The 65,822-nt window shown below is 38.8% G+C and overlaps 2 protein-coding genes and 1 pseudogene across 4 annotated transcripts in view; 2 read left to right on the top strand and 1 right to left on the bottom strand.

Annotated features, from left to right (window-relative positions):
* Window positions 1–3,677, bottom strand: part of LOC109061008 — a 23,773-nt pseudogene extending 20,096 nt beyond the window's left edge.
* A 1,912-nt stretch (window positions 3,678–5,589) lies between these two features.
* Window positions 5,590–29,634, top strand: LOC122135583 (GTPase IMAP family member 8-like; the record flags this gene model as incomplete). Its single annotated transcript, XM_042715374.1, has 5 exons — window positions 5,590–5,628; window positions 5,745–6,449; window positions 7,229–7,258; window positions 7,351–8,037; window positions 28,253–29,634. Coding segments are annotated over exons 1-5 (2,805 nt in total), but the record flags the coding sequence as incomplete, so codon positions are not given.
* Window positions 29,635–55,680: 26,046 nt separating this feature from the next.
* LOC109084559 overlaps window positions 55,681–65,822 on the top strand; it is a 28,202-nt gene continuing 18,060 nt past the window's right edge. Inside the window, exons 1-11 of one of the 3 annotated variants that reach the window (XM_042715968.1) lie at window positions 55,681–56,138; window positions 56,264–56,312; window positions 56,894–56,942; window positions 57,152–57,293; window positions 57,403–57,470; window positions 57,738–57,870; window positions 60,140–60,309; window positions 62,178–62,294; window positions 62,751–62,877; window positions 65,091–65,169; window positions 65,298–65,371. In XM_042715968.1, the coding sequence (XP_042571902.1) occupies window positions 56,934–56,942; window positions 57,152–57,293; window positions 57,403–57,470; window positions 57,738–57,870; window positions 60,140–60,309; window positions 62,178–62,294; window positions 62,751–62,877; window positions 65,091–65,169; window positions 65,298–65,371 (919 nt within the window). In that variant the 5' untranslated portion in view covers window positions 55,681–56,138; window positions 56,264–56,312; window positions 56,894–56,933. Of the gene's footprint in view, window positions 56,313–56,893; window positions 56,943–57,151; window positions 57,294–57,402; window positions 57,471–57,737; window positions 57,871–60,139; window positions 60,310–62,177; window positions 62,295–62,750; window positions 62,878–65,090; window positions 65,170–65,297; window positions 65,372–65,822 lie in introns of all 3 variants that reach the window. The other 2 variants (XM_042715972.1, XM_042715965.1) reach the window with 2 other exon arrangements.

Below are 65,822 nucleotides of genomic sequence, written 5' to 3'. Positions count from 1 at the left end.
TCGGTTCTCCCACAACCGCCGTTCCCCACAGGGCAAGCCCCTACCCGAGAGCAGAGTCAGCACAAACGCCACCTTGGACCCTCGGTCTCAAAGGTGCGAGGCCTGCAGGGAGAAATGCATGGAACACTTGGTTATGAATGTTCTGCAGTAATTAGGCTCACCAGAGTAGTTTCTCGGGAACTGGTAGGCGTGGTTCGGGTCGATAGCTGGGTTCGGTGCTAGCCCGGGGAACCGACGGTGCGGGTGGCGCAGCGGGAATGGTCAGCTGTTGGATCTGCTGGGTGAGCTCGGACAACCTGTGTCACCAGCGCTTGGACAGCGCGTCCGGTGTTGACGATGCTCTCTGCTGCTGATCCATGCGGTTGACACTGTGGTGGATGAATTCGGAGAGTGAAGTGGAACTTGCTGCTTCCATAGTGGATCAGAGCGTTCTGTAACGGGTAACAAATGGGTGAGGAAGCAAATGCAAGAGTTAAATGTAAAGTTTATTGAGAACAGGAATGTATAACTGAGTCCAAGGGAAACAACAGGTGGGGTAACAGCGATGGAAGACGATGATCCAGGAAGTGGCGATGAGTAGATGCAGCAGGAGAGCGTGACACAGGCCTGAGATGAGCAGTCCGTGGTGGTAGTAGGTGCATCCGGTGGTGAAGAGTGGACGGGGTTCCGGGGAAGACAACAGCGAAACAAACAGCACAGAGAAAACAAGGACGAGAACCAGGCAACCAGACGGGAAACTGCATAAAACGCTCTGACAAACACAAGACGAAAGACAGGGCAATAAATAGGGATCAGGTGATGAGTAACAGCTGGTGCAAATGAACAATCAACGGCGACGCCCACATGAAACAATCAGTGCAGACGAGCGACACACAAAACTCCACCCACATAGTGAAAACCTGAGACCACGGTTTACCAACCGTGACAACCTATACACAACTAACCTACTGACAGATTTTGACTTTAAATACTATATATAAATGTCTACCTATAAATAAACTAAAAAAAAAAAAAATACAAACTATACAAGTGCTACACATAAACACTATACCTATACACAACTATCCTACTAACAGATTTTCGAATATGAATATACTATATATAAATGTTTACCTATACATAGACTAAAACGTAAAAAAAAAATAAAAAAAAAAAAATAATATATATATATATATATATATATATATATATATGTACTATACAAATGCTTCACATAATACTGTACATGTGCAAAGAGAAACATTGTAAGTCAAGCAGTTGGCTGGGGAACAGTGCAAGATGATTTGTAGTGCACGAGCATGTAAACATATTTGAGTCTTTGTGTGATTATGTACTGTACACACAGCAGTGTGTGTGAAAAGTGTCTAGTGCGTATAGAGGAGATTTTCACAAAAAAAATATGTTTCAGACAGTTTTTCTGTGATGTGGTATGGTTGGGGGGTGTTTGGGGGGATGGAGGAGGTGAGATAGTCCATGTTTCAGGAGGTAGGGGGGTTTGTGTGGGGTTTCAGAGGAGGGTGGGGTGATTTGAGTTGAGGGCTCTCACAGCCTGGGGGAAAAAGCTGTTGAGTAGTCTGGCGGAGCGGGCTCTGATGCTCCGGTACCGTCTTCCTGATGGTAGGAGCTGGAAGTGACTGTGGGAGGGATGGTTGGGGTCCTTCACGATACTGTTGGCTTTGCTGGTGCATCGTGTAAGGAAAATGTCCAGTCTGCTGCACTACAGTTCCCGTACCAGACAGTGATGCAGCTGGTCAGCACGCTCTCAATGGTTCCCCTGTAGAATGTGGTGAGGATGGGTGGAGGGAGACTTGCTCTTTTCAGCCGGCGGAGAAAGTGTAGGCTCTGATGTGCCTTCTTGGAGAGTGACATGGTGTTGGTGGTCCAGGTGAGATCCTATCTGATGTGCACCCCCAGGAATTTAGTGCTGCTGACTCTCTCCACAGTCGAGCTGTCGATGGTCAGCGGGGGGTGATCAACGGAGTTTCTTCTGAAGTCCATCACAACCTCCTTTGATTTACTCACGTTGCGGGACAGGTTGTTAGTGCCACACCATTCCACCAGCTGTGCCACTTCTTCTCTGTAGTGCGTTTTATCGTTGTTGCTGATGAGACCTACCACAGATGTGTCATCCGCAAACTTGATGATGTGGTTGGAGCTGAACTTGGCAGTGCAGTCATGGGTTAGCAGCGTGAAGAGCAGCGGGCTGAGCACACAGCCTTGTGGTGCATCTGTACTCAGTGTGGTGGTGCTCGAGGTGCTGTTGCCAACATGGACTGAATGAAGTCTTCCAGTTAGAAAGTCCAGGACCCAATTACAGAGGGAATTGTTAAGGCCTAGCAGGTTTAGTTTGTTTATGAACTGTCGTGGTATTATGGTGTTGAATGCTGAGCTGAAGTCGATGAACAGCATTCTGACATAGGAGTCTTTATATTCTAGGTGGGTAAGAGCCAGGTGGAGGGTGGAGGAGATTGCATCATCTGTACAGCGGTTTGGACAGTATGCAAACTGGAGCGGATCAAGTGTGTTAGGGAGGCTGGTTTTGATGTTTTGCATGACTAACCTCTCAAAGCACTTCATCATGATTGGAGTCAGTGCTATGGGACGGTAGTCATTTAGACAGGACACAGGTGATTTTTTTGGTACCGGTATGATGGTTGTGGATTTGAGACATGTTGGGACGACTGCCTGGCTCAGCGAGGTGTTGAAGATATCTGTTAGGACATCTGTCAGCTGTGCAGCACAGTCTTTCAGTACACGACCGGTATGTCGTCAGGTCCCGCAGCCCTTCACATGTTGGTAGAACTTTGGCAAAACTGTCTTTAAGTTTGAGTGGCTGAAGTCACCGGCTATTATGAAAAAGCCGTCAGGGTTATCTGTTTGTTGTTCTCTGATGGCGCTGTACAGATTGCGAAGCGCGTACTTCGTGTTAGCACACCGGGGGATGTAAACTGTGACAATAACAATAGCCGTGAACACCCGCGGCAGATAGAACCGTCGACACTTCACAAACATAAACTCCACCAGCGATGAACAGTGTTTTGTCACTACCACAGCATTATTACACCACTCTTTCTTGACGTACACACATTAACCTCCCCCGTGAGCTTTACCAGACAGTTCTTTGTCTCTGTCCGCTCGATAGCAGGCAAGTCCATGTAGCTGAATAACGGAGTCTGAGAAGTTGTTGTTTAGCCATGTTTCGGTGAAAACTAACACACAACAATCCCTTGTCTCCGGACTGAGTTGAATTAAGTCAAGTTTATTTTCCAGAGAGCGAACGTTTGAGAGCATGAGTGATGGAATCGCTGGTCTAGTGGGGTTAGCCCTTAGCCTAGCTCATGTGCCTCCATGCTTACTGTGCTTCTGTCCCCTCTCACACCACCGGCGTCGCCGTTTTGTGCAGGTAGCGTCAGTAGGCGGGGCCACGGTCTCTGGGTTCAGCTTCAGCAGCAGACAGAGGCCTCTTAGCTTTTCAGTAGTCTCTGGCGAAAGCTGTTGTTTGTACACACTGCCAATTTCCAAAAGGCTCTGTCGATCTTAGATGTGTTTTCAAATGTGTTTATCTGCTGGTTTTGCGATAAGGTGAGACTGTTTGAAGACGAGGAAACGAGACTAACAGACATAAAAACACAGTTTTTGGGACCCGGAGTAGCCGCTGCGTCACGCTGCGCCGCCATCTTGGATGTGATGGAGGCACTGCCTGCTCTCATGTGACTTTCCCCCATTCATTCTCAATTAGTCCCCACCACACACATTAGGTCTGTTCAAACTTTGTGGGCTCAAGAGAAACGTGGCCAATACAAAATGCAATTTTTATGATCTCTCTTATTTTCTTTTTAAATTAACATTTTACAGATTCTGCAACGTGTATGTATACTTGTGATCTCAGTTGTACATATAACATATTTAATGATCTTTTTCAAATTACTTTTGGTGCAATAAACAATCTTAAGTAGTTTGTCTTTATCTTGAAATGATTGTAACACTTAATTCACTGACAGTGGTGTTGAGCTGCTTTGTTGAAATAAAAATACTGATTACTAAAACTGCTTTTTGTGACGCTCACAGTTATTGTAACTGAAGCAGTTTGTATTTGTATTAAGTTAGCCTATATATATATACATAAAATTGACTTGACTTAAATTCTGAATCTCCTTGATCTCTGAGATTAAGCGACAATGAGACATTTTTATTTTTTTTTAAACACGGGGAGGGCAGAGATCAGCAATGATTCTGACCACAGGAATTTTCATTGTTTAGACATTAAAAAAACACTTAACTGTTTCTGTTTATAGTCAGACTTGATCTACCAGTGTCTCAGTTACAGTCTAGAAATACAGAGGGAATCTGATCTTCATTAAAATTTTGATACAAAGGTCTTAAAATATTACATCTTAAATAATTCACAAAAGCCAAAATCTGTAATATTTGCATTTCTGTCTTAAAACCATTCATTTATTTAATATTGCACCTTTATTTGAGTTTAAGTAGATTGAAAATTTAACATTGAATTACAGATAAAAATGGCTTTGTAATGTGCGCATTGTCCTTTGGCTTATTAATGTGTTCTAGTCAGTAAGGATAATAATGCAGATATTAATAACTGTTGATTGATTGATTGATTGATTGATTTATTTATTTATAGAAAGCAAGAGAGACCAAATTCTATCTTGTAATCGTCCCAACAGTAAGTAAAACAAAACAAATTATGATTGACAAAAACAGTATTAATATTATTTAATAACTTGCATTTTGTGTGAAACAGGGTTAATGTTGTAAACCATAAATAATTAAACCAAACCTAATGTTTGCATGTAAATTAAAAAATATTTACTCAAAAACTGTTGTTTGTTTATAACTAGACATCCCCACCATTGTTTTAAACTTCTTTAATCGTTTTTCACTTTAGTAACTGAGGGCTTCACATGGGTTTTTAATGTATTTTAGGCCTAAAACATACAGTACAACCATTGCTGTGAGGTAGACTGAACTGTAATATTTTAATGCAATGTTTGATTTGGGGAATGTGTTTTTGTGCTTAAAGCACACAGTACATATGCTGTCTAACTTCATCAAGGATGCAAGGGAATATCACTGTAAAAATAAAAATAAGCAATAAGTATTTGGTTGTTATGGTATTAAACATACATTTGAGGCTTCTCTAAAGATGCATTTGTTTATAGTAAAACAGACAATTGCTCATGTTTCAGACACATTCATTTTGTGATTAGTAATTAATTAGTAATTATTTATAACTGGTCATAGTTCTTAATATATATAATCTCATTCAGTAATAATGAACTATCACAATTCTAAATTCACTATTAATTACTGATAGGTTAATTTTGTATCCATATTAGTGAAGTGTTATTCATTTGTCCTGCATTGTTCCCTACATAGTTACCTAATATGACAGACCATTATTCTAAAGTGTAACCCAATATTCTGTCTTTCATGTTTATCATCGCATAAAACCTCCATATGCTTCTTACACATTCACTAAATCCAGTCAGTCATGATCATTGTGACGCTTCAATCATGTCATATTTATCACATCTGATATCATATGGGTGATGTTGTTTTCAGAGAGCCAAAAGCGACAAAGTCAAAGTGGGAAACGCCCTGACAGTAAGTTAATTAAATTATAGCTATATTATAACCACAGACTTTTATTTATTTATTTTCAAAATATTTTGAAATTTTCTTTCTGGTGAAAGAATATATGAATGTGTTTTGTGTTTCAGTGTGTGATCTAAGGATTGTTCTTTTGGGGAAGAATGTATCAGAAAACAGCAGAGTCAGAAACTCGATCCTGGGAGTAGATGTGCATGAGAGCGATGCACCTATAAAGCAGCACAATGTGCTGAAAATCAGTGGAATGGTGAAGGACAGACACGTCACAGTCATTAACACTCTTCATCTGCTGAATCCTGACCTCTCAGATCATCAGATCACACAGACAGTGAGAGAGTGTGTGAATCAATCTGATCCAGGACCTCATGTGTTCATAATCATACTGCAGTATAATGACTTCACCGAGGAGGACCTGAGAAGAGTGAAACATGTGCTCAACAAATTCAGTGGAGAAGCGATGAAACATTCCATCGTTCTCACCACTGATGAAGAGAGAGATTACTCATACATGAGTCCTGTAATAAAGCAGACAGCTATTCAGCAGTTAATAAAGGAATGTGGAGAAAGGCATTTGGAGTCTGAAAAAGAAAACCCAGAATGGCAATCTGACATATTCAAGAGGATTGATAAGATACTTCAGGAAAACCAGGAAGAATATCTCACATGTGAAATATTTGGTGATGCTGAAGGAACATCAGTGGATGAAGAGCAAAGATCTCATGGTTCAGTCAGATCAGAGGGAAAAAACAAAAAGCGTACTTATTACAAAGATGATGGAAAACCAAAACAGAGCAAGAGAAGTGAAGAAATTCTAAGTATGTTTTCAGAATTTCTCTTCTTATTATTGTAACATAAATTTTGAAGTTCGTGTTAAGGCTGTAGGGTTGCGTTTGTGTGTGTATGGCTTGTCTGTCCCTTGGGGCTTGCCGTAGGCAAGGTTTGGGCATGCACATGTTATCGAGAGAACCAAGTTGTGCCATGTGAGTTGCTTTAGGAGTTAAGAAGAATTAAAAGTGCATTGTTCATATAATACCTGTGTTTCGCTTTCTTTATTTTATTATTTGAAAAGTGTTTAGGCGAATCCAATGCGTAAGCTCGGTCACATTATGTTAATGAAATAGAATAACCATACAAAACTATATTTAAATAATAATAATAAAAAAAAAGCTTCCAAACAAAACATGGCAAGAGCTTTCATATCAGTTTGACTATCAGCAGCACTTATTTTGTTACTGTTGTTAAACTTGAGCCCTGTGACCTGTGTCCTGGAAAGTTCCCAGCAGACAGTGTTTCACAAAACCTGTATTGTGAATCATTCTCATTGAATAAAGTGTACATGTGTATAATGTAAAATGAAAAATTCATAGAAAGTTAATTGGAACAAGAACACAAGAATAAATTGAGGCACAGAGAACAGCTTTAATGCTTTGGACCAAATAACAAAATAAAAAAATGATTACCAAATAAAAGCAACAATAACAAAAATAGTTTATATGAAAGATGACTGCAGATTTAGAATTTGGAATGAAAGAATACAGCATGACTTTTTTGTACATTGTCAGACATTCATAGTTTTTTTTTTTTTTTTTAACAGTTGATATAAGAGAGTGGATTCGTTCCAACTGTAAGTTGATGAAACTATTGGAAGCTAAGATTTTCATATTCTAAAATGTGGTTGTTGTTTAAGGAAGTCTAATGTTTTTAATATGTTTTCAGTGCCAGCAAATTTCTCTGGAAAACAGAAGCTGAACCTGGTTCTGTGTGGAAGTGATCCAACATTTAAAGTCTCTGTGTCCAAACTTTTACGAGGAAAAACTATAAAATCTTCACATCAGAGAGAGGGCAGTGAAGAGTGTGTGAAGAAAGAGGAGAGGATTCATGGTCATCAGATCAGTCTGGTGGAGCTTCCAGCTCTCAGTCAGCTCTCAGAGGAGGAAGTGATGCGTCAGACTCTTCACTGTGTGTCTCTCTGTCATCCTGGAGTTCATGTTTTTCTCCTCATTGTTCCTGTTGGTCCGCTTACTGATGAAGTTAAAGCGGAAATGGAGGAGATCCAGAAGAACTTTTATTCCAGAGAGCATTTCATAGTAATGTTTATCAGTGAAGGCACTGTTAAAAGACCAGAGACAGAGTTTATAAAATCCAGCTCAGAATCTCAGAGCTTAATCAGTCGTTGTGGAGGTCGGTACTGTGTGATGGGTTTAAAAGACCATGAAAACTCAAGACAGATCCCAGAACTACTGGATTATATTGAGAACATGAAGACTAAACCATATTCACTTCAGATGTACATGAAAGCTCAGGAGAACAGAGTCAGATGTGAAACAGAGGAGAAATATGAAGAGAAACTACAGAGAATGGAAGATGAAATCAAAGACTTAAAGCAGAAGATTCAGTCAGAAGGTGAGTGTTTTTTAAGCTAATTCATCTTCATCAGAATCACAATCTTGCAGCAATCATGATGTGTGTCCTCTAAGTCTGTTGTTAATATAGAACAAGATTTAACTGATCATAATCGATTCAATCTTTTGAGTCAGCTCTTTTCCATTAATTTGTCAAATGGGTTAGCAAAACAGCAACAGGATTCTTTAACTCTTTTGAACTCTTTTTTCTTCAGTAGTATAGTAATGAAGGTTTTTAGGTAAAGCCTTTGTTCTTGGTGATTCAGACACTGTATGTCTGTGGCTGCTTGTCTTTGAGCATCAAAAAAAAAAAAAAAACATGTAGACAAGACCAAATCAATACCCATGGCTCCTGACGATACATTGAAGTGAAACGATTGGTCTGTTCATGAACTTTCTGTCACGTAATGACGTATGCACAGAGTTGGGTAGTAAATGATTACATGTAATCTGAATTGCGTTATCAAATTCCAAAAGTCAAGTACTTGTATTTAGAGTATATTAAATTTTATAATGTTCATGATGAGATTACAGTTACTTTTTTATGGATTAAATGATTACATATTATTCACACAATAGCATTAAGGCAAGGCAAGGCAAGGCAAGTTTATTTATATAGCACATTTCATACACAATGGTAATTTAAAGTGCTTTACATTCAAGGAATTAAAATAATAATAATAATAATAATAATAATAAAAACCTTTAAAATAAACTAAAATTGATTTAAAATGAATTTAAACAGTTAAGAATAGAAAAAGAAATACATAATACAGTGCAATCAGTTCGGACATTAAATGTCTGATATATGGACAATAAATGCACAGCTAACAGATGAGTTTCAAGTCTGCATTTAAATGTGACTAATGTTTTAGCACATCTGATCTCTTCTGGAAGCTGATACCAACTCGTGGGCAGCATAATAACTAAAAGCGGACTCCCCTTTTTTTGTGTGAACCCTTGGTATTTCTAACTGACTCGATCCTAATGATCTGAGTGCTCTGTTAGGTTTATATTCAGTGAGCATTTCTGCAATGTATTTAGGAGTGATTTATAAATGAGTAAAAGTACTTTAAAATCAATCCTAAATATATCTGGAAGCCAGTGTAAGGACCTAAGGGTTCTCATTTATTAAATGTTGCATATAAACTGCCCTAAAATTGTTCTCATAGATCATTTCTCAAAAGTGCATAAGTGCGATTCAGAGAAAATGAACATGCGTACATCTGTCAGATCTCCGCCTTGTAAACACCCCCTAATTAATGTCATTACCATATAAAAGAGCACACGCCAATATCCAAATGTCTATGCTTGAGAAAGAAAACCACAAAAAAAAAAAAAAAAAAAAAAAAAAACCTTTACTGAGTCTGAAATTGAGGTCCTGCTGACAGAGGTAGAGGTTCGTGCGGGGATGCTTTTTATTTAATAATGTGTAATTATTCTGTGGACAAGCAATGTGTGTGTGGTTATATGTTTTCTATTGACTATATTCAAAATTACTACTTCTAGAAACAACAGAAATAATAATAATAATAGCAGTAGTAGACTCATTATAAAACAATTAGGTTCCCGAAAGTAAGAATAAACTACAAATTCAAGTAAAATTTTCAGTCATCTTATAAAAAGTGATCCATCCTACTTTTAAAATCACTTGCTATGACAACTAATGAAAAGTTTAGTATTACAAAATTCTTGCATTATTGAAAGAAAAATGGATGTTTCATATCATAATAAAATTAATTATTACATGATTATGGTCTCCGGTCTGAAAAAAACTGCATGTGATTTGGCATTTCTTTATATTTACACAGTTTACTAATGCTGCTCAAATGTGCCATTAATGTACTGACACAAAAATATATAGTGTATTTTATACAAATATAACTGATGTAAATTGTCAGGATCATGGACCTGTTTTGTCGTGTCATACCCCCGTTTCTGTTCTTGTTTTCCTTTTTTTGGTCACGTTCCTGTCCTCGTTTAGTTTAATTAATCATTCAGTGCACCTGTGTTTGTAAATTATCCCTTGCATTTAAGTTCGAGTCTGTGCTGTCTGTCTTTGTCCGAGATTGTACGTCAACCCTTGTGCTACCTGTGTTCCTGTCTGCAACAACGCCCGTCACAAGCGAGAAGGCCATGGAGGATGTGAGCGCAGAGAGGAGCTCCGCCCCCTGCATCGCGGCTGAGGGTGAGTTGAGTATGGCATGGCGTATGTGCCACACTGAAGAGGAATGGGCTCCTGTTCCAGAATCCAGTCCAAAGTGCCCTCCAGTGCCTGCTCCTAGAAAGCGCCCTCCAGTGCCCGCTTCTAGAATGCGCCCTCAAGTGTCCTATCCTCCAGAGCGCAATCCTGTTCCCGTGTTCAGCCTGGAGGGGGCTCTTGATACAGAGTTTAGCCCCGAATGCCCGAAGGCTCACAAATGCCCGCCTCCCACCCACTCCTGCCTCCTCATCCGCTGTCGTCTGGCAGCCTCTCTGCTCACCATCAGCCCAGTATCTATGTGGTGTGAGCTCCGTGGGACTGCCATCCTCCAGCGTCGCCGTGTCTGGAGTTTCCCTTGAGTCTGTCTCCAACCTCTAAGCCCTGGACTCTGCCTCGGCCCGTTGACCCGTCGGCTCCACCATGGCTCCTAGCTCCCTCCGTGGCCCGGCAGTCCACTAGCTCCACCGGGCTCACTCGTCCCTACCGGGACCACATGGTCTGGTGTCAACCATCCTGCACCTTGGGACTCCACTCCTCTGGCTTCGCCTTGTCCCTCCGGGTCCGTCAGGCTCCTTTATCCCCTCAGCTCTTCCTCAGTCCTCAGTTGCTCCGGCTCCACCGCGGCCTCCCTGATTCACACCTTTGCGTCGGTCACCCGCGCCATCTGCTCTGCTTAGGACCTCTGGATCCTCCCCATCGCCCAGGCTCATCGGTTCACTGTTTCCACCACAGGCTGAACTCCTCATGCTCCAAGTCTCTCCTGTTCCCTCCCTGGCTTCTCCCTCCATCGTCACCACCCTGTACTCTGTCTGCCGGCCCCCTCCCAGGTGTCCGTCCTCATCCCGAGCCTCCTCCCAAGTTCCCACCCATGTCTTCCCTCTGTTGTTCTACTGTGCGAGGACGCACATTCTGGGAGGGGGGTGATATGTCAGGATCATGGACCTGTTTTGTCGTGTCTTTGTATAAAAAATATCTGACTGGAACTGTTTCCTATGTTGTTGTGATTTGATCTGAACGGAAACAGTATATCGGTGTGACGCAGCTGAGATATTCTCCAAAATGGCACCAGGCTGATGCAGAGGAGACAAATTGTAGAATAAAGTTTTCTTTGTTTTTTTTTTTTTTTTTTTTATGCGCACAAAAAGTATTCTCATAGCTTCATATAATTGCGAATGAACCACCGATGTCACATGGATTAATTCACAGATCTCCTAGCTACAATTCTGAACTTGGGAACATTTCAGTTGCATTGCTGTCCATGCAGGGTCAGACAGCTCCAGATTCCATCAAAAAAAAAATCTTAATTTGTGTTCTGAAAATGAACGAAGGTCTTAGGGGTTTGAAACGACACAAGGGTGATTAATTAATGACAGAATTTTCATATTTTGGTGAACTAACCCTTTAATAAAAAATCTGAGTACGCTGCACAATTAATCTCTTACACTGCATCTTTGTTGTTTATAATGAATTCGGTGCTTGCATGTACTCCGCTTTTATTATTATTGCAGCTTAGATGTTCAAATAGCTGCAGTATTCCAACTTTGCCCCACGGAAAACGCCTGCTCAGACCCTGAGGTGGCGGTAAGTACTTTTCCACGTCAAGACTGTTTTTATTCATAAGAAAGTTGCCGTGGATATTAGCGTACGCACAATCTAAGATCAAATCTGTGCATACGCACATTTTATAAATGAGGTCCAAGGACTGGTGTGATATGCATAGATTTTCTGGTTCTAGTCAGAATCCTGGCAGCAGCGTTCTGGATGAGCTGCAGCTGTCTAGTGGTCTTCTTGGGAAGGCCGGTGAGGAGACAATTATAATAGTCCACCCTGCTGGTGATAAAGGCATGAACAAGTTTCTCCAAGTCTTGACTGAAAACAAAACATCTAATTCTTGGAATGTTTTTCAGATGATAGTATGCTGATTTAGTTAGTGCTTTGACATGACTACTGAAACTATGGTCTGTCTCCAGAATCACACCAAGATTCTTGACTTGATTTTTAGTTGTTTGACCCCTAGAGTCAAGTAATGCATTCACCTTGGAGAACTTCATCTTTGTTTCTAAATGCAATGACTTCAATTTTCTCCTTGTTTAACTGAAGAAAGTTCTGGCACATCCAACTGTTAATTTCATCAATGCATTGGCAAAGGGAGTCAATGGGGCTGTAGTCCTTTGTAGATGAGGCTAGGTAAATCTGGGTGTCATTTGCATAGCTGTGATAAGCAATTTGGTTCTTTCTCATTATTTGACTTAGGGGGAGCATATACAGGCCAAACAAGAGCAGTGCAAGAATTGATCCTTGTGGGACTCCGCATGTCATGGACGTCCACTTACACTTATGCTCTCCTATACTCACATAATAAACTCTCCCTTTTAAGTATGACCTGAACCATTTGATTACCATCCCAGAAAGCCCGACCCAATTTTCCAGTCTCTCTAGTAGTATGTTATGACCGACAGTGTCAAACGCAGCACTGAGATCTAGCACTGATATTTTGCCAGAATCATAATTTAAGCAAATATCATTTATAATATTTATGAGTGCTGTCTCTGTGCTGTGATGCGTTCAATTTAATGATGCGGATTAAATCATTCCTAATTTATTGATTGATTGATCTTTTTTTTTTTCTCTCTCTTTTAAATTTTCCTTTCTAAAAATGTGTCTGCACCCATTTAGCTTTGACTGTTTTCACAACATATAATGGCCATGTAAGGGTCATATAAATAAATTTGCAAACACCTCTCAAGCAATTGGACCATGTATGCACATAAAAGTTACTAAACACTGGTGATGTATAGCTGTGAAACACTTCTTCATCACATCCTTTAGTAAATGTTGATTCTGGAAGTCTGTTGATTCTGGTCACATTGGCATGCAGCTAATCAAATTTAATATTTGTATTTTTAGTGTTCAAATGTTTGAATCATTTATTTGATATTTTTATGATTTAATTAATTACCAGGTATTTATCAACTCATAAACCCACTAAAGTTCTTACGTTAAGGCAAGTTTGGGAAACCTCGCTGTAATGTAATGTTTAATGCATTTTATGATGTTGATGTAAAAACTGTTACGGGGTGAATGAGATGTGCAGATCCATCTGCAAAGCTTTTATTTTAAGGTGTGGTCATAAAACAGGCAAGGTTCTGACAATTGAAAACAGGTATATTGAGGGCAAGACAAAAGAGTAATCCAAACAGGCATTAGTCAGTTGACAGCGAACATTTTCCAGAGGGCTTAACATTAGGGGAAATCCAATAACACAAGCAATAGTCCAGGCAAGGTGCAAACACAGTCCGAAACAGAAAGGCAAAGGGTTAATCCAAGATAAACAGGGAAGAATCAGGTAACACGGGAAAGCAGGCAAGACAAGACTATGACTAGAAACTAGGGCAGAAAACTGGCTCCGTAATGTGCTACCACTAGGAGAGCAATATACGCAAAAAAATACTCGGCAGTTAGAGAAGGATATGAGTGAGTGAAATATAGTGTGTGTGTGTGATTGGTTACAGCTGTGTGCAATCAGTACAATGGATGATGGGAAATGTAGTCCATGGTGATGTGCAACAGTCTGTGCAGTGACAAAAGAGTGATCCAAAACGGGCATGAATCAGTCGACAGCGAATGTTATCCAGAGTGCTTAACAAGATGGCAAATCCAATAACACGAGCAATAGTCCAGGCGAGGTGCAAACACAGTCTGAAATAGAAAGGTAAAGGGTTAATCCAAGATAAACAGGCAATAATCAGGTAACACGGGAAAGCAGGCAAAACAAGACTATGACTAGGAACTAAGGAGTAGAAACTAGTGCAGAAAACTAGCTCTGTGTGCTACCACTAGGAGAGTGATATATGCAAACAATACTCGGCAGTTTGAGAAGGATCTGAGTGAGTGTAATATAGTGTGTGTGTGTGTGATTGGTTATAGCTGTGTGCAATCAGTCCAATGGATTATGGGAAATGTAGTCCGTGGTGATGTGCAACTGTGGGTGCTTCTCAATCCCCACCTCTTAACCCCACCTTCCTTTCCTCTCTTCCTTTCCTCGCATCTTAGCTCCACCCCTTCAGGAGGCGAGGGAAGGACGCAAGGAAAAGACGCCAGGATCGAGGAATTAAATCAAGTGAAATTAAATAACCTCACTCCCTTTAGCGTCACTTCAAAGTGTCATCAGCTGCACTAAAGGGATCTGCCCTTAAGATGTTAAAGTTTGTTATTTAAGACATTCTTAATTAATATTAATAAAGCAAGATGACCTGTTTGAAGTATGTGGCATGTATGGTTTATTTAAACTGCAAAGTTAATATATAAATTAAAATTATTACAACAGATGTGAAGGGGGAGGAGAATTTATACGTGCATCAGGTTTTTCAATGAAAACCACTTCCGCAAAGGAAACACCTGTGTATCCTCGCTCATGACTCCTCAGCTAGCCTCCTCACTCCTCGATCCTCGTCTCCTTGTTGTGCAGTTAAGAGAACTGAGATGTCTTTCAAGATGGCTGCACTTGATCGGTTTCTGGGTCATAGGATGGAGGACAGAGGATCAATGAAACAAGGAGGGATATTGAGAAGCACCCAATCTGTGTAGTGAGAGAATCAATATGATGGATGAGTGACCTCTGGTGGCGATCGGACGGAAGTCAGTGGACAGGATTCGTAACAAAACAAATGTAATATATTTTCTTTGTAATTGATTTTTTATATCAATATGGTACTTTTAAAGGGGTCATATGATGTTGCTAAAAATAACATTATTTTGTGTATTTGGTGTAATGAAATGTGTTTATGCAGTTTAAGGTAAAAAAAAAATAAAAAATCATTATTTTCCACATACTGTATATTATTGTTTCTCCTCTATGCCCCGCCTTTCTGAAACGTGTCAATTTTTACAAAGCTCATCGTTCTGAAAAGCGAGGTGTGCTCTGATTGGCCAGCCATCTAGTGTGTTGTGATTGGACGAATTCCTCAAGCATGTGACAGAAATGCCATGTCCCGGTGCGATGAGACAAAAACAATAAAACCCATTATAAACAAGGCATTTGTTGCATCCAGTGGGGATATAATTACCAATTATAATGACTTATACTGTCTTTTTACGTGTTGCGTTTATGCATCGTGCTGCCTAAACATGAAACCATGTCTGCATTTGTGATCGGAGAAACAACAAAAAAAAGCACCACTCTACACTGCTCAAAACTTGCGTTTGAATCATCAGTGGCAAAACCTTTAAATATGAAAACGTACCTTCAGGCTGTGAGTCAGCATTATTTGTCAGCATCATAGACTGTGGTCAGCATGTGCGCCGAAGGGAAAACAGGGGAACTTAATTCCCAGGACGCAGCTCTCGTCCTCCGTAAAATGTGTTGCACACATCTGAATATTTGGTTTGAACTGTTCTGAAACAGTGTTGTATATACCACTTAACCACTGATTTCTAGTTTTTCTCTTTTGGAAGGCCAAACAAAGTAGTTTCGCTTTCATAATAAAACACACAGCGTCTCCACAACATGGCGGCGGCAACAATACTACAGTGAGAATCAAAGTTACTCCTTCTTTCTTTGCGTGTACATTTGGGCGGTGTTATGCAAATCTTCCCACATTGTGACATAAACATGTGGGGACGTGTTTGAACGAGGCGTTTTAGGAGGGCATGAATGAGTTTTAACTTTTATAAAGAATATCTCTTTGGGTTTGAGACTTTAGTCTTTGCAACTTTACAGATCTTCTTTGTGCACCAAGAGCTCAAAAGAGAAAGGAAAACTTGAAATCGCATCATATGACCCCTTTAATGGCAAGTTTATCACAAGTTAGATAAAATATAATCCAAAAGTAATTTTAAAAAACAGCCAGAATACATTGTAAAATGAGTAACCTAGATTACGTTTGTAACGAGTTATTACTTATAAATTTGGACTAAACTGTATGAACCAATTAAAAGATCAGAAGATCACTATGTTCGACTACAGAGGTGGAGGGTAATTGCTGAGGGATGACAGGAGACCACAGTTAAGGTAAGTATAACTTTTATAACCGTTTGTTTCAGTGCACAGGCCTTTCCCCCTTTTTTTTAGTAAACACAATAAAATAAAATAAATAAACAATTAAAGTGAATTATTTCAATTCAATGAAAAGAAATAAAATAACAAATCACTGAGCAAATCACTGTCTGTTTCACACTAGAAATACATTAATCATGTATCCAAAAGCAAATCAACAAAAATCTATTCAGGCTCAACCACAATTTTGTAATTCACGCACACGTCGACAATAAGTTCAATTTTCAAATATTCAATCACTGATATCAGTTCCTTCTATTAGGTATCTCAGTTCTCAGTCCCGTATGGAGGAAAAAAATACAGTCTCTGTGCAGGAAAAGTTTTACCTTGAGCAGGGAAAAAAATGAAATAAAGATACTCTCTGGGTCCTTTAAGATGAATTTTCTTCTTTCTCGTCCAGTATCCGATTAGGTTGGCTCACCATCAATGAGAATCAACTCCACACAGAAAAAAACCTGACCTGTTTAAAAGGCCAGAAATGCACCACCGCATTTAGTCAACAATGGCATCACATTAGTTATCTCAACATACCAGTAAATTAACATTTAAACACACAAATTAACATATCAAGTAATCAATGTTTTACAATATTGTACCTTTTACAATATTACATTGCTAATAAACATATATCTTTTCAGGCATGCGCGCAACACATGCACGTGAAGCAATTTGACTCAAAGTGAAAATAACTAAACTCACTCAGCGCTATGAAATTGTACAATAACCTCCAAAAATACAACACAAATCCTATGGACGCAACAAATAAAATATGCTTCTGTTTTTTTTTCTCACAAAAGTAGTGTTGTGTTTCTTATTTAAACATTAAATTCAGCATACATACATAAATGAACTCACCACATCCAGATATTCACTTTCCAGCAATATGACGATGTAATTAACCCATCGATCGCAACAGGAGTAAAATGACTACAGAATCCACTCAATACCTTCCTCTTTTAACTATTTTGAAGAGATGTAAAGACTATTTTTATAGTTTTACTCTGTTATTTCTCAATTTTCTCGATCACTAAACTAGGCTACTTCTCTCAGACTTCTCCACTCTACGGTCTCGCGCATCTGCTCAGCTGGCGGATCCTATCAACAGAGTTCTGATTGGCTGAACCAACAACTCTAAATATTACAAATTATTTTTTTCCACACAATTTATTCTATGGAAAGTATTTGTTAGCATCACCAATCTTTAATTATTTACGGTTTTGTGAACCCCATTAATTTATAAAAATATATTCTATAATACTGATTTAGTCTGGGTTACATCCTCCCTTCCTAACTGTGCACGTCTCATGACACAATAAAGGATGACTCAACATTTCACACATCCTGTATTGAGGATATCTCAGCTAAACTCTTCAGACTTTCAGTGCCACTTAAAGCATTAACAAAAGCAGTGTTTAACCCTTGAAACAAGGACTGCACTACATGTATCAAGGGGTTTCCAAGTTGTGGATAGGTAAATATTTTAGGCCTCTCTCTTCGTCGAACAGATCGTCTGGGTAAATCTCCTGAAGGCTCATTTCTCTCCAAATCGGAACTCTGGTTATGTCCACTACATTCAGCTTCAGCATTTTCTTGGTCATTAACTGAGGTTACATCAGGTAAATGACTTGCTTCAACGTATCCCAAGACATCAGGTAGATATTCCACTGGAACTTCAACAGGTAAGTGTTCCCCTACAGCTCTGGTAGGTGAAACTTGCTCTTGCACATCTACAAGTAAGTCACTACTCTCAACCCTCAGAGCTGCATCATCTTCAGAGGTTGAATGAAAAACCTCAAGGTTATGACAGTCTTCCGTCAGATTGTCCGGCTTAAAAACTTTATGAACAGTAGTAAACCTTGTTTCATTGACTGGATATATACTTTGTACAGGATCAAGAATTCCATCATCTGTCTCAAGAGCAGAATCCAGAACGTCAAGGCCTTGTGAATCAGGATTCAGCCGAGTCCTGCGCCTTGTGGAGGGTTTGCTCACAGCTGGTTCTGAGGTTTCAGAAACGGGTAGGAACCCACAAGGAACAAAAGATCCCTATGAAGAGTGCGAAGCGGACCATACTTTGTCTCTGGATGGACAGTGTAAACTGGTAAGTCAGAAACGCGTTTCACAATGACATAGACCTCAGATTCCCATCTGTCTGCTAACTTCTGCTTCCCGCGGATATGGACATTCCTGACTAATACACAATCTCCAACTTCCAAAGAAGAATTGGTCACATGTTTGTCAAATCGGATTTTGTTCTTTTCAGCAATTTTCCGTGCATTTCGTGAAGCAACCTCATAACTCTCTTTCAAGTGAGACTTAAGATGTTGAACATACTGTGAATGAGATACTTGTGAACTGTCTTTACCAGGTAATCCCAAAGCAATATCAAGTGGCAGCCGAGGTTGACGGCCAAACATCAATTCATATGGGGAAAATCCTGTGACTTCATGCTTGGTGCAATTATATGCATGGACTAAAGGTTTAACAAAATCCTTCCAATGGCTTTTGTCCTTTTCTTCCAATGTTAAGAGCATGTTTAACAAAGTCCGGTTAAACCGTTCCACAGGATTCCCCCTAGGATGATATGGTGTTGTTCTGATTTTTTGGATCCCAGCAATTGCACAAAGTTCCTTGATGGTATGTGACTCAAAGTCTCGTCCTTGGTCACTATGTAACCTCTCAGGGAAACCGTAATGCACAATAAATTGATCCCATAGACACTTTGCAACAGTTCTTGCTCTTTGATTTTGTGTTGGTATGGCCACAGCATACTTGGTAAAGAAGTCACTAATCACTAAGATATCACGAGTATTGCTCTTATCAGGTTCGAGAGAAAGAAAGTCCATACAAACAAGCTGTAAGGGTCTTGTGGCTTCTATGTTTACTAAAGGTGCACTTTTTTGTGGCAAAGTTTTCCTGCAAACACAACGATTGCAGGTCTTGACTTTATGCTCTACTTCAGCTCCCATCCTTGGCCAATAGAATCTAGAGCGGACCAGATCCAGCATCCTTTCCATTCCCATATGACCCATTTGATCATGTAAGCTGGTTATAGCAAAACTTCTGAGATCTTCTGGCAAAACCAATTGGTGACTGACAGAGTCCCCATCTCGTCGCCGCCTATACAGAACTCCATCCATCAACTCAAGACGGTCCCATTCTCGTAGGTAGAAGGAAAAATCTGGATATTCCTTCCTTAATACAGGTGCAGGTTTCTCACCTGATTCCAGGCACACTATCACCTCATGAATCACAGGATCAGATCTCTGCTTTGCTATTAATTCTCCCTTCATCAAATCAGGTAAAGCAGGTAACCCATTTAAGTTCTTTTCCTGCTCATAACACTCAGGCACTGCATCAGGATGAAACGCAAGGGACTCCACCAAGGTAACACCAGAATCATCAGCCTGTTGGATAGAATGTTTTTCGCAGATGGCTCTGATTGCATCATTATCAGTACTCTGTAAGTATTCAGCACCCGTTGTATGGTACTGCACAAACTTCTGGATCCTCTCATACTCTTTTGAAGACAATTGATCCTCTGACTTCTCTTTGTGTGGTCGCCTTGACAAGCTGTCTGCATCAACGTTTTGTTTACCAGCCTGGAACTGCAGCTTAAATGAGAATGTGGAAAGTGCAGCGAGCCACCGGTAGCTGGTAGCATCAAGCTTAGCGGTTGTCAGAAGGTAAGTCAATGGGTTACTATCTGTTATGGCAGTAAATGTGCTGCCATAAAGATAATCATGAAATTTCTCCGTTACAGCCCATTTAAGAGCGAGAAACTCAAGTTTATGAGCTGGATAACGGGACTCACTTCGCGATAAACCTCTGCTGGCAAATGCAATCACACGTTGCTGCCCATCCTGCTCTTGGTACAGTGCAGCCCCCAGTCCTGTGGTGCTGGCATCTGTATGAACAACATAAGGAAGTTTGGGGTCTGCGAAACCCAAGACAGGAGCATTGGAAAGCTTATCAACGAGGGTCTTGAATGCTTCTTGGCAAGCAGTCGTCCAACGACCACCAAAAGGCTCTTTGGGATCGTAATACTGACATTCTTTATCAGTCTTCTTACAACTTTTCCTCAGTGGTGGATAACCAGAAGTCAGGTCATTCAGGGGTTTTACTATCTGTGAGTAATCTTTAATAAACCTACGATAGTAGCCTGAAAAACCAAGGAACGACCTTAACTCCTTAAGGTTTCTTGGACATGGCCAGGTTTTTATAGCCTCAATCTTCTCAGGATCCGTTTCCACCCCACGCTCAGATACCACATGCCCTAAGTATCTGACAGATGTCTGAAAAAAACGGCACCTTTCTGGAGAAAGTTTGAGCCCGTATTCCTTCAGTCGAGCTAAGACTTGCAGCAGCCGCCTCTCTTGTTCCTCTAGGGTTTTGGAGAACACAATCAAGTCATCCAAAAACACAAACACTTCTTTTAGATTGATGTCTCCCATGCACCTTTCCATCAGCCTTTGGAAAGTGCTTGGTGCATTGGTTACCCCCTGTGGCATTCGATTAAATTCCCAAAACCCCAACGGACACACGAAAGCAGTTTTGGGCTTGTCCACTTCTGCAACTTCAATCTGGTAATACCCAGATTTCAAGTCTAGAACAGTAAACCACTTCGAACCATTTAAAGCTGAAAATGTTTCCTCAAGGTTTGGCAGGGCATATGCGTCCTTGACTGTTTGAAGATTTAACTTCCGATAATCTATACAGAGTCGTACATCGCCATTTTTCTTCCTGACCACCACTATTGGTGATGAGAAAAGGGATTCCGACTCGCGTATGACTCCGCTTGAAAGAAGCTCCTGAAGGTGTTTTCTTACTGCTCCAATGTCTCGTGGATGGATTGGTCTAGTGCGGTGCTTAAACGGGGTCTCATCATGTAATTTGATGGAATGTTTCACTTTCTGTGTATGTCCAAAGTCCAGATTGTGTTGAGCAAAGACTTCTGGCATCTCACGAAGCTTTTTGGTGATTCGATCCTTCCACTCCTGTGATAGTGGAGAATTAACGAAATTCAAAGTGAACGTTTCCTCTTTGAACGCCGTATGCTCACTACCTTGTAAGGGAAACAGGTCAATTTAGCTCAAAGGGAATCATTTAAGATTTTAAAAGGGAATTTGAACAGAATCACTGTTTCACGGCTGATCACTGAAACGGCCAGCGATTCACTGAACTAGCCGTTTAACATCAAATCTGCGCTGGAAACACTATTAATTAGCACAGTAACAAGATCGGCAGTTTAAGACATTAACTTGTAAGCACAAAACACAAGATACTTCTCTTTTCAATATGAATAAGGCTTTATTAGATAAATCTAAGACATATAAACTAATCTATAAGCCATAAGCACACGCACTCACACATTCACACAAGATGCAGGAAGATAGAAAGTTAGGAAAGAATGAGTTTAAGAGGATGAGAATGTGAAATCCCAAGTTTACAGCAATACGTGAAATTGCATAGACAACCATAAATCACTTAATTAACCCTCGCACTGAGTTCCTCAATGAGGTTAAAATTATATTAGATAACACCAGTACAGATGTGAGTCTGGAGGTTACTTGCGTTGCCTGTTTAACGGGGTTCCCTTTGTTGTCGCTGAAAAGGGGGTTCCCCGAAGTTGCTGATTGGCTGGAAGTTTAGTAGTCGTTGAAGTGACGTCTTGGGAAGCCCGTGGTTGGGCGTTGGCTGACGATGCAGAGTTGTGGGCTGGTTGAAGTTTCAGACGGGCACTCGAGGTCAGACTCGAAGACACGGCGTTACAAAACTTAACTCAGAACACGAAACTCTCAAACGGAAAAGAAAAGAAGTAAAGTTTGACGAGACTAGGTGGTGTTTCTTCTCATCGTGGCTAAGTAGCAGCAGGCGTGCAGGCCGAAGCACGCTGGAACGGCGCTCGAAGAACGCTAAAAGTGATGACAAAGCATGACTAAAAGCTAAAGCTAAAAGCAAAAGCTAAAAGCAGGCTAAAAGCCGGCATGACTGATAGCAGAAACTAAACGAAAGCTCAAAGCTAAAAGCAAAATTTGATGGTGTCCTGAGTATTTAAACTGGCATTTTGGCCACACCTCAAATGTTGTCTTGACCAATTAGATATTGTCTTTTCTCGGGGTGTTGCATTGTCTGTCCCACCCATTCATAATCATATGTTATCTTATCAAGCACGAGGTCCGAATTTTCCCGCTCTTGCAGGGTATAATATGGACATGATTCTTATAACAAGAATATGATACATTTGACAAATAACTGATGGTCAGAAACGTTTCAAGCAAGAAGATTCGAACACACACATACTAAACATGAATATGATCCCTTAAGCTATTCAAGAGTTATTTAAAAAGACATACACAATAAGTGATTAGAAACATTATAATAAATGTGTGGGTTACATAAATGATATGGAGTTAAGCAATGGACTGATATCCATTTAGAAGTCTTTTTTGAGTTCATTCTGGTGCATATATGCATTGGAAGGCATTCTCTGTGCCATTCTGGGGAGTAAGGATATGTCCTGTGAAGAGACCAGAGGGGTTAACAGGTCTCCTTAGGAATTTCAGTCTGGTTCTGCTCGGTGGGGGGAAGTCAGTCCAAAGATCTTGTTTACTCTCATGGCTTTACATGTGAGGGTCAGACTGTCCATCTCTTCGATTACTTGCCCCAAATTAGACAATCTCTTCTTCGAATTGAAATTGTCAATAATTGTTCTAATGGTGTTAATGTTGAAAGCTGTTCTCTGAAAGAGTTGGTTGGTTATCAGACTGTGGTGCTAGGAGTTGATTTACAGCCTCCTGTTGCCTTTCCGAGGAATTTGGCTTCTCTTGTTTCAACCATGCTCACAATCGAATCTTTAATTTGTCTGGTTCAGGCCTCATACGCTACAACCTTGAGAAGCTGACTTGGACACATCATTGTCAGAAGAAAGCACTGACTCCAACGCATGGATTTCTGCAATAATACACCTCTGCGGAATAGAGATGTCATGATCGGTTTCATTTGTGAGAACTACAGGAAGATGGCAAAAATTTTTAGAAGGAAGGGTAAGTAAGCAGTTTTTTACAACAACTCCTCCAGGTAAGGAAGATATGGTGGGGTGTTCCACTACAACCCACTTATTAGTTGAAATTCCACTCACATGAGCAATCCCTTCTAAAATGACAGTTTGGCCAGCGGCCATGACTTCAGGCACCCTGCCCCTCAATCCAACATGACCCAGAACACCAGTTGTGCCATATTCGTGCCGCAATCTGAGGGTATTCAGAACAGACCTGTAGCCAAACAAGGAAGGTTTGAATGTGGTAGAATTCACTTTCAAGTGTTCCTCATAAAGGGTGTCCAAAGTGTCTGTCCCAATCAGGACTAAAGGCCTGGTGTGGGACTTTGGATCTGGAACCACCAAAGCAACGGTGGGTACATCAACACTTGTACCAATGAAGTCTGCAGGGAAGGTTACAATCAATTCTATGTACCCAATGTAGGTCACAGAAAGACCATTCGCACCTTCAACCTCCAACAAATCAGAAAGGGAATTGATAGGATATTCTGAAAGGCATTGCTCATAAAAAGACAAAGGGATAGTGGTAACTTGTGAGCCAGTGTCTATCAAACAGTTGCATTCCTGCCCTGACATAGTAACTTGTGCTATACATTTTTCGCCAATCAAACCCTTGGGCAATCTGGACATCTGGGGAACAGTGATTTTGTGTGGAGGCTTTGGTTTGAAGGGGACACTTCAATATTTCAGTCCCTGGTCGTCCCACAACAGGAACTGATTCTAGTTTAAAGTGTCTTTTGTGATGTTGTTTTGAGATTCCCACTGGGATTGTTTCTCCCTCAAGAGTTTCCGCTTTTCAGCCACCAGAGTTGGTTTGGACTCTGACTCACAGGAGGAGGCAATGTGGCCATCCTCCCCACATTTAAAGCAATACCACGGCCTAGGTTTCTCAGTTTGCTTATGATTCACAGGTATTGTGGCTACAGCACTCTGTTTACTTGATCTTTTCTCTGTGAAAGAAGTTTTCCGATCCCCTGCTTGCAATGAAAATTTCTTTGGGGCATCAGCTTTAGAGGTAAGTTTAGCTAGTTGACTCTGGAGAGTCGCTATCTGTTTTCTTAGCTCTTTAGCTTCTGTAGCCAACGACAGCACATTGGATGATGCAGTTGGGTCAGTTTCATCAGACACCCAGGCTCTTTGGGTATGCATCAGTACGTGTTGCTTAGTACCACCTAGATGTTGTTTCATACGCATGGTTTTTGCAGCATGTTTATCTTCCTAAGTCCGTAGCATCAACAACAACTGTGCAAAAGGAGGAGGATCATCGCGTTTTTGTGCCAGTTGCAGATCAGTGATCAAACCATCATCCCAGCAGCCCCGGCAGAACTGCTTCAAGAGATGGCGGTCTGCTTCACTGGGTGAAACACCACCACACTTAATTGTTACACCCAAGGCAGCCTGAAGTCTAGAAAGATAAGCTGAAGGTCTCTCCCCTACATCCTGCAAGGTATTCATAAATTTAGCGAAGAGTTCGTCACCATCTTCTACTGTGCCAAAAGCAGAATCCAGTAATTGCAGGTAACCTGATGGGGAAGCATCAGGGCTCAAGTGTTTAATAACATCAGCAGCCGGAGACAAAAGACTGTCCAGGATCTTTCTTGACGCATGAAGATCAGATATTGCAGGATCTTTCAGAATAAGATCAACACTAGAACGCCATGAGTCATAATCAGTTTCATTGGTAGGTCTAGGTTTTCTCCCAGAAAATAATCTGAGTCGCATAGGTGCATGCACCTGAGCAATAGCTTCTCCACTCCTCACCACGTGTTCAACAACTAACCTCTGAACTTCAGGTGGGTTAAGAATTGTGGGAGAGGTAAGAACTGAGGTGTCAGCCACATAAGAAGGAGCAGGGTAGGTCTGCTGCATTCCTTCTTTGCAAGGCTGAGCGGTAAATGGAGTAGCTTTGCCTTCAGACGGTTCTTGACCAGATGGTCTAATTGGGCCTTTATCAGCAGCTTCAGATGTAGTGTTTGCTGGGAGAACCACAGCACTCATTTCTGTCAGCATTTCACTTAGCATTACTTCAAAATTTGCCCCACTAAGTTTTGCAATTTCTTTTAACCCTTTGAGGTAAGATCTAGTAGCACTACCTCCCAATTGTCGGGTGTAAACGCTAGATAATGATCTCACTATGTAAGTGACATTTGGATCACTGGTTAGCTGGTGAGTAAATGGCAGCATGGGCTCTAATGACTGTAAAGCACTGCCACTGTCAAACTCAATAATTAAGTCACGATAAAACTCAGATTCAGGGTCCTGGATTTTGACTGACCTATCAATAGAACCATGTTCTTGCAGGATTTTTATCAGTTCGTCATCATCTGTTGTTCCAGTTACCCCACTACTAATAGCATTTGGGATTTTAATACCTTCTTGGTCAATTACATCCATTTTGACAATGAACTGGTTGATTTGTCTGAGCACTAAAATTTCAGCTGCCTGTCCTCAGCAACACAGCGCCACCTCCTGGCTGGCTCGCCAATGTTATGTAACGGGTTATTACTTATAAATTTGGACTAAACTTTATGAACCAATTAAAAGATCAGAAGATCACTATGTTTGACTACAGAGGTGGAGGGTAATTGCTGAGGGATGACAGGAGACCACAGTTAAGGTAAGTATAACTTTTATAACCGTTTGTTTCAGTGCACAGGCCTTTCCCCTTTTTTTAGTAAACACAATAAAATAAAATAAATAAACAATTAAAGTGAATTATTTCAATTCAATGAAAAGAAATAAAATAACAAATCACTGAGCAAATCACTGTCTGTTTCACACTAGAAATACATTAATCATGTATCCAAAAGCAAATCAACAAAAATCTATTCAAGCTCAACCACAATTTTGTAATTCACGCACACGTCGACAATAAGTTCAATTTTCAAATATTCAATCACTGATATCAGTTCCTTCTATTAGGTATCTCAGTTCTCAGTCCCGTATGGAGGAACAAAATACAGTCTCTGTGCAGGAAAAGTTTTACCTTGAGCAGGGAAAAAAATGAAATAAAGATACTCTCTGGGTCCTTTAAGATGAATTTTCTTCTTTCTCGTCCAGTATCCGATTAGGTTGGCTCGCCATCAATGAGAATCAACTCCACACAGAAAAAAACCTGACCTGTTTAAAAGGCCAGAAATGCACCACCGCATTTAGTCAACAGTGGCATCACATTAGTTATCTCAACATACCAGTAAATTAACATTTAAACATACAAATTAACATATCAAGTAATCAATGTTTTACAATATTGTACCTTTTACAATATTACATTGCTAATAAACATATATCTTTTCAGGCATGCGCGCAACACATGCACGTGAAGCAATTTGACTCAAAGTGAAAATAACTAAACTCACTCAGCGCTATGAAATTGTACAATAACCTCCAAAAATACAACACAAATCCTATGGACGCAACAAATAAAATATGCTTCTGTTTTTCTCACAAAAGTAGTGTTGTGTTTCTTATTTAAACATTAAATTCAGCATACATACATAAATGAACTCACCACATCCAGATATTCACTTATGCTTCCAGCAATATGACGATGTAATTAACCCATCGATCGCAACAGGAGTAAAATGACTATAGAATCCACTCAATACCTTCCTCTTTTAACTATTTTGAAGAGATGTAAAGACTATTTTTATAGTTTTACTCAGTTATTTCTCAATTTTCTCGATCACTAAACTAGGCTACTTCTCTCAGACTTCTCCACTCTACGGTCTCGTGCATCTGCTCAGCGGGCGGATCCTATCAACAGAGTTCTGATTGGCTGAACCAACAACTCTAAATATTACAAATTATTTTTTTCCACACAATTTATTCTATGGAAAGTATTTGTTAGCATCACCAATCTTTAATTATTTACGGTTTTGTGAACCCCATTAATTTATAAAAATATATTCTATAATACTGATTTAGTCTGGGTTACACGTTACTAACTACAACTCTTAACATGTAATCTGAAATCAGTAATGGATAACAATTTGTAAGTAATCTACCCAGCTCTGTGTATGTGCGTGTGCATATTCACATGAATATTGATGCTGTTTGTTTACAATGGAGAATGAGGACTTGTGTGCGGACCTTCATCAGCAGTACCAGTACAAGCTCACAACATAAAAGTTACAATGACTGATGATTTTGATATGAAAGAGAATGACATGGAATTTTATGCACAGCCGTTCTTGTTAAGGGATACTCCACCCCAAAATGAAAACTTTGTCATTAATCACTTACCCCCATGTCGTTCCAAACCCGTAAAAACTCTGTTCATCTTCGGAACACAATTTAAGATATTTTGGATGAAAACCTCGAGGCTTGAGACTGTCCCATAGACTGCCAAGTGTCAATAACAGTGTCAAGGTCCATAAAAGGTATGAAAGTCATCATCAAAATATTCCATCTGCAATCAGACGTGCAATCTGGGTTATATGAAGCGATGGGAACACTTTTTATAAGCGAAGAAAACAAAAATAATGACATTACTCAACAATTTCTTTGTCAACAGTCTCCTCTGTGTCACTCCATTTCACCGTATGCTGTGTATAAGTATAAAAAGTGTGTATAAAAAGTGTTCCCGTCGCTTCATATAACCCAGATTGCACATCTGATGGCAGATGGAATATTCTGACGACGACTTTCATACCTTTTATAGACCTTGACACTGTTATTTACTTGTCAGTCTATGGGACAGTCACAGGCCTCCCAGTTTTCATCCAAAATATCTTAAATTGTGTTCCGAAGACAAATGAAGCTTTTACGGGTTTGGAACGACAGGGGGGTAAGTGATTAATGACAAAATTTTAATTTTGGGGTGGAGTATCCCTTTAACACTTGCATGTGAAGCTTGTGCCTATAACTGCATATTAACACATGTATACATGCATTAGTTTCAGGTGCTGAAGGTGAAGCAGATGATCTGGAGAGTTTGAGGATTGTGTTGATCGGGAGAACAGGAAATGGAAAGAGTGCTACAGGAAACACTATTCTGGGAAGAAATGAGTTTGAGAGTAAAGCAAGCATGGATTCAGTGACGACTGTTTGCATGAAGGGAGTTGGTGAAGTTGATGGTCGATCAGTAGCTGTTGTTGATACTCCAGGACTCTTTGACACATCACTGTCAAATGAACAAGCAGTGGAAGAAATAGTGAAATGTGTTTCACTCTCGTCACCTGGACCTCACGTGTTTGTCATTGTGTTGAGTGTGGGGAGATTTATTCAGGTGGAAACAGACACTGTGGATCTGATAATGAAGATCTTCGGCCATAAAGCTGCTCAGTTCAGCATCGTTCTGTTCACTAGAGGAGACGATCTTCAGGGTGAATCTATAGAAAAATATGTGGAGAGAGGAAACAATGCTGAGGTCAAGAAACTGATCAGAGATTGTGGAAACAGGTTCTTGGTTTTCAATAACAGAGAAAAACAAGACAAAACTCAAGTGATTCAACTGTTAAACATGATAGAAGAGCTGAAGAACAGTAATGCTGGTCGATATTTCACTAACAGCATGTTTGAGGAGGCAGAGATGTCCATTAAGAAGAGAATGGAGGAAATACTGAAAGAGAGAGAAAGAGAGATTCAGACACAAAATGAGGCATTAAAAGCCAAATATGAGATGGAAATGAGAGATATGTTGAAGAGACTTGAGGAAGAGAAACAAAGAGCAGATGAGGAGAAAATAAAAATGGAGAATCAATTCAGAGAAAAAGAGGAAAAACTCAGAAAAGAGTCTGAAGAAAAAGAGAAAACAGAACAAAAGAAAAGAGAAATTGAAAACCAGAAACGATCATCTGAGGAAAAACAGCAAAGAGCTGAATTTCATCGAAAAATAGAAGAAATGAAGAGAGAGATTGAAAATCAGAGATCACAGTATGAAAAACAGCAAAAAGAAAGAGAAGAAGAAGATAGAAAGAGAGAAGAGAAATATAGACAAGATCAAGAAAAGATGAGAAATGAACAAGAACATGTTATAACACAGTTAAAGATAAAAGAAGAAGAAGAAATTAAAAAGAGAGACTTGGAGGAGAAAAGGAGGAATGAACTAGAAGAGAAAGACAGACAGGAATGGGTAAGAAAAATAAAAGAGGCTGAAAATGACAGAAAAGAGACTCAAGAGGAAATTAAACGACAGCAGAGAGAATGGGAGGATGACAAGAAACGACAGATAAGAGAACGAGAGGAAGAAGAAATAAAGAGAAAAGAGAAACATGATGAACAGCTGAGAGAAAAACAAAAAGAACTGGAAATAATGAGAAAGAAATTTGAAAGAGAGAGAGAAGAAGAACGACAGAAAATAGAGGAGGAAAAACAGAAACAGAGAAGAGAAAGAGAAGAAAAAGAGAGAGAATATGAGCAAAAGAAAACTGAAATGGAAAGACATTATGAACGACTAGAACGAGAGAGAAAAGAGGAGTGGGAGAGAGTGAAACGAGAAGATGAGAGACAAAAAGAAGAGAGAAAGATATGGAAGAAAACGATTGATGATCTGAAACAAGAACAAGAAGAAGAGATGAAGAGAAGAGAAAGAGAGAGAAAAGAAAGAGAAGAGAAAAAGAGAGATGAAATGAAACAGAAACATGAAGATGAAATAATTCATAAAAAGAAACATGAAGATGAAGCCAGAAAACAAGCAGAAGAATTAAATGATTTCAGAGAGAGAAATAATCAGCAGGTTCAGGAGCTCACAGAGAAGCTGGAAGAACATAAGAGACAACAGGAAGTACTGGAAAAACTCTATCAGCACCTGAAAGAGCAGACAGGAGAAGAAATAAAAGAGCTACAACAAGAAGTTGAAAAACTGAAAAATCAACCAGGCTGTGTCATTCTGTGATTGATTTCAAAGCATAAAGATGAGTGTCAACAACATTAATGCTTCCGTTAAATTTTTTTGTATTTACTTACCTTAAGCTGTTTGATTAGATTTGCCTTGCTGACAAAATGAAAAAGGTCAAAAAAAAAATTGAGAAAAATGAGTCATTTTGTTATTCTGATACTGTTTTGAACCATTTCATATTGGCATTTTTATATTGCTTGCGTACTTCAGTATTAAATAAAAATGTAAAATACTGCAATATCATTTTTTCCATTGTTTCCCCTTCTACATCTAAAACTGACAATAGCCATTTTGTTTCTTTCCAATCTAGTCACCTTAAATATAGCATTGCTAACTTTAGCATCCCTTATTGTGAGATTGTTTTATAGGACACCAAATAGACCTTATACACCATAAAGAATACCTGAAAATGATTACTGTTTACTTTGTTAGTGCACATTGCTAGTCTTGTGGTGAACAATTAATCCGTACAAGATAATCCACATAAAAATAAATGAATAAAATAGTTAGTTAATTAGTTTATTAATTTGTTAATCTGTCATCTGTTACATTTGCTATGCTCTGGAATTGCAAACCTTTTCTGATGATGTCAATTTGATGGCTGGTGTAGAGTATCCTTAAGGACTCTCCTGTAACCATTAGTTTGCTGTCAGCGAGAGATGGAGAGGAGGAGCGTTAAAATTAAACCCTGTTGAAAACCCCCATTTCAGTTGAAAATAGGTCACAGTACTCAGTCAACAGCAACTTCTTGTTCAGACAGACTTTGAGTGACTCTATTGTGAGTTTAAAAGAATAGTTCACCCAAAAATGAAAATTTGCTGAAAATGTGCTCACCCTCAGGTCATCCAAGATGTAGATGAGTTTGTTTCTTTATCAGATTTGGAGAAATGTAGCATTGCATCACTGTCTCAGCAACGGATCCTCTGCAGTGAATGGGTGCCGTCAGAATGAGAGTCCAAACAACTGATAAAAACATCACAATAACCCACAAGTAATCCACACCACTCCAGTCCATCAGTTAATGTCTTGAGAAGAGAAAGGCTGTGTGTTTGCAAGAAACAAATTCATTCATATGTCCATAATCCATAATACTGCTTTCTTCAATTAACCAATTCAAGCCGTGAGTGTATTGTATTCCTGTCACATATGGAGTCTGTCACTAGCTACGTTTCCATGATCCACCTATTTTGACATGAATTTTGAGATATAGCATGAAAACGCTGGATGGAAACATCAAGATGTGCATACATTCTTTTAATGTGCACAAAAAAAAAAAAAAAAAAAAAAAAAAACTTGTGCGTTCATTTGAGGAACATATTTTTTTTTTATCTGGTAGGAAGACATGTGCATACCTTGATATGCAACAAGAAACTCATGTAACTTTGTCTCACAAGAGGATGTGATCTATAACTGGACTCATTGGAATCATCATAGGTGGTGGTTGTAACATTTTTAATAAACAGTTACAACTATCCCCAACCCAAACAGCCATAACATAGAAAACTTTCTTAGCATGGGGTTGAATTTAGAAAGCATCATTAGAATACAAAGCATCAAATTAAACTAGAAACAGCTACTTCAGGTCAAGTAAGTTAAATAAATGTATCCACAACACAATGATTGCTAAGCAAAAAATTTATTTTGTTTAAAAATATTACTTTCTTAGCTGAAAATCTGTTTTTTGGTCATAAAATCAACAAATTTGTTTACAGTCACATGCAATTTCTTAAAAAAAATGGGAGTGTATGACACTGATTCAGCTGATTTAATTAGAAATGAAACAGTCTGAATGGACCATTGAATCACTAGCTCACTCAATTTGTTCAAAAACAGATTTATTTAAGGAACGAAACACCATGTTGCTCTGCACTGTTGTATAAAATTAATAGCACATTTGTGCTCGCACACACGTACTAGTATTCAGGAAAGCACATGTGCAATGAATATAAAAACTAGGGTTGTCATTGTTAACGTGTTAATGCGTGTGATTAATTTTACAATCCTTAACGTGTTTAAATAATTTTTAAAAAAAAAAAAAAAGTGAAGTGACGTGACATTCAGCCAAGTATGGTGACCCATACTCAGAATTAGTGCTCTGCATTTAACCCATCCGAAGTGCACACACACAGAGCAGTGAACACACACACACACTGTGAACACACACCCGGAGCAGTGGGGCAGCCATTTTATGCTGCGGCGCCCGGGGAGCAGTTGGGGGTTCGATGCCTTGCTCAAGGGCACCTAAGTCGTGGTATTGAAGGTGGAGAGAGAACTGTACATGCACTCCCCCCACCCACAATTCCTGCCGGCCCGAGACTCGAACTCACAACCCTTCGATTGGGAGTCCGACTCTCTAACCATTAGGCCACGACTCCCCCGTATTTAACGCAATTTAAATACGGGGGAGCCGTATTTAACGCAATTTAAATACGGGGGAGTTAATTTAACGCAATTAACGCAAAATTACTGAAGCACAATTTCTATTGTATGAACAGTTGTGTTATAGATGATAATGGAATAGAATAGAGTGAGATGCAGGGATGTACTAGGATGGAGGGGTAACAAATAAATATAAGGATATTGCACATTTTTTTTGCATAAGTGGGGAACATTTAACTGTTCATGAGGTAGTAGGGTGACCATATGCACCGTTCATAAGGGAAACGTCCCATCCAGGATTTTAATATTGCCTAAAATATCCAGGTTTTGCTGGTCGATCGTTGTGCGACATTCATGAGAGCTAGAGAGCAGAGCAAACGGCTCCTTATGCTTTCGGATCGCTCTCGCACCTTCTTTGCTGTCTTTTTTTTTTTTTGAGCAGCGATGCTTCAAGTCAAACGAACGAACAAACACGTGCGCTTTGATTGTTCCCTGTAGATCCAACCTTCTCACGCGCAGCCCCATGATTGGTCGATTATGTATAATACCTGCATGTTATTGGTCAAACTGCATTGGATGTTTTAGGCAATATTAAAATCCTGGCTGGGACGTGTCCCGTATGAACGGCGCATATGGTCACCCTATGAGGTAGATTTCCTGGGGGAAGAAACTGTTCTTGTGCCTGGCTGTACTGGTATTTGCGGCTCTGAAGCGCCGGCCAGATGGCAAAAGTTCAAAAAGAGGGTAACTTGAATGTGAGGAATCCAGAGTGATTTTCTGAGCCCTTTTCCTCACTCTGGATGTGTACAGTTCTTGAAGGGTGGGCAAGGGAACACCAATAATCCTTTCAGCAGTCCGAACCGTTCTCTGTAGTCTTCTGATGTCTGATTTTGTAACTGAACCAAACCAGACAGTTATTGAAGTGCACAGTACAGACTCAGTGACGGCTGAGTAGAACTGTTTCAGCAGCTCCTGTGGCAGCGCAAACTTCCTCAGCTGGCGAAGGAAGTACAACCTTTGTTGGGCCTTTTTAACAATGGAGTCAATGTGATTGTCCCACTTCAGGTCCTGAGAGATGGTGGTTCCCAGGAATCTGAATGACTCCACTGCAGTCACAGTGCTGTCTATGATGGTGAGTGGGGGGAGTGCAGGGGGGTTCTCTTGAAGTCCACTATCATCTCCACTGTTTTTAGAATGTTCAGCTCCAGGTTGTTAAGACTACACCAGGCAGCCAGCTGTTCAACACACTGGTGTTCAGGGTGATGATGGAGGAGGAGAGTAGGGAGACAGGATTTTAAATGGGATGCAACCAGCCTATCAAAGCACTTGGCAATGATGGGGGTGAGTGCGACAGGACTGAAGTCGTTAAGGGCCGAGGCAGTGGTGTGCTTTGGTACTGGCACGATGGTGGAGGTTTGTTGATGTGCTCCAGGACAGAGTTGGTGTAATTGTCAATGTTGATCTGAGAGGTTTGTGGTGGCCTGGGCAGCAGGTGGGGGAGGGGTGTGACTATTTGTAGGCATCAGTCACATTAGTATATACGTGGTCCAATGTTTTATGTCCACAATAGTGACCGTAAAAAAGCTCTAAAAACCTTACTGACTGATGTTTTGGTGCACTTCCTGCAAATATGGAAAAAATAAAGCGTCTCAACTAAATGTGTGCAGTTTCACATGATTAGTGCAAATTGTCACATGACCAGAGCAGCTTATTTCCTGTTTGCACCTTGAGAAGATGTAGGCTGCGTCCGAAAACTTAGGCAGGTGACTTGCTGCCTTGCTGCCGTATCGGGCAATGACTTTGCAGGTATAGCGTATTTGCACGAAGGCACCTCATGAAACTGATTTCGGACAGACTTCTGAGGCAGAGTAATGGCTTAACAATCTACAGCAAAATATAGAGAGCTTTGTTGATAACTAAGTGGATATTTCATTACTGCAATATTAATTTCTCGCTAGAAATGACAAGTGGAAAATGTTGATTAAAAACATATATTTACACACAAACTGACCACCGACTGCAACTTTCAGACGCCATCTTTATTTTTTGGCTTAACTGTCACAAAATGTTTATTAATCCTATCAGTCTGTGTTTTGACCCTGTACTTGCGCTTAAGTTTAAAGAATTAGATCCTACCTAGAAGCAGGAACAAGAGCTTCAGCAAGTACATTTTCATACATTAGAGGTACAGGCTCACAGACACATTAAATTGCATTCCCTGGATATATAGGCGGAGACTTTACGGCAAAAACCTATCTCAGCACCGCGTGCTAGACTTCTTTTCTTTCCCTGCTATTGTGCGAACCGCTATTTCCTCAGATACTCAAGAGTTTCACTCCACTTTTGATGTGACAAAGCACATAAAGCTTGTACCACCGTTTAAAGAAACCGAGTTGGACTCCTATTTTATAGCGTTCGAGCGTATAGCTGGTAAGCTGGGGTGGCCGAAAGATATGTGCGGGCTATTGCTCAAATGTAACCTTGCTGGTAGGGCACAGCAAGTGTGCTCTGCCCTTTCAGTTGAGAAGTGTTTGGATTATGACGTGGTTAAGACGGCCATTCTCAGAGCTTATGAGCTAGTGCCAGAAGCTTACCGACAGCGTTATAGAAAATGAACGAAAACGGTCAATCAAACGTACACTGAATTTGCTCGAGAAAAGAAAAACTTCTTAGAAAAGTGGTGTTGCAGCAGTAAAATTTCAAGTCTTGAACACCTTCAAGAACTGATTTTATTGGAAGATTTTAAAGATTGTGTGCCAGAGAGTGTATATGTTCATTTGAATGATCGAAGGTCATGACACTTTCTGAAGCGGCAGCAATCACTGACAAATTTGTGCTCACCCACAAAAATGTTTTTGCAGTGAGCCGTATGTTTCAGAATCAGCCTCCCGTAACCGAGAGTGGCGCGAGGGGCAGATTTCTATGGGGTAAACTGGAAAAAAGGCCATAAGACATTCTCGAACCGTGCTTGGGATAAGTGTGTATGCTTTTATTGTCTCGACCCTACCCATAAGATAGCTGAGTGTAAGGCGTGGAAGCACAAAATTGACACAAAGGCAAAAAGTGTTGCTTTCATTCAGTCTGCTGCCACTGTTGAGAATTCTACGCTATCACATGTCTCTTGGTACAAACCTTTTATGTTAAGAGAAACCATTTTATTCTCCCCTGATTCCCCCGCAACCTGCAGGGCAGTGGTTCCAAATCCTGGTGCTGGAGAACCCCCAACACTGCACATTTTAGATGTCTCCCTATTCAAACACACCTGATTCAACTCCAAGACAGGGGTGTCAAACCCAGTTCCTGGAGGGCCACAGCCCTGGAGAGTTTAGTTCCAACCCTGCTCCAACACGCATACCATTTAGCTTTCAAATAAGCCTGAAGAACTTGATTAGCTGAATCAGTTGTGTTTAATTAGGGTTGCATCTAAACTCTGCAGGCCTCCGGCCCTCCAGGAACTGAGTTTGACACCCCTGCTCCAAGACCTCAAATATGTGTGTCAGATAAGAGACACCAAAAACGTGCAGTGTTGGGGGTTCTCCAGGACCAGGATTGGGAACCACTGCTACAGAGCGTAAGCTTAAGACTGAAACTAAGCTATAGACTCCTAGTTATGCCGAGATTCCTGCTGCAGAGCCGCCATCCCTGAAGATTGGTAAGGGAGTAGCTCGTTGCTATGCAATGCTCCAACCCAACCCTTAAGCATTGCATAGAAGCTGCTGATGCGGATACTAAACTGCCAGTTGGGGTGCAGTATTATTGGGACAATGAAGTTTTGATGTGGAAATGAAACCCCAGATTAGCTGATGATGCTTTTGCTAGCTATCAAATAGTGTTGCCTTCTGCTTACCGCTCGCAAGTTCTAAAGCTGTCGCATGAGCATGTTCTTGCAGGTCACTTGGGGATTACAAAAACTTATTACTGTCCATCTCCCTGAGTACTTCTGTTGGCCTGGAATTAAGTCCAGTGTGTCCCGATTATGTATGCATGTCACATGTTTCAATTGTCGGCTAAGCCCAACCAGAAAGTGCCCCCAGCCCCTTTACATCCAATACCCAGCAATGGGAGAACCATTTGAAAGGTTAATCATCAATTGTGTTGGTCATATGACCAGGTCCAAATCAGGACATCAATATATCCTGACAATAATGTGTGCTGCTACTCGCTTTCCCGAGGCTATCCCTCTGTGTACTCTAAAAGCTAAGACTGTAGTCAAAGAACTAGTCAAGTTCCTTTCTACTTTCGGGTTACCAAGAGTCATCCAGATGGACCAAGGGACTAACTTTACCTCAGAGTTTTTCATGCAGGGGTTAAAAGAGTTAGGAGTCAGTCATGTGCTGTCCAGCGCATATCACCCAGAGAGTCAAGGTGCTGTGGAACACTTTCACCAGACTCTTAAGTCAATGCTGCGTGCATATTGTTTAGAGTCTGGGAAAGAATGGATGGAAGGTTTACTCTTGCTAATGTTTGCCACCAGAGAAACGAAACAGGAGTCAACTGGATTCAGTCCAGCAGAACTGGTGTCCAGCCAAACTGTGAGGGGTCCTCTTAAACTGCTGCAGGAACAACTACTTTCTGAAAATCCAAGCCCAGTGTCTGTGTTTGATTATGTCAACTGTTTTTGTGAGAAACTTCAAGCTCGTGATTTCACTAAAAGTCAGTTGTTGACTATCCAGACTAAAATAAAGACCCATTTTGACCGCAAAAGCCTAAACCACAGCTTCCAACCAGGGGACTCTGTATTAGTGTTACTCCCCATTCAAAACTCTCCTTTGCAGGCTAGATTTGCTGGTCCATACTCGGTTAAAGGAAAACTGAATGAAACTGACTGTTGTCAATACGCCTGATCATAAGAGGAAGACTAGGGTCTGTCATATTAACATGCTAAAATCATATGTTGCACCATACAAGACTGCCACCTACTGTACCATGATTCTAGTTTTACACCTGTTATTGCTGCTGCTTGCTCACCTGTCTACTCTCCTACACAGAGAGTGTTATCTGGAGTAGCCCACTTTTAAGCTTATCTAGATGATATGGTGATCTTTTCAGATGTGTGGGAAAACCATCTAGACACAGTCACTGAGGTTTTTAGTCGTTTGGATTAAGCTTTGACTTTGAATCTGGTGAAATGTGACTTTGCAAAGGCCATATTTACATACTTGGGTAAGAAAGTTGGTCATGGTCAAGTACGCTCGGTAGAAGCTAAAGTCTCAGCCATCCTAGACTTTCCAGTTCCCTTAAATAAATGAGTTGCGAAGATTTTTGGGGATGGTAGGCTATTACAGAGGACATATTTATTTACGGTAACACATTATTTTATGTTGTTCATGCATCATCATTACATCTGCGAACGAGTTTGTTGGCCCTAATATTTGCTTAAAACCAGTTTATTTCTGTTCATTATTGTAAAATCCACCCTTTGGCCCAACAACGGTCTTTTACTTGCTCTTCTGCAAAGTTCAATGAATTTTTCAGGATTTAGTTTCAATTTTAGTCTAGCTCTGTATTTAATCTGACTCTAATTTTCAAGTTATCATTAAATTTAGACTATTTCTAATTAAAAACTGATCACAAAAATAAACTATGTATTAATTTAAATATTTGCCCCCCATGATAACCTGTGTCGCTAAAAGCATTAAATATTGGCAATATTTAGAAAATTTGGCATTTCCATAAATGTAGGCCTGTTACATTCTTATTATTGTTAGGCCTGTTATTATTATTAGGTTACTTTTATTATTAAATTACCTTTGCCCGACAATAATTTCATAGCGCATCACCGCATATCTGATGCACTGTGAGGATAATAAAAGATTAGGCTGTTAGCTTACACCTCATTAAAAATATTTTAAAAAAGGTATTTTAAAACAGGTCTATTAATTTATATAAAGAATTATAGGCCTGTTACTAAAATAATTAACACTGTAGTCATCAATGAAAATTAAGAGCAGCTTTATTTCAAGCGCCGACTTTCAAAAACAACCTGTGTAATGCAAAATACATTCTCTTTTTTTTTTTCACTATGTACGGGACACAAGAAATATTTAGGAATAATTCAAGACAGTTATATGCCGTTATCACCATATGATGAAGTAGATTTGTCTCTTGTCGTCTCTGAGAGAATATGCGTCGTTAATGCAGCGTCAGATGCCAAAGCGCCATCAGTTTGTACCTTCTTTACTTTCACTTTGTATAACTGAGTAAGGTTAAAACGTTCACTGACGTAACTCTTGCGCAAAGTTTCTACCTTGCTTAATATCAGCCTTTATGGTTAAAAACAGAAATATTTCCAATATTTCGACATAACTGTGCCCCCCAGAGTGGGGCCTAAGACGTGTCAATTGTGTGGAAATATTACAATGCCTAACGGTCGTTAAAGATGCTGAAAACAGATGCAAAATACTGTAGCAGGCAGAGCAAACTCACTGTTCATGATGGTTGAAATATTGGAAGAAAATCCTAAATATTGAAATGGGGGTTTGTGTAGCGCTGAGGTGAACTGTCTTCAGAAAGGTTTAGATGGTACTATTTTCTCTTCATCTTAACTTTTGTATAATGCAGGGATTCTCAACCCTACAACTAAACCTAGTCCTCACAGGAAACTTTGTATTTTTATTTTCTCAAAAAAAAAAAAAAAAAAATCATTATTGAGTCAAACCCATGAGTCTGTGTGTATTCAGGTTTAAGTCCCCACCAGGATATATAAACCTGTACACTACTCCTGCAGAGTTTAGCTCTAACCATAATCAAACACACCTGTGCAATTTAATCAGTCTTCAGGATCATTAGAAAAACACAAGTAGGTGAGTTTGATCAGGGTTGGAAATAATCTCTGCAGTGCATTGGCCCTCCAGGGCAAGATTTGAGGAACCCTGGTATAATGCATATTAAAGCAGTGTTTGAGCGCAGTGTTTTGGTTACAGTGGTAACCTGGAAAAGCTGTATCGCAGCTGTTCTATAAGCACCACCTGGTGTCAGAAAGTGAATTTGCATTTTCATTCAGCCCGTCTGCTGTTTCTGTTTCGTGCAGACATTTTTTATGTAGTATAATCTAACAAAGCTAGTCAGAACATTCTGTTTTTGCTTCAGTTTCGGTTATTATTAAATTATACAATCTCATTTAAATCAGAACTGCTAATGCTACATGTGTGTAGCATCTTTATTTGGCTCATGAATAAAATGCAGTGGCTGACTGTAATTTTACAAACACACACACACACACACACACACACATCTGGTTAACTATCCCTTGTAGGGACTCTCCATAGGCGTAATGGTTTTTATACTGTACAAACCGTATTTTCTATCATCCTACACTTACCCTACACCTAAACCTAGCCCTCACAGGAAACCTTGTGCATTTTTACTTTCACCAAAAAATGCACAAGGAGTCCCCATGAGTCTCCATGAGTCTGTGTGTATTCAGGTTTAAGTCCCCACCAGGATATATAAACCTGTACACACACACATACACACACACACAAATAATCTGTATTTTTTTCCCTAGACATTAAAAAACAAGTCATTATAGAGCTGTAATCGCAATACAGTGAAACTGTGATATTTTAAAAAAAAAAATTTTTTTAATCTTATCATGCTGTCAAAATCTCTTATCGGCCCATGCCTATGACAGACAGGAGCAAAAAATTAGGTAATTGGCAGTTTGAATGTCTTACTGATCTGACACCATATCCTATTAGTTATTAAAAGTGAGATCCTACTGCAGCTTTAGATGTCTCTTGGCCAACAAATAGCAATGAAGAGAGAGACAAGTTTGAAGTGCCCCGCTCAATCATAAGCAAGTACATTGGGTGTTATGGGAAGTGTTCCCATTTCCGGTTGTCCTAATTAATGCAGCCTAAAGCCCCGTTCACACCAATAACGATATCTATAAAGATAATGATATTAGCGTCCACACCAGTGAACAAAATCTCTCTGTTTATTTTAAACGCACATTTGTCTGTCACTTTACATTCTTGAGCTTGTTACAGCAGGATGGATTCTGATTTGCTGTCAGTGTTTTATCAGCTGGGAAAAAAATCTTTTGAAAGTAATCACAATGATATCATTCCTCTGTATCGTTATCGTTATAGTTGTGGTGTGAACTATGCTATTCTTTAATATTGAGAACGATTTTTAGAACTATATCTTTATCGTTATCTTTATAGTTATTGTGCTTGGTGTGAACAGGCCTTAACAATCCTTTAATGGATCTGAATATTAGAAATGTGTAAGTGTGTTATGTGTAAGCTAGGTTAAAGAGATGGGTCTTTAATCTAGATTAAAAACTGACACAGTGTGTCTGCCTCCAGAACAATGTTAGGTAGGTTATTGCAGAGTTTGGGCGCTAAATAGGAAAAGGATTTGCCACCCGCAGTTGATTTTGATATTCTAGGTATTATCACTTCCTGTTTGTTGCTGCCGTGTGTCTTGAGTTTGAGCTCCATCATGGTAATTCTTTATCGTCTATTTTTTATCTTAAAATCTATTTTATACACCATTTTCTTTCTATAACGTGTGTGAATATATCCTAGAACAAAACAATCAGAGCGCCTTGTTATCAGTAGTTTTATTTTGATTTCCCGAGTCCGCTATTAGCTTATAGCCCATTAGCATCACCATTACCCCAGCAGAGTCGGAGCAGAACTCCTGTCGGACAACATCTCCAGGACTCTACACTCCATATGACTAGTAACCCAATTCTCAAATAACTGCAATGATGGCTTTTGTTCTACCCGCTTAAATGATAGAAGTACTCGCACTGTCCAATCTATTAAGACTGTGTCTGTTCCCCGAATAGTGAGGTCAAAATATAAATTTAATGTAGGATCTAGAAAAAATCTGATTGTGATTAAACCAGAAATATTTCAAATAAATAAACAAAAACAATTTTTAAAGTTTGGGCTCTTAAACATTAGATCACTCACACCTAAAACAGTTATAGGATACAGGTTTAGATCATTTGAAATACTTCTGCTTAATGTTAAACTGTCAGATATGCAAAATAAATCTATTGTATCTCTTGCTCTGGCTACTGAGTACAGAACACCAGGGCAGTATACAGAATTCCTAAAAGAATTAAATATAATACATATTATAATAACACCATTCAACCTGGCAGTTATTAAGCCTCTTAAGAAACCACAACTAGATCTAAAAATAGGCAAATTACAGACCCATTTCAAATCTTCCATTTATGTCTAAAATTTTTGAAAAATTGTCTGCTCAATTGTGCTCCTTCCTGCAGAATGATCTCTATGAAGAATTTCAGTCGGGTTTCAGACCCCACCATAGCACAGAAACTGCACTTGTTAAAATTACAAATGACTTGCTTCTTGCATCAGACCAAGGCTGCATCTCACTGCTAGTTTTACTTGATCTTAATGTTGCGTTCGACACCATAGATCACGACATACTCATAGATTGATTACAAAACTATACAGGTATACAAGGACAGGCTTTAAGATGGTTTAGATCCTACCTGTCCGATCGCTACCACTTTATTAAAGTTGGGATCTCATTTATCACCAGTAAAATATGGAGTGCCGCAAGGATCTGTCCTAGGTCCTCTGCTATTTTCAATATACATGTTACCCCTTGGTAATATCATTAGAAAATATGGGATTAGTTTCCACTGTTATGCTGATGATACTCAACTATATATCTCAACAAGACCACATGAAACTTCTAAATTATCTAAGCTAACAGAGTGTGTTAAAAATTTAAAAGATTGGATGACCAATAATTATCTCCTATTAAACTAGGATAAGACAGAGATATTACTTATTGGACCAAAAAAAAAAAAAACATTTCACAAAATCTCGTAAATTATAATTTTAAACTAGACGGATGTACTGTTACTTCCTCTACAGTCAAAAATCTGGGTGTTATATTAGACAGCAACTTGTCTTTTGAAAATCATATTTCCCATGTTACAAAAACAGCATTCTTCCATCTTAGAAACACTGCTAAGCTACGATACATGGTACCTGTTTCTGATGCAAAAAAGCTAGTTCATGCATTCATGACCTCTAGACTGGACTATTGTAATGCACTGCTAGCTGGTTGTCCTGCATCCTCAATAAACAAGCTACAGGTAGTCCAAAATGCAGTGGCTAGAGTCCTTAAAGGATCAAGAAAATATGATCATATTACCCCAATACTACAGTCTCTGCACTAGCTACCTATTAAGTTCTGTATCAGTTACAAAATATTATTTACTTATAAGGCTCTTAATTGTTTAGCTCCTGCGTACCTAACGAGTCTTCTACCACGCTACAATCCATCATGCTACCTAAGGTCACAAAAGCTGGACTTTTGATAGTACCTAGGATAGCAAAGTACACTAAAGGAGGTAGAGCTTTTTCACATTTGGCTCCCAAACTCTGGAATAGCCTTCCTGATAATGTTCGGGGTTCAGACACACTTTCTCTGTTTAAATTTAGATTAAAAACACATCTCTTTGTCCAAGCATTCAAATAATGCATCTCATAATTTTGGACTGCAGTTATATCTGATCAAATGTGCATTATTATTCTTTAGCTTGGGTTAAACAAATTAATTTTACTTGGTTGGAACAGCAGCTACGCTAATTATGTCTCTATTTGTTTCTCTGCTTTGCTAGAATTTACACAAGCTCCAGTCTGGATCCAGAACACCTGAGAAGAGATGATGCCAACCCCTCAGAGGACCTCAGATGATGCTAACCCTGAAACAACATACAGAACTACCAAATTTTCTATTAGTTTGATTGCATCATATATAATTGCTGTTAATAGTGTTCATCGTCTGTTTGTTTACGTCTTTAATTTATTTTTTCGTACATTCCTGCCATATGTACATAAACTGACAGTCACCACTGATAAGATACTACTACATAATGTAGAAACTTAATTTTCTGTAAAGTTGCTTTGCAACGATTTGTATCGTAAAAAGTGCTATACAAATAAACTTGAATTGAAAATTGAAATGAATCAAATTGCCAGAGTTTTAAGATAGCAGAGCTGATTTCAGTTTTTGCCTGTAGGTTGGTATGAAATGAACTAGACCGTGATCAGACAGCCCCAAAGCTGCCCATAAGACAGAGTGATATGCATTCTTTTTTGTGGTCCAAGTATATTACTGTCTCTGATGGGACATGTAATGTGCTGTTTGTATTTTGGCAGGTCACGGGAGAGATTTGCTTTATTAAAATCCCCAAGAATGATTAAAAGAGAGTCCGGGTACCATTGCTCCATTTCAGTTATTAGTTCAGCCAGCTGTTGCAGCGCAGTGCTCACACACATGTCACGAATGCTACACATTCACAAGAATGAACAAGGAAAACTCACGCGGCAAATATACAGTTTATGAAGAGTGCCTCTAAATTAGGACAGCATATCTTTTTCAGGGCTGTTACATCTGAACACCAAGGTTCATTTATGTAGAAACATAGTCTACCACCCATTATTTTCCTGGATAACTCCACGATGTGATCCCTCCGATCAGCTGGAAGTCCGGCAGATGAAGCGCGTTATCCGGAATAGCTTCACTCAGCCAGGTTTCAGTGAAGCACAATGCAGCAGATTTTGAAAAGTCCATGTTGATGTGGATGAGGAGAACGGGTTTACCCATTTTGTTAAGAAGGGAATGGACATTTGTAAGATTTAATAATTATAATAATAAACTCTTAATAATAGGTCAAAACTGTATTGTTTTAATGTGTATTCAAGTGTTTAAATACAAAAATGTTATTCTTGACACGTTATGCTTAGATGCAGGCCATGTTCCCTAGAGTACAGACATCAGATATAAAGTTGATGTTGATTAGTGTTTTGTGATGAATTATTAAAAACAAGATACTTTAATATAGTAGTTTTCACACTAGGGGACACAAATATGCTGCAATGTCACATGTGCCATATGTACAGTATTTATGTCAGTCAGCATGGAATATAGTAAAAACTGTTTCCGGTTTGAAAAATAAATGAAAGTGTGAAAGTGAAACTACAATAATAATATTAGATATTTCACTAAGATAGATCGAACTAAGTGAAAAAAATTTATAACTTTAATTATAGGTAGAATGTGAAATTTTACCTGGATTAGAGACCATCTTAGGTCTTGATACAATGAAACCATACATCATTAGCATTTGCATTAGTTGGTTGGCATGTGGGTCATTTCCATGCTGTTGCAATATAAAATACTTTTCATTGTTAATTCATGCTAACAAATGAAGCTATTGAAAACGCGTACCCTGGTCATATTCTGGGCACATGTGCTTATACAGGTATATTTAAGTTGCTCTTTTGATATCACTGTCTTACTACATAAAGCCATGTTAAGCATTTTTGTACATTACACATTTTAGAAATATCTTAATTTGTCTTTATCGCTTATATCTCAGTGAGGCACAGGTTGCTGAGGGTGCTTTCACACTTGGCTCATTTGGAGTGTTTGTTTCAGAACCTGACCTGTTTTCTCCTTTAGTCTCCAATATCAATCTTAATGCAATAAACCACACTTATGATTTTTTTTATTTAGCATTAATATTTATTTATTTAGCAGACATTTTTACCCAAAACAACTTAATTGGGAATACAAATATTAATCAACAAGAGGAAATAAACTCCAGAAGAGCTAAAAGGGAGGGATATATGTAGGAATAGTGAAAGAATAGAGTAAGATTTTTTTTTTCAATAGGTGGCAGTTCTCACGGAAGAGATGGGTTTTAAACTTCTTCTTGAATATTGTCAGGCAATTCAATTATTCAAAAACTTTTTCATTTGAGAGCATCTTATGAAGAAAAAAACATGCATTTATCAAATATTTTTTATGTCTGTTATTGAAGGGCACAGGATTTACCATGGTCCTTCTTCCAGCTGTCAATGATTTCAGCATTTCTGGCTTCAATTCTCATGTGTTCTGCAGCATACATAGTAGCCGTATCTTTGTATCTCCTAATGGCCCCGTCCATCTTCTGCCTGCATTCTTCCATTTCTTTATAATGCTGATTTAGTTGTTCTTTCTCTGCATTTCTCTCATCTTCAGAGTTTTTTGGTAAATCCTCACTGCTCTGTTGGTCTGTGACTCTATCTTTTATCTTTTCTACTTTCTCTTCTCCACTTGTTGCTTCTTTTGTTTTACATTATTCTGTCCTCTCAATCTTTTTCCTTACCTTTATGCCTCTTTTTAAGGATTCAAAGCCCCTCCATTTTTTAACATGTTTCTTACGATCTTGATCAGATTCTCTTCCAGTGTCTGGTATCTCTCTGTCCAGATCAGTTGTTCCTGTAAGCTGATTTCCCTGCTTTTCAATCTGATTATCATTCTTTCTCTTAACATGGGTTTGTTCAGTGTTTATTCTTCAATCTGTTTTCTTTCTTTTGTCTCAACAGTGTCATCTCTCTCTCGACAAACAGAAATTCTCTAACTTTTCCCTTTGTTTTTTCCTCTTCTAGCTTGTCTTGATTTTTTTTTTTTTTTTTTTTCAGACTCATATTTAGCTTTAATGGCCTCGATTTCTCGTCTGACCTCCTCTTCTCTCTCTCTATTGATCTGCATGAGTCTGAATGCTTTCTCGGCCTCCTGAAACATTTTGTCACTATAGAAATTGGGGTCATTATCCCACATCATCTTATTAATCTTCTTTAACAAACTCACGACCTGAGCAGGATCCTTCTGTTTATTATTGAAAACTTTGCAGCCCGCAAAACATACCAATTTGAAAAGCTAATGGAATGCATAATCGATATAAAAAACTGGATGACGAGTAATTTCTTACTGCTAAATTCTGAAAAAACAGAGGTGTTAATTATAGGACCTAAAAGCTCTGCATGTAATGACCTAGAACGCTGTCTAAGACTTGATGGCTGCTCTGTCAATTCTTCGTCATCAGTTAGGAACCTAGGTGTGCTATTTGATAGCAACCTTTCCTTAGAAAGCCACGTTTCTAGCATTTGTAAAACTCCATTTTTTCCATCTCAAAAATATATCTAAATTACGGCCTATGCTCTCATTGTCAAATGCAGAAATGTTAATCCATGTGTTTATGACCTCAAGGTTAGACTATTGTAATGCTCTATTGGGTGGTTGTTCTGCACGCTTAGTAAACAAACTCCAGTTAGTCCAAAATGCAGCAGCTAGAGTTCTTACTAGAACCAGGAAGTATGATCATATTAGCCCAGTCCTGTCAACACTGCACTGGCTCCCTATCAAACATCATATAGATTTTAAAATCTTGCTTATTACTTACAAAGCCCTGAATGGTTTAGCACCTCAGTATTTGAACAAGCTCTTGTTACATTATAGTCCTCCACGTCCGCTGCATTCTGAGAACTCTGGCAATACCGAGAATATCAAAGTCAACTGCGGGCGGCAGATCGTTTTCCTATTTAGCGCCTAAACTAAATAGCAGACACACTCATGCAGTTTAAATCTAGATTAAAGACCCATCTCTTTAACCTGGCTTACACATAACACACTAATACACTTCTAAAATCCAAATCCGTTAAAGGATTTTTAGGCTGCATTAATTAGGTAAACCGGAACCGAGAACACTTCCCATAACACCCGATGTACTTGCTACATCATTAGAAGAATGGCATCTACGCTCATATTAGTCTGTTTCTCTCTTATTCTGAGGTCACCATAGCCACCAGTTCCAGTCTGTATCAGATGGTGGATCAGCACCTAGAAAGGACCTCTACAGCCCTGAAAGACAGCGGAGACCAGGACAACTAGAGCCCCAGAGACAGATCCCCTGTAAAGACCTTGTCTCAGACGACCACTGGGACAAAACCACAGGAAACAGATGATTCTTCTGCACAATCTGACTTTGCTGCAGTCTGGAATTGAACTGCTGGTTTCGTCTGGTCAGAGGAGAACTGCCCCCCGACTGAGCCTGGTTTGTCCCAAGGTTTTTTCTCCATTCTATCACCGATTTAGTTTTGGTTCCTTGCCGCTGTCCCCTCTGGCTTGCTTAGTTGGGGACACTTCATTTACATCGATATCGTTGACATGATTGCAAATGATTGCACAGATACTATTTAAACTGAACTGAGATGACATCACTGAATTCAGTGATGAACTGCCTTTAACTGTCATTTTGCATTATTGACACACTGTTTCCCTAATTAATGTTGTTCAGTTGCTTTGACGCAATCTTTTTTGTTTAAAGCGCTATATAAATAAAGGAGACTTGACTTGACTTGACTTGACTTGACTTGACTTGACATCTCCAGTCGCTCTTTGGCATGTCTTGGTCACAGATTTCATGCAGGCTTTTGACTGAAACGCATCTCGTCCCAGGATGGTGTTGCACTCTTTCCCACTCCAGTTTTTCCAATCAGGACGATCCTCACACGCTCCAAGCACTTCCCAGCACCAACAGAGGCTATGATTCACAAATACAAATGTGCAATCTTTATAATGCCATGAACAATTCATGTGCAAAATAAAGATGAAGTGTGAAAATCCTGTGAGAAATCATAAGAATAAAACCCACCAAAGTAAATTGTCAAAATGTTATGTAATACTCACATTTTGATTGCACAAATTTTCTGGGATTTCCTGAATTTGGGTGAAACCTCTGTGTCACGGGGCCTAAAAATTAATAAAATTATTAACAAATACTAATGTAACAGTTTAAAACTTAGCAACCCAGGCTCATGAAAAAAAAAATATGAAAAATGAAAAAATAACAAATATTTGTATTTGTTGGTGTTTTATTGCTACAAGTGTTCATTTAGGCTGGAAATTGTTGTAAAATGTAATTATAGGTATGTTTTTGGAGTTTTGCAAAAATGTAGGCAGAGCCACGTTTTAATGTCTAATGTTTTAAAGGTGGAGTATGTAATATTGACAGCTAGAGGTTGAAATGGGTACTGCAGTTCAAATTAAAAAATTTGGAATTGTTTTTTTCCGCCCCCTCCTCTTCAGTCTGGATGCTCACATGGGTGGTCAAATTGAGGACACACAACAGGAACGAGCCTTACACTGTAAGTTGATGAGGTGATTTATCTGTGTGTTAATATGCCTCTGGTTGTAGAGTTTTTTTAAGACAGATGCCGAAGCTTTTGAGGTTGGGTAGAATCTGCAACCTCTGACCCAGTTTGCTGGCTTTTTTTCCTGCCAACTGGCAACCCAGTGTGTCAAATCATTATAAGGTAAGTTGGCAGTGAGTAGAACCACAGACCAAAACAAAAACACACATTCCAACATGGAACACCCATTTCAAACCAGAATAACTGGCTGTAGCATTGTTTTTAGAGAAACAAGTATGTAAAGTTAGCATGTTTTCTAAATATCTGCAAACATATTATGTATATGTAATGAGTGGGGTGGGGCCGAGAGCCGTGGGAACGGAGCGAGGCCGGTGGAGTCAATGAAAACAGTGAAACAGCCCCTCACGGATGACTGCTGAGCACAAACAGAACCAAAACAATATAACTAGTCCAGGCCTGGCCCTCTCTTGTCCAACGCTGTCATCACTCCTCCTTTTATCCTTCCAGAGCTCCTCCGTGGGACTCGAGACCGGTGAGTGGCGCAGGAGTCGCTCATTATCATTCACTCCACCGGCCTGGCCCCAACCCCATGGCTCTCAGCCCCGCCCCACTCGTCACATAATATTTGTATGCTTTAGTTCAGTCAAAAAACTACATACAGCACCTTTAATGACACACGTTAATGCCAATTTATACTTCACCGCCTAGAAATGGACCTAATTTCCCTTTTTCTTGTTTATGATTATATGAATGCATAATCTTGATGTCTCTGATTAATTTTATCAGATATTTTGTAAAACAGTGTGTATATACTTCGTACTTACTATGAATCACACTACATACCCGTCTACTGAAACCTGAATGTACACCATCAGAAAAAGCAGGGAGAGAGCAAGGAAGAGGTTATTCCATCTGCAGATCATAAAAGCCGTTTATTCTAGTGTATCAAAAAAAAAAAAAAATGAAAAAATAAAAAGAATCTTATTTTTATGAAATTCAGAAGTACTTGTGAACTAGAGGTAAAGGTTTACCCTCAAGTATCTCTGTGTCTTCTTTCATCAGAAACGGTCTTGGGTCTTCAGGAATCTTCAGCTGATGGCCTCCATTTTCCTCCACCATCTTTCCGATGCTCTCCAGAAATTTCTGCACTTGAGATTGGTCTCCATTCCTCTGTAGATGATGGTGTGGATGTCTGCTCATCTTCAGCAGAGACTTTACTGATTCAGTGTCAGAGTCTTTAGTGCTCACATACTCCTGTTCCTCATGCATGAAGACCACAATCACATACTCAGAGGCTCCTTCACCAAAAATGACATTAATGACCTTGAGAGCATCTGTGTCCTGCTCTGAAAATGCGCCAGACTTCAGGACTAGTAACAGGGCATGAGGCTCTGGACGAGACAGATGGAAGCGTCTCTTCACGTCTTGTTCTTCAGGAGAGAGAGCAGGACTGAACAGGTCAGGAGTATTAGTGACCACCAAATGCCTCTCCAACACCATCCCATCATGCCTCTCAAACAAATGCTGGGAGGACGGCGACTCTGAAAAGACCTTTAATCCAAAGATTGTGTTTCCACACAAGGATTTAGCATCTGCATGTGACCCCATCAGAATTATTCTCATCTCTTCTTTTATCACAGACACTGAAATCACATGAACAGGTTTATTTCTACTCGCAGTTCTTTTAATTCATTCCCTTAATTCAGTATTTTGAATTGATGCATTCACAATCTTACCTAATTAATATATTAATTAATTAATACAGTGCTCTGAGACACAAACACATTAATGGTGGAAGCTGGTAACATGACTATTGCTGTTAGACTTATATTAACAAGAGAAACTACTGTATATGCATAATACAACCAAAGCACCAGCAAAATGGACAGTGAATCTGCTGTTTCTCTTGTACGTATGGAACATTTTATTCAGTTCTGAAAGAAACTAATCCAGCAGTTATTATATTGCAAGGTAGTTGTGAAATTCCCTGGGTGTGAAAACCTTATTTTTTTCTTCTTCAATTCTAAATGCACCAGTTTATTTAAAATCATATCTTAAAGATTTGTTGTACTACACATTATTTTATATATAAGTAAAACTCACGGCTCGTAGGTTGATGTTTGCTTCCTCTTCTTTCAAATAATCCTGAACTTTCTTTTTCTTCAGCTGTTTAAAAAAGAACTAATATTCTTATTACAATAACTCTAAATTATTTCATCCCTTAATATTTGGATTTCAAATTCACATGCCCTATATAACTTTAGAAGAACTGCAGTTTTTCACAAACTTATGAACAGAGATTTACAGACTCACCAAACAAACTGTGTACCATAAGTGTTTGATAAATCAAAAACTGTGTAGTCATTACAACTTAGAAACTGGTTGGACTTGATATCTGGCATACATTACATTCAGCTTCCTGTATTATCAAACTATCAGTGCAGTGTAAACTGTCAGATGACTGCCTGTGGCATTTTTGAACAGCATGGTAAAATGCATTTGCTATAATGAACATTTTTTCTGAGTGTCACTGTGATTGCATAAATATCCATATGTGGCTGTTTGGAGAGGAGTGATATAAAGCTGCTTTACTCCATGTGTCTGGCAAGATGTGACTTTCCTTCACCTGTCCAACAACTGAGAATGAAAGATTATTACATAACACCCACAGACTTCTGCCCGTACAATCAAGTAAGACAATCATGATTTGGACAAGCTTTGAGTCATACAGGAATTGTAAAAACCATATTAAAAAGCCCATTCATTTTATTTCATGGCTGTTGCTAAACAAGTTTACCACACTCACTATATTATCACTTTCTCTAATAAAGACACATTTCCTAAAAATCTACAATGCTCCCATTAAACACTCAAAGCTACAATATAAAATGCAAAATAAAAAAATAACGTCAATGGATACATTCATTAACAAAAACCTGTAACATGCTGCTGTAGTCCATCTAAATTACAGTAAGTGTGGAAGTAAAATAAAAATATCAAATGTCAAACTCCTGAAGGTAAAGTTATAGTCAGAGTAGAGAATCTCCTTTTATTACAAATACAGTGAAGTAGCTGTTGTCAGGCAGTAGAGGGAGCCACTGTGCTTTGCAGAGGGAAGATGTACTGTAGATAAATGACATTGAAGCTAACCAGAGGGAAGAAAAATAAATAAAAAAAGTGTTCTCTTTACCTTTTCAAATATTTTTCCTAGACAGAAATGAGTTTACCTTAAGATTGAATGGAAACATTTGCTTGAGTCTCCTGCTTCTCAGACTTGTTTCCAGGGTTACATTTTCTGTAGATCAGTATTGATTAAGGCATCTGGTACATTATTATTTCCAACAACAAATGATGTGCCTAAGTACATAAACATTGTCCTATAAAAAGTAACATTATCCTTATTTCTGCATAATTTCTCTCTCAGTATAGCCTTTAACTCTGAATTTATGATTTCCCCCTTTATTTAGTGCCTTACAGGTACTTGACTTGATGCACACTTTGCAAAGTTGTTGATATCTCTTCTAAACCATTACAGAAGACAAAAATGAGACCCCCAGATTATATAGCTAAAGAGAAAAATCTGAGCACAGTGTGTGATGTTGTTGAGATCTCTTTTAAAGCTTTAAAGGAGACCACTGTGAGATTGTTAGAGTTTTTGTATCAGGAAACAAGTTTGAGAAGCAAGAGACTCAACCAAAAGTTTCCATTCAATTTTAAGGTAACTTCATTTCTGTCTAGGAGAAATATTTGAAATGTTAAAGAGATCTCACTTTTGATTTTTCTTTCCTATTTGCCATTTAGCTACTTTATGTTATTCACAATTGCATTATCCCTTTTGAACTGGCTTGTAATTGTTTAAGTAGCCTATGTAATTGGCAAGATATATTTTACCTGACAAATGAAATGTTAATATTTGATTTATATTGATCTCTTCTGAAGTCATTGTTTCCAGTTGATTAAAGTGCAGTCTGGTATTTCCTCAAATCTGTGTCCAGGATAGATCATACCGAAGTACCAATGAATGGAGCCGGGGCACATCATCATTGACTATCACTGATCTAACACGTTGCAGCTGCGTGACTAAATTACACGACACTTTTTGTACGAGTGAGCATGTGGCTATCGACTTAAAGATATTACTTCACTCTGCATCCTCTGAGTAAGATCAGAACTGGCAAGTTTGTGTCTGTGAGTTTACTGTCAGCGCCGTGAATTTCTATGCGACACTGGGTCCTTAATGAACGAATAATTGAAAGTATGGGATGTCCAGAAACTGGAGTCAGATTAAACATGAAGCTAGACTACAACTGAAACTAAATCCTGATTGATTAATGAACTTTGAGGAAGCACAAGTATTATTAAATTACATTTATCAGAGTACAATTACAAGTACATGCATTATATCTTCAACCTCCCATTGGATTCTGCCATTGGGCCAGTTGGGTGGATCTTATACACAGCTCACCAGTATTTACAAAATTACAATCCTTTGCAACTACAAAATGCTAACTTTTAACTCTGTAGTTACACTCGTTCACCAGCAGAGGACCTCATCACTCCATTATTAAACATCCAGATTCATCATACTTCTTACGTCGCACATCTTCGTTTTATTATTTAATGGGATTTTCTATTTGAAAGGACAGAGAGAAATATCTCGTTAAACATAAGTTTGCATCTATTGTATTTTGAAAGCTTTTTTAATTGTATACTTGTCCAAGTGTTATTTATAGACTGCCAAGTAAAATACACTGTCAAGGTCCAGAAAAGTATGAAAAGCATCATCAGAATAGTGCATCTGCCATCAGTGATTCAATCTGAATGTTATGAAGCGACGAGAATACCTATTGTACGCGAAGAAAACAAAAACAACGACTTCATTCAACAATTCGTCAGATGGACTATTCTGACGATGCTTTTCTGGACCTTGACACTGTTATTTACTTGGCAGTCTATGGGACAGTCTCAAGCCTCCCGGTTTTCATCCAAAATGTCTTAAATCATGTTCTGAAGACGAACAAAGCTTTTACGGGTTTGGAACGACATGGGGGTAAGTGAATAATGACAATTTTCATTTTGGGGTGGAGTAACAGGATTTGGTTTCAATTTTAGTCTAGCTCCTTGTTTAGTCTGACTCAAATAAATTTTCAAGTGATCATTAAATTTAGTCTGTATTTCTAATTAAAAACTGATCACAAACGTTGATTATCACAGAAACATCGAGGTGAAATGTCTCCCGTTAGAAGAGAGCTTGAGCAAAATGTCACACCATTTAGGGTAGAGTGGGGGAAAAACCCCCCCCTTTAAGGAAAATGTGACATTATAGTGAAACAAAACATAAATGTGACTAGAATTGCCATCCCGGTTTTGAGTGACTATGGCAGGAATTATTCACCAAATATTAAAATTGCTCAGCCTTCATAATTAATTAGTATTTTGACTGAAAATATTTTTTTTTGTACAAAGGGGGCGTTTTGCCCCAGCGGTGGGGTAAAACGCCCCCCAAGGTGGGGTAAAATGCCCCCTTTCTTACCAACCAGTTTGCTTCATCAACAGCAAAATGAACAGACTAGTTCTTAATCTCTAAAAGTAAAAGGCAAGTAATGTATAAACATGTATAGGCCTATATATATATTAATATTTATTTGAGAAATGTCCAACATATCCAAATTTTTAACATTTAAATTTATACATATAACTAAGTCATGCAAACAAATATGTTGTAATAAATAAATACATAAATACATAAATAAATAAATAAACATTAATTCATTAGCCATTCACAGCCATTTTAACAATTATATTTATACATATAACTAAGCCATGCAAACAAATAAGTAATAAATAAATAAATAAATAAATAAATAAATAAATAAACATTAATTCATTAGCCATTCACTGTTCATCCATGCACATTTCACAGATGAATTCCCCTCGAATCTCATTTTATAGAGCTTGCTCTGTATAAGCACCACGGTTACTTTTTCTTTTATATGTCCGCATCTATATGGAGAGACAAAATATATATATGAGGTTGAGATTTCTACACTAGGCCTTTATGGGGTTGATAATTGATGTATTTGTTCACCACTATCACCAAGACAAACAGAAAACCCTAAATAAATATTAAACTTATAAATTTGTATATTTATGTAGTGAAATACATTCAATAAATGCATTAAAAGCCACTATGTTTTATCATTGGGTCACCTAACCACCTTCCATCAGTGAGCTAACTGTGCTATCAAGCTAGCCTTATGCTCACTTGAGGTAATTTTTTTTTCTTTTGTTCAAATATTTTGATTTTACCACCTAGTTATACTGCATTAAGTGTAAAAAAAGGATTTGATAGACAGAAATATGTTATTATAGTAATTATGATAGAGAGAAACTATGCCCTCTGGGGGGCATTTTACCCCACAACCTATGACTTTTTCAAAAAATGTTTAATTTTTTAAATATAATTATATTCCTTATAAATAACATATCCTCTCAAACTACAGACTTCACTATTCATCTATCATACATCACTGTGATATCCTGCAGAACAATATTCTCTTAAACACTTGTTTACTAATATCTGAAAATTACAGCGTTTACAATGTAATCCTCTTCTCTTCAAATACGGCGCTGGTGTCAGCTTCTCCAAGGATTTGTTTATCCCGTTGTCAAACGTAGTGCATAGCAACAGTGAAAATGTATCTTGACTCCCTCTAGTGGTTATTTTGGGAAAAACAGGTGGGGGGCGTTTTACCCCACTCTACCCTACTTTCACTTTCACTTTTGAGTCATGCAACGCTGTTTCTCTCCGGAAGAGGCGCTGTGGCTCGGAGATTACCTGCAGATGGTAAAAATGATTATTAACAATATAACTTGTTAAACTTTTAAACCGCTTTTTAAAAGTTTTTAAAATATCTCCCTAAACCTAAACTTTTAATGTTGTTTAGTTACCTGACAGCTGAAATAATGTCTAAATCACTTATTTGATGAAGACTTAAAACACTGTTTGAGCTGTGTGTGTGTGTGTGTGTGTGTGTGTGTGTGTGTGTGTGTGTGTGTGTGTGTGTCGCGCAGGCGCTCAGCTGCCCTCTTTTTGTTGTTCTCTCATCCACAACCTGAATGGATATTCATCTTTTCAGACTTCAGTCTCATGCAGCAGTGTTTGGATATTATTTTGTTTCCAGATGTGTTCTGGTAAAGTGTTTCATGAGAACATTAGCTCATCTGTATTTAAAGCGCAAGTTCTTGGATCTGTATCTGTGTTTGCTGCTGGTGTTTTCTGTGAACGCGATCGTCGGTCTGATCTGATCAAAAAGTTCAAAGCAACAGATCGACGGACCGCGGCACTGAAAACTGAAACGCGCGTTCTGAACGGGTTTGCGATCTGATGGAGTATTATACACATTCATAAAAGAGAAAGATTTTGCAGCTGTGTGAAGGCAACGGAACTGGAAAATCACTACGAGACCGATGAACAGAGGCGAGACTGATTCCTCATTCCGCGCCCCGTTAAATTCTGTTCCGGTCTGAAGAGCGCGTCCTCGCGTGAACGACGCTTTAACCGGAGTGACTGAAGCAGTAAATAAGTGTTTTGTTGTTGTTTTCGGTCATGTGTTTACTGAAAGCTCTTCAGGACTGGTGTCGAGATGTTTGTGAAGGTTACTCTGATGTTCTGGTCACAGACATGAGCTCTTCATTCACAGATGGACTGGCTTTCTGTGCGATCATCCACAGACACAGACCCGATCTACTGTAAGAGTCAGCCCTGAGTCTTGAAACATTATATGCTGCCTGATATGAGACAAAACTAGTTCAGTAGTAAAACTAATACACTTACAACAATGTTAAAAGTTATTTTGTCTATTTTAATACCTGCTTGATTTATCTGCAGAATGAAGCAATGATGAAATAATGGAATGAAATTGTATCAAATGTCATGTATGTGAGTGTGATTTAATCATAGCGAAACATATGAAATATTATCTTAGGTGCATATTTTAAATTTTCACAGTCCTAATTGATAGATAGATAGATAGATAGATAGATAGATAGATAGATAGATAGATAGATAGATAGATAGATAGATAGATAGATAGATAGATAGGTTGGTTGGTTGGTTGGTTGGTTGGTTGGTTGATTGATTGATTGATTGACATCCAAACACACTCCTCCAGCCCCAGTTTGAAAACTCTTGCTCTTATTCAAATGTATACATCAGCAGTGTTTTCTGGTCTGTTTAGAAACATGTCTTCCGCCTCCGTTTCTTCTCTTATCCAGATGTGTTCTGCATGTATCTGATGTATCTTCAGCTCTCTGTTTGTTTCTCTCGGCAGAGATTTTCACTCACTGTCCAAACACAATGTCTACGAGAACATGCGTCTGGTGAGTTTCTGTAGACATCAGCTGGACTTTACAAATGTTGAACCATCACATGTGAGATGATGAATCTGTTCAGTTAAATACTCATAAGAGCTTTATTTATTCTTAGAAATAGCAATAAACCATCTGAGATCTCAGAGAAGCCTGTACCTGTGATGTGTGTTATGGTTGAGTAGTTTGTCCATCTCTTGTCCTTTATTCCTCTTCATCAGGCGTTTGATGTTGCGGAGCGTGAGCTGGGAATTCCTGCTCTTTTAGATCCGGATGAGCTGGTGTCTGTGGAGGAGCCGGATCATCTGTCCATCATCACTTACGTCTCTCAGCTCTACTGTGTCTTAAGAGGACACTCTCATGGTACTGATCATGATGGACCATCAACCATTAAAGATCTCACATGTTCATCATTATTCGTTAGAGCTGAAATGTGTCATTTTATTAACTGAAAATCTCTGGATTTGATCAGTCAGTCAGAAGATTCCTGTGAACAATGAATCCAGCAGCACCAAACCACAAGACCAGACTCACACTCAGGTATCTATCTGCCTGTCTGTCTGTCTGTCTGTCTCTCTGTCTATCCATCTGTTTCTCTGTCTTTTTGTTTTTCAGTCTGTCTTTCTCTCTGTCTGTCTCTCTGTCTTTCCATCTGTCTGTCTGTCACTTTGTCTATCCATCTGTCTTTCTCTCTGTCTTGTCTTTCCAACTGTCTGTCTGTCTGTCTTTCCGTCTGTCTTTTTGTATGTCTGCCTGCCTGTCTGTCTGTCCATTTGTCCACTAGTCAGTCTGTGAATGTCTCTCCAGAATGATGGACGTCTCTCCACCTCATCAGAGACTGACATACAAGAACCGCCCAAACCTGCTCCCAGAATGAGGGCGGAGCCTCAGGAACCTCCTCGCCCCGCTCCCAGATCACCGGATCATCGCCCTGACAACGGTTAGAATCTTCATCTCTGTGTTACTATATTACACTTACTATTGTTACAGTGTAAACATCATCAAACAGACGGTCTAAGCTCTACATTCTGATTGGACAAGACAAAACTACTTACACATTTACAGTAACTGTTCGGTGATAATTAATGATTAATGCATTTATTTGAATTCAAACTGAATGTTTTTGTTGTTGTTCAGTCCCATCCACTCTCTTCCCAGCATGCACTGGCAATGAATAATTACAGTTTTTGCCCATTGCTTGAACACTATAGACACATGCTTAAACCAAAGTAACATAATTTGAAGTTGCTGTTACTATACCTTAAACAAAGTGTAACCATACCTTAAACAAAAGCGCTGCTTTGCACTTTAGTTGCAATTCTGTAACACACTTGCTCCTTTCTGCAACACACTTGCTCCTAGACAATACACACTATTTCATACATAAGACACTTAGTTCAAAGATGAAATCTCAGGGTACCATTGGGAAAACACATCTATTCAAAATACAACACACACCTGGTTAATTGAAAAGACGTTGACACACACCTGAAAACACTTACTTACAAAACTGAACACCAATCAGCCAGCTACAAAAAGGTCTCAGTTAAGCCATTCTGAGGACTTTGCCAGCATGGAGGCAGGGAGAGCTAGAGGCAGAGGAAGAGGAAGACAGACAGAGAGAGGCGGATGTGGTCAAAGAGGCCACGCAAGGACCATTATTTCGGATGACATAAGAGCAACTTTGGTGGACCATGTCATAAACCATGGCCTGACTATGAGGAAAGCTGGGCAGAAAGTCCATACTAATCTAAGCCGTTTCACAGTTTCATCCATAATAAGGACATTCTGACTGGAAAACAGGTATGTCTTCAACTCTCTACTCTACTCAGACTGTATCTAGAGTATTTACAGTACTATACCATATCATGTTACTGTACCACATGTATTGTATTCCAGGGTGGCTAATGCTCCTTTTCCAACAAAAGTGGTAGTTTTGTGAAACATAACGTGATAACGTGTTGAGAATTTTCAGTACTGTGTATGGTAAATATAGTAAAGTTCAGTATACACAGTACTGTAAAAAAGAAGCAAACAAGAACAATTTGTGGTTGCATTTTTCTACAGAATGGCTAGAAGACCTACTGGGGGTGGACGCCAACGCCTGTTCACCCAACAGCAGGAACTTGCCATAGTGAACCTGCAAACAATGCAATTAGTTTCCACCAGCTACAGCAACAAATACTTGCAGATAGGCAAGAATACAACAACATAAATCGAGTAAGCATTACAACTATCAGGCGCATCTTGGTAAAGCACAACATGACCATGAAGCAATTGTACAGGGTCCCATTTGAGAGGAAGTGTCAGGGTCAAAGAACTTCAACATGAATATGTACAGGTAAGTGTTTCAGTCCTTTACAGTTACAATAAAGAATGGGTGCAGTCCAGTAACAGATGAATATGTACCACTGGATAAGCACCACATAGATACATTCAGAAAGCTACACAGGAACACAGGTTTTCCGCTTGGAGATGGTGCGTATATGACCGTTTATGATGGTGCGTTTTTCTGTGTTTACAGTAGTGTATTGTTTGTTTTATTTTTGATTTAACTGAATTTCCTGTACTGTAAAATATACTACTGTAATGTATTGATTTTGAAATCAGTATTTCATTTTTTGGTTGTTGTGAAAACATGCCCTCTGTGGAACTGAATAAAAACATTGAAAACAAAAGACTGCATTTTTTAATATAAAGTAGACTAGTGTGTTGCTGATGATCTGAAAGTGTATTCATATGATGCAAGCGGGTATCATTTTGTCATCCGAGTGACATTTTGACAAAGGATTGTTAGGTTTTGATAGCAGAGTTTCAATTTGACATAGATGTGAATGGTTTATTTCCCAGTGTTGTGTCTTATTTGCTTGTGTGTAGAGTTTTGACACAATGAGCCAAATTTAGCAAAAGGTGTGTAAGCAATAGGCAAAAACTGTAATAATGTTGTATTGTGTAACTTTTTCCCAGTTTTACATACACTATTTTCAATTATTTTTTTCATCACATTTACTAATGATTAGCTGAGTTTGTTGAATAGGACAGAAAACATTAAATACTTAATATTGAATAATTGAAAACTATAAAAAGGAATATCTGCATAGAAGCATTTTAAGGTTGAAAGAGCTTCACAGTTACTAAAATAGCAATCTTATTTAATTGAATCTGAGTATATAATTGTTATCATTGTGTTTTTCTCGTTCTGGTCTCAGTCTCGTCTCAGAGTGTCATCCATAAGGAACATCCCTGGAAGAAGCTGGTTGATCCGGGTCCCTGGTATCGTCTTCCTCCAGCTCCAGCTCCATCCGCTCATTCACGCCGCCAGCCTGCAACCTTTAACCCCTTCCTGGAGGAAGATGAGGACGGGTCCAATGATGAAGAGGTATTGAATGAAGGTTGTTTCTGAAGAACTGACACAAAGCAGCACTGGATTTTCACTAGATGATGCTGGTTTATATTTAGTCTCCTCTAGTTTAGACGAGTCATGTGATCTCCAGGCTGGGAATAGAGTTGCTGCTGTTAGCAGGTTAACAGAGACCATCAGTATCAGGTCAGTATCAGGTCAGTAACAGTGAGAAACACACTGTCTGTGACTCATTTCAACTAATGATCAGCTATAAACAATAAAGAAAGGTAAGGTCAAGAACCTCAAACTTCACCTAATTCATCGTCCAGTTATCATGAGATCAGATCCGAGTCTAGACCTTCAGAGACCAGAATAGACCCGAGTCCCAAATTCAGACCTAGAACCAGGATCTCCACTTTAATGAACTGAAATAGAGAACACGGTGCAGCTTTATTTTCCCATTCATAGTCATGCGATTTCTCTCTAATGTTAAACCTGTGGTTGAAGCGATTATCACTTTTATTTAGTTACAGTTTTTCTGAATTTCTAAAACACATTTCTTGAAACCATCTCTAATTTTCTCAAAACCTTAAACACAAATCCAAATACTCAAACTAAATTCATGTAACCTCTGACTCTTCCATCAAAATCAAACAATCACTGCAAAACCATTTCACTTGCACTCAAAATCAAACTGTGCTCTCAGATCACACACCAAGTCAATAAAGAAAACACTACAGAGCATTCATTAGACACTACAGAGAAAAAATGGAGAACACAGCATCCAGAACATTACATAAAGAAGTATATTGTATTGAGTAAACAATTTTGCAATTCTGTAAAAAAGTATAGTACAATAATTTCAACTGAGTAAGGTGAATACATTGTATAAACCTACTGTATGTACTGCAAGAATAGTATTGTGCTGAATATTGAATAGTAGCCTACTGAATGTTTGTATATATTCAGCACTTGGATACTGGAAAAATACTGCAGTCAACTGCAAAGCAGAAAAAGGTCAAATAAAACTCTAAATGAATAACATGCTACAATACACTCAAATACTGTAAGTTGTGCAACTGTAAAATCAGGGTGAATGAGAGATTAATTCTGTCTCAGCATCATGTCTTTGTGCTTGAGTCCGGCCTGAGGACTTTGTCCACATCACAAGTAATGTTGTCTTTTAATATTCTAGACAGAGAAAAACCCCTCTGGTCTGACAGATCCAGCCTTGATAACACTCTCTAAACCTTACTCTTTCTCTCCTCATCCTCCACTTCTTACATGCACTCTTCCTCCTCTCCTTCTGAGATTATGTTAATATCATCATTCAGTCACCTGTGTCACTTGTGCTCTGTGAGCTGACTCATATTTTGTACAGCTGGTTTGATCACATCATTAGAAACAAGTGTGAACAATTCTGAATCGTTGTGTGTAAACGATGACAACTGTGCTTTAGTTGTGTTTAACTTCCTCCTCTTTAGCATATCACATCACAAAACAAACACATCACAATAAGATAATAATTTAAATAAAATATAATTAGTATAGAGTTTTGCAAAAAGAGTTCATGAGATTTGCAAATAGAGCCGAACCGCCTGAACGTGTTTAAGGTTTAGCAGAAAGAGTGCTTTATTCCACAAATTGTTTTAAGCTAGTGAGAATTTGGTTCAGAGATTGGGGTTTAGTGTTTTAGCAATTCAGAAAAACTGTAGTCGATGTGTGTGAGCTTCAGTCAGTCAGAGAACCAGACAAATAGACATCTGACACTCAGACCGAAGAGTCACAGTTTGTGGTTGTGGGTTTTTATTTTTCTCTTTGCAGTCTCACAGGATATTGTGTGTGTGAGAGAGTGTGTGTGTGTTTTAACATCAGACTGTCTCTCTGATTCTCTCTTTGTCAAGACAAACCCTTCCAGTTGTGAAACCTCAGTTGCACACAAACCCCAAACCTTATCCTCAGTTCCCAGCATGCACCAGGCTGCAGCTCCTGTTCATGGTTTCCCGCTCATCAAGAGGAAGGTGAGACACAAACTTTTTGTGCGGCTGGAGTGAACAATACTTCATATGAGTGGTGATATTAATAGGAGAGATTCATTTATAGTACAAGACAGTCTTAGAGAAATAAGAAAAATAGTTTTATTATTATTTTGGTAAAATTCATAATTTCTTTCAGGTTTCAGTTAACATGCATCTGTTTCTCTGTATAATCATATTTAAAAACATGTTGTGATTTCAATGTTAGATATGAAAAGAGCTTTACGATGGACTGTTTGCAGCAACTGCTGCAGTTTAACTCAGTTTTTAGATGTAAACTAACCTGAAATGTGTCCAAACCTTAAATGATTTTGATATTAACACACATTAATAAAACACAGGATCACGAACACAACATTACCTTCTGCTCCATGAGGTTAGGGATTGAATCTGATCAGATGTGAGTCTCTGTACTGATTGATTAAATGAACGTGTGTTCAGGTGAACACACACACACGCGTGTCAGAGAAGCAGGTGTGTGAGGAGCAGAAGACGCTGGAGGAGTGTCTGCTGGAGCTGGAGAGGAGAGGAGTGCAGCTGGAGAGAGAGATGAGAAGATGTATCACCGGTGAGAAACAACAGACACGCTAATGCTTACAGACAAACATACAGTAACAGCTACTATAGAGGAGACAAGTGCAGGTGGAGAAAGAGAGAGAGATGAGGAGATGCACCGATGGTTAGAAATACCAGAACAACAACAGACATGCTAATGCTAACAGACATGCTAGCAGACAAACATACAGTAACAGCTACTGTAGAGTAGAGGAGTGCAGATGGAGAGAGATGAGGAAATGTATCAGCGGTGAGAAACAACAGACACGCTAATGCTAACAGACAAACATACAGCTACTGTAGAGGAGAGGAGTGCAGCTGGAGAGAGAGGAGGAGATGCACCGATAGTAAGAAATACCAGAACCAGTGTTGCCAGATTGGATGGAGTTTTTCCAGCTCAAAACTCACAAAAGCCTGCACACTCCAACAAAATATCGCCCAAAACATTAACTGTCAAAATAATGTGATAGAATATGTCTATCAGTGTTGATAAGAGCCGTTTTTAACTCCTTAAAACAAAAGAATGACAACAAAATAATATAAATAACATTAGATACATTTACCATAGATCAAATCAGGGCAAATACATCAAAGAAATTTATCAAATACGATTAAAATATGAAAGCAGACACTGTCAAATTGGCAATCAAGAAATTAACCGATACCCTCCAAATAAACACATGCATCCTTTTCAATGTCAACAGTCAGAATTTAAATGCAAAAAAATTGCCAAATATAAGTGATTGGAAAAAACAACGTAATTAGTTTTTTTTACACTCGTTTATGCACACACCATGACAGTAAAAACTGTGTCATTCATTGATGCATACTGTATGATAATCCAACAAAAATTTGTTTTGCTCTATAATTTCAACCACAGCTAGAGGAAGTCTTTCGTGAAGTTCTTATTGTAGAAAACTACAGAACTTTGCACAGTCAAAACGAACAAATCCAGCAGCTTTCAATCTGGAACTTTTAAAGGATAAAAGACAGGATCTGATTTCGGAGTTGTAGTGATATTAGAGCTTCCGTGTCATCTCTCCTTCAACAGGTGTATTTCACGTTTTGAGAGTTAAAACACTCTCTCACTCTTTACCATGTAACTTAGGCAATATTTAGGCATTATGATCACATACAGTTATACATTCAAAATCAGATCTGTTATCCCTCTAAAAACCCATCACACATGAATCATCACGTCTGTCTGCTGATCCCTAGTGATTGGCTAAAAATGCGGTCGCGATGTCAACATCAGCACCAGTCCTCTTTGCAGTGTGCGTGTGTGTTTAGTAACATCGTGATGACTGATTGGATGCAGTATATGCACACTTGGACCAAACTGACCCCAAACCAGCCCAAATTCCCCGCCCAATCTGGCAACATTGACCAGAACAACAACAGACAGGCTAATGCCAACAGACAAACAAACAATAACAGTTACTGTATATAATATATAAAAAGTCATATATATATATATATATATGATGGAGGAATATGCAGAAGCACTAGTCAAAAGATTTGCAAGTTACAAGATTTACAAGTGACAGTTATTTTGTTACATGATGAAGTATGCTGATTCAGAAATACTACAGTTGACATGAAAATGTTTTAAGTTAAAATGTCAAGAGAGAGAGAGTTTTAATTTATTATTTATTTTATTTTATGGAATATGTGAAAAGAATCTGTTTTAATATTTGAGTAGCAGGGTTAAAAAGTATTTTTTTTTTTTTTTTAAAGTTTGAGTCATAAGAGACTGGCTTAATTTTGTTTTTTGTGAGATGCACTTCCCAATCAAGTTAATTCATGAGTTGACTAAAGCAGTTATTCTGTTTTTTGAGGGGGTGGGGGACTAGTAAAGTAACTAGTAACGTAACTAGTAATGTAACTTATTACTTTTGAAATAAAGTAATCAAAACAGTAACTGGATTACTTTTAAAAGGAGTAATCAGTAATCAGTAATCTAATTACTTTTCCAGAGTACCTTGTCCAACACTGCTTACAAAATGAATTCATTCAAATATAAAAATGGCATACAAACTTTTTTTTTTTTTTTTTCATTTGCCAGACGAGTTAAAAGTCACTGGAAACTTGACGACCAGTGAACATCAACATCAACATGAAACAGAAAAACAATGAACAGTTCAGTAGAGGATTTGAAAAGTGCTTTATTAGTGTTTTATTTCAGAGGCGTAGTTTGTGAAGTTATGATGTGTGTATGTGTTTCAGAGAAACTTCTAGTCGACTGGTTCCTTCTGATTCATGAGAAGAGCATGTTGGTGCGCAGAGACACAGAGCTGGGGTATATGTGAGTAACACACACATACACACACACACACACACACACACAGATACATGCTGAGCAGAATAATGTGTGCATGTGTATGTGTGTGTGTGTGTGTGTGTGTGTGTGTGTGTGTGTGTGTGTGTTTTCAGGGTGAAGCAGCAGCGTCTGGAGGATCAACAGGTTGATGTGGAGTTTGAGATCAGATGCCTCTTCAACAAACCAGGTGAGCAGAAACTAAATAAATCAAGTTTATACATGTGAATATGTTTGTGTTGATTAATATTGTTTAGTGTGATTTCTGCTTTAATCTGGTATGAACTGATCTGAGGATGATGTTGTCAGAAGTTTGTAGTAAGGGTTGCACAGACTAATCGACTAGTCGACTTCAATGGTCTGCCATGACGCTTTAAGCTTGATGTCGACTAGTCGCTGGTCCTATAGAGGGCACAACAGGATAAAAAAATCTTTGAAGGACTTCCACATTTATGATCTGTTTCCAAACAGTTAAAATGACAAATAATTTAAAAAATGAACTGGAGAATGCATGTTTTAAACCGCTTATTGTACAGGTAAATTAATCGCTGTTCTAATCTAACATGCTGCTGAACTGTAACACACACACATAGGCTACAGACAGTAGCTCATACATCACGCACTGATCTCGCACATACAGA

Source organism: Cyprinus carpio, chromosome A3, assembly GCF_018340385.1.
Source record: "Cyprinus carpio isolate SPL01 chromosome A3, ASM1834038v1, whole genome shotgun sequence".
NCBI lineage: Eukaryota > Metazoa > Chordata > Actinopteri > Cypriniformes > Cyprinidae > Cyprinus > Cyprinus carpio.
The sequence above is the reverse complement of the archived record's forward strand: the minus strand, read 5'-3'. Positions and strand labels throughout refer to the sequence as shown.